The sequence below is a fragment of the Megascapheus bottae genome, unplaced genomic scaffold (assembly GCF_031878675.1).
Source record: "Megascapheus bottae isolate mThoBot1 unplaced genomic scaffold, mThoBot2.hap1 HAP1_SCAFFOLD_128, whole genome shotgun sequence".
In the NCBI taxonomy this organism is placed as follows: Eukaryota; Metazoa; Chordata; class Mammalia; order Rodentia; family Geomyidae; genus Megascapheus; species Megascapheus bottae.
The window spans coordinates 410,744-477,966 of NW_028327550.1; the positions used below are offsets into that span (position 1 = coordinate 410,744).

General features: G+C 39.0%; 1 long non-coding RNA gene across 1 annotated transcript; it reads left to right on the forward strand.

Moving 5' to 3' along the window:
* Positions 1-4,515: 4,515 nt before the first annotated feature.
* On the forward strand, positions 4,516-60,307 carry LOC150039692 (uncharacterized). The gene is made up of 6 exons (XR_016534265.1): positions 4,516-4,626; positions 7,347-7,449; positions 26,261-26,390; positions 56,473-56,544; positions 57,248-57,426; positions 59,967-60,307. It is a non-coding gene; the product is annotated as an uncharacterized LOC150039692 (long non-coding RNA).
* The last annotated feature ends 6,916 nt before the right edge of the window (positions 60,308-67,223 follow it).

The following is a 67,223-nucleotide window of genomic DNA, read 5'->3' on the forward strand; positions in this document are numbered from 1 at the left end:
TTACCGATTGAAGAAGCAAACTAGACTATATACAAACTAGTTTGATAGTTCTATGGGCAATCAATAACACTGCAACCAATGTGGCCTGAAGTCTTCAAAGACAGAGCCTATTCTCATGGTCCCTAAATAAACACAAAAGTCTGTTTTAGTAGATTAACTGCATTAAAGATTCTAAATTCCAAATAGCGGTTATATCACATCCATGGTGTTTCCCCAGAACTGTGTAGTCCTCTCCCATTCGGACTGTAGGCTTGACCATGTGACTTGCTCTAGCAAATAAGATACTAGTCTATGTATCCCAAGTACAGGTTTTTTAAAGTATGCATATTTTTGCTTTCTTTCTTTTGTTAATGAGCTGACTCATTCCTAGATCCTTACTATGACCAAAATAAAGTGAGCTAATCTTGTATGAGTGAGGGATATGAAAGAGATGGAGTGAAGCTGAGTTGTCCAAGCTAATATCATTCTAGTCTAGGCTCCTTTGTTAAACTGTCAACTGACAACAGATATGTAAGCTAGCCCAACTTGGATTACCTTCATCCTACACTGTTATATAACCACTGAGATAACACATAGACTCATGATAATAATGTGAATATTCTAAATCTCTTCATTTCATGATTATTTGTTACACAGTATTTTAACAGCAACAAGTAATAGGATTGCATTTGGTTACATTCTGAAAACTATGTTAGATTCTTACGAAAAACACTTTTTTTGACTGAATAGGCTGAGTAACTGAACACAGTAATCTTACCCGTTCTTTTCTCCCCTCAGTACTTGTAAAGGAAATGCTTTATAGCTTTGATAATTTCCCTATAATTATGACTGCTTGCATTTAGGTATGATATACATATTAATCAAACTTACTTACGGCCCTTATTCAACTTCCATGTCAACATTTTAAACTGTTACTTAAAAGTAGTCTTTAGACCAGAAAAGAAACAGCATCCTAAAAAATTAATGTTTCATTTGGAAAGTAAACTATCCTTAAGTGATGGGTAAACAATTTAAAAGGCAAATCCTACTCCAGCATATGAAACAGCTTACTCAGGCAGTCTTTGGCTACTAAATTTCTCTTTACATATTTTCAGTAATAGCTAGGTGGAAAATGAGAATCAGTCAATCTAATTATTTATTGTGTTAGAACTCAAAGATCATTCTATAGGTATCCTTCATTTCTTTTTTTTCATATATTTTTATTGTAATTAATAGAAGGGTTACATGATATTTGCCAGATAGATGGTGCATTAATTCCCATACATTGATACCCTTTCATATGTCTTGGTATCCATTACCCTCCCCCTCACCCCCACCTCTCATCTTGTTTTCCCCCGTTCCCTAATCAATTTCAAATAACCAAATACAAATATATCCGATATATCAGGTAACAAAGTGAGATACTGTAACAATATGAGATAACCAAGGGACAGCAAAGGAGATGAGAGATAACATAGTACCATAAGAACAGCAATCATTCATTATATGGCTTATGTTTCTATATCCTAGAGATCCTTTCATTTAGCGTCCTACTATATGGCCTTTTGTATCAAGGTTTTGCTCTATTCCAAATCTCTGCTAGTAGAGCCCAAGGTTTCTACTGCTTATGATAAATAAGGGAAACCATTGAGCCTAAGTTCCTTTGAGTCTGGCTTACTTCACTTAATATGATCTTTTCTAAGTCTTTCCATTTCCTAACAAATGGGGCAATGTCATTCTTTCTGACAGCAGCATAGAATTCCATTGTGTGCACCTGCTATCTGGCAAATATCATGTAATCCTTTTACTAATTACAATACAAAAAATTTTCAAAAAAGTTTAAAAAAATGGCCTATAGACACATGAAGAAAAGCTCAACATCTCTGGTCATAAAAGAAATGCAAATCAAAACAACTCTAAGATTCCACCTCACTCCAGTTAGAATGGCCAGGATCAGGAAAACGAATAACAACAGATGCTGGAGGGGATGTGGCCAGGAGGGATCACTACTACACTGTTGGTGGGAGTGCAAATTCGTTCAACCACTATGGAAAGCAGTGTGGCAGTGCCTCAAAAGGCTAAACATAGAACTCCCCTATGACCCAGCCATTCCACTACTTGGCATTTATCCAACCAACCAGAAACAAGGACATACTAAACCCACTAGCACAACAATGTTCATTGCAGAACTATTCACCATAGCATAGATATGGAACCAACCTAGATGTCCCTCAGTGGATGAGTGGATCAACAAGTTGTGGTATTTGTACACAATGGAATTCTATGCTGCTGTCAGAAAAACGACATCGCCCCATTTGTTAGGAAATGGAAAGACTTAGAAAACATCATAGTAAGTTAAGTAAGCCAGACTCAAAGGAACTTAGGCTCAATGGTTTCCCTCATTCGTCATAATCAGTGGAAACCTTGGGCTCTACCAGCAAAGACCTGCAATAGAGCAAAATCTTGATACATAAGGCCATATAGTATGAAGCTAAATGAAATGAACTCCAGGATATTGAAACAAAAGCCATGTAACGAATGATTGTTGTCCTTAATGTACTATGTTGTCTCTCATCTCCTTTGCTGTCCCTTGGTTATCTCATATTGTTATAGTATCTCACTTTGTTATCTGATATATTGAATTTATTTCTACTTGGTTATTTGAAATTTGATAGGGAAGGGGGGAAAACCAAGACGGGTGGGGGGACGGGGGGGAGGATAATGAGTACCAAGACATGTGAAAGGGTATCAATGTATGTGAATTAATGCACCTTCTATCTGGCAAATATCATGTAACCCTTTTACTAATTATAATAAAAAATTTAAAAAAATAAAGAATGAATTCTTGTTCTACCTACATCATGACTCTCTTGGCATCTTCAAAAGCAAATGCCCTAACAAACTGGTCAGAAGCACATGAGCCAAAGAGCAAGGAGGGAAAAAAATCACCTTTACAGCAGATCCAATGTTTTTAAGCAGCCTTTGTACCAAGTGTTGTTGTGAAGGAACCCTCGCTCTCTGAAACAGCTAATGAAAATTTAAAACGGTATAACCACGTCAGAAAACGTGTTTGCTGTTTCTCCAAACCTTAAACACCCACCTACTGTATGATTAAGGTATTCATGCCTCGCAATGCATTCCAGAAAGAAAGAAAAAAAACAGCATATACTGCTACAAAGACTTGTGCACACATGTTCACAGCAGCTTTATGTGTGGGGAAACATAAAAATAAAACAGTAATAGCCAACGGAAGCTCCACATTTGTGCACCAGTCTTGAGCACGGACATCAGGCTGCCGGCCCAAGTGCAAGGGCCAGGAAGGCACCGAGCGGCTGAGCTGTGGTTATAACTCTTCCTTATCTGACAGCTAATGAAATGTAAACAAAAGCCGTCTCACCGTGACTCCCGCAAGACACAGACTCAACAATCTTCACGGCAAAAACCAAAAAATGAAAAATCCCACTGGAAGGCTTCACGCATCGCACGCTTCAGGCCTGGGAAATGCGCCCAGGGGCAACTTCGCGCATGCGCAGATCCTCCCGCCTGAGAGACACGCGCAAGGCGCAACTTCGCGCGGGTGCAGATCCTCCAGCCTGAGCTGCACAAGGCACAACTTCGCGCATGCACAGATCCTCCCAAAACCTACCAGCCCAGTCAAGGCCCCTCGTTCCTCTCAGACCATGAGGCCCCAGCCCCATGCAGGCCCCGTGCAGCCCCCGTGTCGCCCCAACTGGGGTCTCTACTCCCTGGTTCATTCACCTGCAAGCCCCGGCACAGATACCTGAAAGACCTGGTCTCTTTCTTCCTCAGGGTCAGGGGTGTTAGGGGTGGGGAAGAGGACGCCCTTGTCCTTCCTGGGGTTCTTTCTACTTTGAGCGGCTAAACGCGGCCCCTGGTCACTTACCGGGCTCCTCAGCTCTGGGAGACACGTTTGAGGCAATGGCGGGTGTTGAGCTTCGCGTGTTTGTGGGGAGAACGGCATCAGGGCCACCTGCTCGCGGCTGCCATCGTGGGCCATGAGCTGGGGGCGTGGCCTTGGCAAACACGCATGCTCACTGAGCACCGAGGGCCGTGGCCCAGCGAAGAGCACACGCATGCTCAGTGAGCACGAGGGCCAAGGCCCAGTGAAGAGCACGCATGCGGAGAGGGAAGGAAGATGGCCCCGAGACAATAGGGATGCTGCGTAGCTCTCTCTCACAAAAAGAGAGAACTAAGGAGTCCCACGAGCCAATTATCTTAAGAAATCCACAACAACAAACTCAAAAGGCAACGGAGAAGGACTCAAAGTGGAAAAGAAATCCAGATAAAGCTCACATCCAACTTTCTCAAAGAATTCGGAACGCGAGGACCCCTCCCCCACCTCCATCCGCCAGTTCCAAGCCACAGAAAGCGCCGGCGGGCCGGGGGGGAAAAGCGGCAGCAGGCCGGGAAAAGCGGCTGCGGGCGGAGGGGGCCAGCCTGGGAGCCCGATTGCTGCAGAAACCAACATACAACCGGGCCAGCGAACGGAGGAAGCAGCAGAACCCAGACGCGGAACCAGAACAGCAAGCAGCGGAACCCAGACTCGGAACACAGGCGACAGCGGAGACCCGAGGGGAGTGAGAGACTCCCCACCACCGTGCAGCACCCGCAGAGGGATGCAGAGGCGTGAGTAATACAGCGCGTCCCCAAACACAAAGGGAAAGCAGAGCGGTGCCAAGCAATAGAACTTAACTCAGACCCCTCCACCCCGCCCACACAGGCCTAAAGGCAAAAAGAATACAAGGACGAATCCTAAAGTTGGCTGTGCCTCCACTACCAGATTTTTGTAGACTCCAACTTACAGGCCAGAAATTGAGAATTAATGGCCCAGTAGATCAAATTAGTCCCATTCCATGTTGTTTAAGCAGCATAGTATTTCTACACATTTGAGCCATCATTTAACAAAACAGAAGACCTATATCAGGCACCAGTATCTCACACTTACAATCCTAGCTACTCAGGAAGCTGAGATCTGAGGATCACGGTTTGAGGTCAACTTGAGCAGGAAAGTCTGTAAGATTCTTAAACCTAATTAACCAGTAGGAATTCAGAAGTACGGGTATGGCTTGAGTGGTACAGCACCAACCTTAACACCAACCCTTAAATTAATTAACATACATGTGGGTCTGTGTATATGTGCACACATATATATTATTGTATATATATATACATCTATTATGTATGCTGTATACATGCACATGTGTGTGTGTTTGTGTCAGAAGACTTAAGTTTAAAATTTAAATTTCCTTAAAACAATGAAACAACTGACCATTCTAGGCTTACAGTCCTGCCTCATGATGATAAGCTGTAGCAGAGTAGAGGCTTCCCCTCCAGATAAACTACTCAGCTGATCACAGCCCCTGTTACTCCCACTAGTCCCCACTCTAGCCTGTTTTCCTGCCTTAATCCTGTTGAAATCTTGGCTCTTCCTAAGGTGGTTCTTCAATTACTCTGTGTCTGTGTCTGCACAGTAATTAAAGACTAAACTCAAGTTGGGCATGGTAGCACTTGCCTATAATCCCATCCTTAGGAAATGGAAACTGAAAGATCTTAAGTTTGAGGCCAGCCTGGAGTACATATGTAGTTATTTCTAAGCCAGCCTAAGCTACATAGCCAGATCTTGTCTCAAAAAGGAAAAAGGAAAAAAAAGTCAAAAATCAGAACAGAAAAGAACAAAACCGATTCGGCTCATTTTGGTGCTCAGAATGAGATTTCTACGTTTGGAACTTTTTCATTTTCTTCTCATATTTTATTATAATATTCCAAAGAAATTCTCAGAAGGCAATGATTATATCATATATTTTGCATTTCCCACAGCTCTCCATATAAAACGAAGTACAAAGTAGATAATTAATGATTGTTAAAAGAATGCATGAGTAAAGAATACATATATATATATAAAAAATAAAACAGGAATTACTTGAAACATGAAAGCAAGATTATAACAACTGCTTGTTGCTCATGTTTTTAAAAACATGAAATGTCAGTAGTAAAACTATTTGCTTTTAGAGGGGTGGGGGCGGGGGAAGGGAAATGGGGACCAAGACATGTGAAAGGGTATTAATGAATGGGAATTAATGCACCATCTATCTGGAAAATATCATGTAACCCTTCTATTAATTACAATAAAATATATGAAAAAATATTCATTTTTGAGCCAGGTTTGAGAGCTCATCTTTATAATTTTAGCTTCTTGGAAAGTGGAGATCAGGGGGTTGAGCAATTCAAGGCCATTCCAGTCAGAAGTACTCCCAACTCCATATCAGCCAGGGGCCCTGATGGCAAGCACCCGTCATCTCTGGCTGGGCGCACATGGCTTTTGCCTTCATCCTCAGTGACACATGGGAGCACAGCTAACAGGAATGTAGCCCAAACCTGTCCACCCCAGGCTAGTCCCAGCCTCAAAAATAACCAACATTGAAAGGGCTTGGAATAATATCTCAGTGGTAAAGCACCAGCCACCAAGCATGTGGCCCAGAGGTGAATTCAACACCTCCAAAATGAATGCACACACACCTTACACAAAACAATACTAGTAGCCTGCTTTTCAGTGCATTAGCTTGGGGAACGATTGTGCCTGAGGTTATTTTCTAATTGATCAGTAAAGCTTATCCTTATCACAGTTCTATCTAGTTGATTCTTTTTGAGCTTTCTTTCAGAACTGCAAATCAGTCATTTCAGGACCAGACTAGAGGTACAGCAAAGATTATCCTGAGGCATGTAATTTGTTTTAATTTCAGTGAATCCTCAAGAAAAATTTCTGAGACACCTTCAGTACATTTTGACAACCCCTATTATTCTCAATGCCACAAATCATCAGGAAAATTCTAATATTAATATAGTGTGGAGTTATGAAATATTTGCCCAGAGAATAGTTCATATTAAAAATAATATTTAAAATGGCTTGTTTTCTACCAAATGGATTTCATTAATATCCTACTAACATACAAACATACAGGCCTTTTTCCTGTCTTAACTGTTTAGTAACTAGCATTTCTTCTAATCAAGTTAATCTTAATCCCTTTAAAGCACAACTTACAGTAATTCCACAACAAGGCAGCTAACTAGTAGGCGAGTTTTAGAAAAGATGGAAATAATGGCTCTGTGAGGGTTTTTTAAATCATTTTTCATGTATTTTAAAGCCTGCAGGATTCCAAAATTTTTATGACCTTAAAATTATCTCACTTTTTAAACATATAATATTAAACTTGAAATTGTCTATGAAAGAAGAAAAATATGTAGGAGGCTGCAAAACATAATAGTATCCCAGAATCAGAGAAAATGTGGACTGTCTGAGCTTAACAGAAAGGCCATCGCAGTGCTAAGTCTTTTCCTCTTACCTACAGAGACCATGCAGTGAATTTTAAGAGTGCAATCTGATGAAAGAGGAAAAGGAAAGATGCTTAGAGAATATAAACTACTCAGAGCATCAGAGTTTCATGGGAAAAGGTACTGTGTTTTAAAATCATATTAATAACACATATGTTCTCTCTAGGTAACACAACATGCATAAAGCTTACTGAGTGTTGTACATCTAATAATCCATATGCATAACAATTGGCATTGTTCTTTACATGCCTCTACAAAGTGCCGCTCGGGTTCATCTTTCTCTGTAAGCTTTTTACTACCCCACACCGAGGAAAGCTGCAGGAAAAAATAATAAAATAGCATATAGGATAGTTGTGATGGACAGCAGTACCTTCCCACAGAACTGGATGTCTGGTCGACCTCGGTGAAATAGATATTGTTACTTCAGGCCAAGGTGTTAAGTAATTTTGCTCTGTGTGTTCTGAGTACTGGGGAATCAAGTCTCAGTCCCTGATGGCATTGTAAGTTAAGGTGTAACTGATAAATCCAACAAAATCCAGCCGAAAGAATAGGCATTGTTGATCACACATTGCCTGCCAAACAGCCAACAGGCTTGATCCGTGTTCTGTTATTTAGTCTGTTGAGTTTTGTGGATGAGTGGTTCAAGTGAAGTTTCCAGTGTTGTTTCTCAGTCTTGAGAAACGTGGATGGTACCATCAGTCTCTTCCTCACTCAGTAGTCAAGGGCACATCTTAGAGACACCATTCTGGTTTCTTTGGCAACAGAACAGCATCAAAACAGGGAAGCAACCAGCAGGACAGGAAGAGCTCTTTCAAGTTCACATCTAAAAACACCACTCCCAGTCATACATCTGGAAAACAGGCCAAGGAAGACACATTTGAAAGATACTCTGCCTCAATGGGAATTTTGAAAATTATGTAAAGGAATAGGACATTTCCCTTTTGTGGGAGGACAAATTAATACATCATACAAAATCCACTAGCATAACAATGTTCATTAGAGCACTATTCACCATAGTAAAGATATGGAACCAACCTAGATGTCCCTCAGTCGATGAGTGGATCAACAAGTTGTGGTATTTGTACACAATGGAATTCTATGCTGCTGTCAGAAAGAATGACATCGCCTCATTTGTTAGGAAATGGAAAGACTTAGAAAAAATCCTATTAAGTGAAGTAAGCCAGACTCAAGGGAACTTAGGCTCAATGGTTTCCCTCATTCGTCATAATCAGTAGAAACCTTGGGCTCTACTAGCAGAGATCTGCAATAGAGCAAAATCTTGATACATAAGGCCATATAGTATGAAGCTAATTGAAAGGACCTCCAGGACATTGAAACAAAAGCCATATAACGAATGATTGTTGTCCTTAATGTACTATGTTGTCTCTCATCTCCTTTGCTGTCCCTTGGTTATCTCATATTGTTATAGTATCTCAATTTATTATCTGATATATTGAATTTCTTTGTATTTGGTTATTTGAAATTTGATAGGGAAGGGGGGAAAACCAAGACGGGTGGGGGGTGTGGGGGGGGGAGGGTAATGGGTACCAAGACATGTGAAAGGGTATCAATGTATGTGAATTAATGCACCTTCTATCTGGCAAATATCATGTAACCCTTTTACTAATTACAATAAAAAATAAATAAATAAATAAAAGAAAAAGCATGTGCACTGTTTTGCTTGCAGGCATAGAAATTACATTATTCACAAATATTTTCTACATAGTAGGTAGGGTAGCTACACTGGACATGAAAGGGCGGGGACAATTAATATGGATGAAACAGTCCTGTTTCATTAACTTTCTACCTTATTGTTCATTTATTTCTTCAAATTTTGGGTTTGTCTGAGAGATGAGAGATTCTCTTCTCTCTTTGATTATATCAGAATAAAAATAGATATTGGTCTGGAGGTTTGGCTCAAATACTAGAGCACCAGATGTGCAAGCAAGCTCAGCAAATATGAAGCCATAAGTTCAAACCAAGTATTTTCTAAAATCATCATCATCATCAATAAAAATAATAAATAGCATAAGCTGGGGACAAGGCAGAAAAGTTCATGAAATGTTAATTTCTAATTAATCAGCAAAAAGAAAAAATTCAGAAGTGGAGATGTGCCTCAAGTGGTAGAGCATGAAATAGTTGAAATAGCCAAGTGAGAGCTCAGGGTCCTGAGTTCATGTCCCAGTGGTGCTTCTCTTAATCAAATATGAATGCACACATACTGAAAATGTACATGGTATACACTGCCAAATACACAGCTCACTCCCTCCAGCAGCTCCTAAAACCTGTTATTAGGTTGCAGGTTTGAAGTTTAGCAACTCCACATCTCTTAGGCACCTTATTTCAACGAGGATTGAACAGAGGGACCAGGAAAAGACTTAATTAACTAGGGCAGTATTTCTCGAGATATTTGTTGTTGACATTGCAAAAGGGACAACATATTATATTTGATTTCCCATTTTCAAAGCAGAAGGAAAGGCAATCCACAACATAGGAAACATTTCACTTTCCTTCCTATTTTAATCAATCTTCAAAGAAAGACTGGGGTGGGAACACTTAAATCATAACTCTGCGGTTATTGAAAACCCCAAGAATGACGAACTTCATGCATATGATGTTGAAATAACACACAATGAATTGTAGGCACTCTGAATGGCAGTGAAATTTACAACTCCTTTCCTCTGTTCCAAAATAAAAAAAGAATTTCTGTCTTCCCAGCAAGTGGTCTCCAAAATAAATGCTGTTCTCACACCCATGAGCAAAGAAATAACTTGGGGCAAGAAAGCACAGTGTGTTTTCATTTACAAATTATATACATCACATCACTTTACTAACATGCTGCCAAATATAAAAATTGAAATATAAACTGTATGAGATATAAAATGCAGTATTTTTCCCCACATTGCCTGACATACTGTTCCACATAACTCAAATACTGACTATGATGATGTCTCGTGCATAACTATAAATATCTACCTCCCTAAATATCCCTTCCACACAGCTCAAAACAAAAAACTTGAAGACAACTCTTGTTGCTGGCATGCCTCTTTTAGAGAGCCTAAAAGGACAGAAATAAGTTGAGACCATAAATGATGCTCTCAATTTGGGTAGGTACGATACTAACTGAGTGCTTTCCAGGTGTGAGGCATTGTAATGTCTTGTGTTTAATTTTCCCCAAAACTCCATGTGGTAGATCATCTTCCCAGTTAACAGCTAAAGAAACTGAGGACTAATGTACCTTAGAATTGGCTAGTTAGAAAACAGTAGCAAACTGTGTAAGAATCCTTTCTTGACTGAATTTATTCTGGGTCCATGGCCCGCCAGAGAGAAGCTTTGGATTCCCAAGGGGATCCTTAGCAACATGGGAAGGAGGGGGAAATTTGGGTTGTCTGGAGGCACAGGGAGATGTCAGGGTTCCTCTCATCTTTTGGTAGAAGCGAGGGATGCTAATATTCTGACGTGGACAGGACAGTCCAAGAACATACCCACAGTGCTGTGGAGGGAGAATCAAGAGGTATCAGAGATGAATGACGAACCAGATATGTTCATCACAGTGCAATTTGTAATAGCTGAGTAGTCCAAGACTCAATAAATTACAGTGTATCTATTTATCAGAGCTCTGTGGCTACTAGCATGACGTTTTTTCAAAAGAATAACCATATGAAAAAAATTCACACTTCCTATTTACATGTGCAAAAGCAATATTCGCCAAAACATTCATATTCACAAGTCCTAAAAGTAATCTGGTTAGCAGGGTTGTTGTGTTAGAAAAGTATTTATATGTTTATGTATGCACATGGGAAATACTTTGAAAGACATCAGCCAAAGTATTAATTACTATTTGTTGCTGAAGTATAGTAGAGAGTCCATATAAAATATTTTATGACAGAATCATTATAAATAGCCACACATACCACTGTAAGAAGGAAACACTCATAAGTAATATAATCTATTATCTCAAAGTCCTTATGAATTCCGTAAGCCAAAGATTTGATACCCATCTTTTCAGAATGTGTCACTGGCAGCATTTTATTTCATTTTATTTTCTGACATCAAGTTCTTTAATAATAGAAAAGAAAAGCACCAGGTGTTTCTCACCAGGTGCCTTTGCAATGGCAGCAGAGTTCACTGGTATATTTTTTTCAGAGCCAAAATAGCACCTACTATTCACATGCCCTATCTTTAAAGCCTTCATTGTTTCACTATGATTCAAAAGTGAAGTTACTCACTCCCGCCCACACAGCAAGAACAATACAATCACGACACTGAACTGAATAAATGCTTGAAACTTCATAAATACTAAGTATCTCATCTCAGAATGTCTTATGAGTAGAAATCATTATGATGCTGTCTGCCATATAATTTATCTTTATCTTTATCATCATCATCATCATCATCATCATCATCATCATCATCATCGTTTGGGTTTTTGTTCTGGTACTGGTGATGGAACTCCATCACCTGAGCCACACCACCAGTCCAACATTTTGCTGGTTAATTGGAAATGAAGAATTTTCTGTTTGGACTCGCTTCAAACTGATCCTCCAGGTCTCAGCATAGTGAGCAGGTAGGATTTCATATGTCAGCCACTGGTGTCTTGCTCAGAAGTCTTACTTTATTAGAACACAGTCTAACAAATTACCCTTTATTTTACTGACCAGTACCTCATTGTGACCTGGAAAAAAAATACAACTAACATGGCAGCAAACCTTCAAAAATACCATGAGATTTATATCGGCCAAAAAAACTGCTAAGAAAAAGTTTATTCCCCAATACAGATGAAAAATTTGACCTACAGTAGCAAGAAAAACAACAAAAAAGAAAGAGCTGGACAAACACAAAATGGAGAAAGAAGATAAGAATTGTGATTTCTTTCAAAATTGTAATCATTAAATAAAATAAAATTTGCTTATTTTCATCTTCAAGGAACCCAAATGGTTTACATTATATCTAGCATACAGACTATTACTAAATAATAACAGTTAACAATATCACAAAGTATAAAGGTTTTCAGAAACATAAAAATGTTAGAAGGTATTTCAGATACTTCTTTGATTCGAATTAGAGAAGATATGTCTAATTATGACATGATTTCAAAAGGAATGCTGTATAAACTAAGTAAGCAAAGATATTTGCCAGTAATATTAAAAGTAATTCCTGAATGTTTCTCAAGTATGTGAAATACTGAGAAAATCAATGCCTAGCATGACAGTGCCACTTGTCAAAACAGTCTGTTAATTATCTTTATCATGCTCTTGGCAAAATAGGATACTGTTGGATAAATAACATCTTCACATAATTTAAATCCATGCTATGTTTTATTAATTTAGATCCTCCGTTTACCCCAAGAGGGGGTGGAGATGATTGGCTACATCTTCTGTTGCAAATATACACAAAGCCTTATTTGCAATGGAACAAAAACACAAATTTAGAATTGGATTGACGAATGTCCAAAACCCAACTCTACTACTTCAGTGCCTGTCTTTGCACAAATTATATCATACTACTGACCTACCGTGTCTCTATACATTAAAAATAAACAGTGCCAATAATCAGATCCCTCATAGGGTCCGGTAAGAAAAACAATGAGATGTTATTTGTGAAGTTCTGGCAACACAGTAGGGATTTGATTGCTGTGAATTTTTTTTATCTCCTTCCCATTTTTACCTTTCTGTCCTTGCTTTCATACCTATATCTTCACAAGGCAAGTTGATCTGGAGGGAAAACAGAAAGAAGGAAGAAATAAAGGGGGGGAGAAGGGAAGGAGGAATAGAGGGAAGGAATGGAGGGAGGGAGAGAAGAAGACAAAGAGGAATTCACCTTACCAGAGGCTTACACGTGTAATCCTAGCTACTCAGGAGATTGAGATCTGAAGATGGAGGTTGGAAGCTAGCATGGGACAGGAAAGTCTGTGAGACTCTTTAACCACCAAAATTCAGACGTGGAGCTGTGGCTCAAGGGGTAGAACTACAAGGAACAGAGCTAGGTCCCTAAGTTTAAATCCTAGTGCCAGCACCAAAACAAAGAAACTCACCTTAAATTCAAAGAATGTTCTAGGGAAAAGGAACTGTAAACAGCAACAGGCTCAAATCCCCTGATTATACAGATTGTGAAACAGACCACATCAGGATCATGCTATAGAAACATGCATGCGCAGGGACCATTTCCTCTTATCCTCCAGAAATGACTAAAACTAGAGGCCATTGGGGAAAAAAAAAACCTTCAACTTCCAGGGCTCAAAGGGCTGATTGTTCCATGGCCACAAAGTTCCCTTTTACCCAGTTTATACAAGATGTGGTAGGTGGTAAACTAGAAGTTAAAAAATATAAGCAACATTTCTTTTCTGGACTGTCCTATGTCCTTGTGAGAATTGCTTGCTCATGCAATTCTCAGAGAACACCCTTGGACACAGCACAAGGGCTCCACCTTCAACCTCAGAATGAAGAGGAACTTTTCAAAAATGCTATCTGAATCTTTAAAAAGCAGATCAGAAATGCAGTCTCTTCTTACAAAACGTGAACCATATAACATTTCACTTTGCAAGCTTTCATCCCAAGAATTTTATTCTCCACTGGTGAAATCACACAGGTAAAATTTTAAAATAGGGTTTTAAAAAAACTATTGCATTTCCTTTTAAGTTCTTCATCATTCATGCTGCTGTGTCATTTTCTTTATAGTTGCAACAGAAGCTGATGAGCTCTTCCATTCTAATTCTCCTAGAGCTTCACTCCAGTGGACTTAGGGTTTTGCAACAAAGAAAAAGGTTAATCTTTGCTCAGTAGATCTATTCATAAATTATTCTTTATATTCCAATAAATACTTGGCAGTTTGGGGAAGAGAAACTTCAATCATGACAAAAGAAAATAAAATTCAGTGCTATTCAGAGCCATTACTTAGACTTTGAAGATTAGTTTTTACCAATCACATTGGTGAATGATATAGTTTATATTAAAAACCACATAAAATATTCTCTTAATTCACAGAGTAAAACTCCCAAATATAGGTTAACTCCTAAAGAAGGTGATATCGTGACATCACAGAATGGAAGGCCATCTTTCTTCTATCATCTACTTATAGATGTTGGTATGTGCACCCTGTTTTTTCTTTCTGGCTCTACCACATTCTCAGATGTCTAAGTCTTGATAAAAAGTAGTCACAGATACTCAAAGGAAAGGGACTATCTAGCTAAGGAAAGCTAGAAAAAATTATATCCAGAGCTCTTACCTTTCCTTTATTCTGATTACAAACCTGAACTCAGAAATGTAAGTTTGGTGAGTCCCAAAAATGTTGGAAAGGGTTGATTACCCCCATCGGAGCAAGGATTAAAAGCAAGTCCTATTTTCGTTGTATTTTTTTATTCAGCACCCAAACTTTTCAATGTGTCTTGCTCATTTATAATCTCCTATATTTGAAATTTAAAGAGCAGTTGTTAAAAGCTTAGTTCCATGGTAGGTGTTCTTAAAATGTATTCTATCCTCTATAATGATGTGGTGGCTTAGTTATTCTATTATGGCGTGTTTATCATTGAGAAAACAGAGTGTAAAGAAATTAAATAAGCCCAGAGTTGAGTCAGTGGACCAGAAAACCTGAACTCTCAATCCCTCTGCTGTATACCACAACCCTCCCTATAATCCATATGCAAATGAGTACCCAATTCAATTCAACAAATGTTTCAGAGCAATTTATATTTAGCAAGACATTGTACTTTATGAGAATGAAGCATAGAAATATTAGAGGACTTGCCTGAAATCTCAGAACACTTTCGCAAATGTCCATACTAGAACTCAAGTACTAAACATTGGGCCTGAAGAGCAAGCAACAAGACAAGTTGAAAGAGAACAAGCTCTGGAAATGAGACACATTGGTCCTCAGAATCCAGGCCCATCACATCCAATGTATGACATAGGTCTAAAGTGAACCTTACTTATTTTACATCCCCACCAATTAACTAAATTAAATATTAGGTACTGCTCTGCAATTTTATAGAACTTTTTACTTTGTTTAACACATTCTAGTCTTCTTCGCTGCAAATGAAGTAGATACTCCTCTTAAAAACAATGTGAACACAGTAGTGGTTCTTGCCTGTAAAACAAGGTTTTGAAAGGTGAGACGGGAGGATCATGAATTCAAGGGTCACCCTGGAATACATTTTGAAATCCTCTCTAAAAACCACAAAGGAAAGAAAAAGAAAATATGGTTTCAGAAATATAAAAGCCACATATAGTTTTTCAACTAAATTGGAATTTCAGAACCAAATTTTCAGTTCAAGGATGTCTTGAATATTGCATGTTTATCTAAAATTAAAATTTTACTGGGCAGTTCATATATGTTTGCTAAATATGGCAACCTAAAAATGGCTGTGCTTGAAATAACTAAGAATTTCTTGGAATATCATTCAAAACAGAACAAAAATTTCTTCCTCCTAGAAATTAAAATATCTTAAGATGTCAATAACAAAAAAAACCCATAAGGAAAAGAAAGGAAGGACTTTGAAACTAATTTCCCTTGGGATACATAGCCACTGTAATTATCAGAAGCATTTGGAAATGACCCATATATTGCTTAGAAATTTTGATCAATAATACTTCTAATCTTTTGCCCATTCTCCTCAAGATTTAATTTTTGGAATCCTATTTATTCAAAAGATGTTAGACATTGTCATTTTATTGGTTTATTTTCACCTGTGAACTTTGACCCATAATGGAGACTTTTGTTTTGTATGGTCTGCTCTCCTCCCTTGGCCTACAAAGGAGACCCTTTGGACTGGACATGGAGATCAGAACAGATGCTCCAGTGCACAATATCCAGACTCGGAGCACAGATTTATTTCCTCCAAGTCAGTTTTGCTCAGTGAAGTTTCCCCAGACTCTCAACCACTGCCAAGGTTAATGTAGGCCCTGACTCTGCCTGCTGATTCATATTAATTAAGACAATCAATGATCTTGTTTCATACAGTGTCTGTTTTTAATATAACCTATTTGATGAGGCTGTATTAATTTAGGAGAAATATGCACTGGCATTCTGGCATGCACTTTTCCTAATTATCTCACAGCTCTCATTCCGCAGTGAAATTAGACTGTGGTTATCACGGTTAATGGAAGCCCATAGCTCTTAGCTAAGTGATCTCCTCCAGTGGAAAGTCATCGTTTCTTGCTCCTGGCTACATAAACATGATTGTGCTATCTAAGCAATCCCCTGTGGCTGTGGATGTGAATGTTTTAACAAAATATTCTGCTTTAGAGCTACAGGGTGGCACCTCATTTCTATAAGTAGGAGGATAACAAGATTGGAATGGGAGGACTGTGAAAGGAAAAGTTACCCAATAACAGAAGTGAGACAAGGAGAAGCAGTTTTCAAGGGTGTGCAGGAAATAGGAAGCCTGACCTGGTAGTTATGTGTTCAGGTTCAAAAGAAATCCTTTATATGTTCCCTTATGCTTCTCTTGAGTTCTACATCACCTATCTCGCACTGCCCATTTTTCTTTTAAGAACTCAGTAGAATCTTGGTCCAAATGAGGACTTACTCTTCTGTGTGCCTGTCCACTCTTTTCAATCATTCACTTACTAAGTGCCTACATCCCTCACTAGAAAGAAACCAGTCACTTCCTGCATGAAACATGAATCCATGAGGCAGGCAGCTCCACAAGTTAATTTAAGTCAATCATTACAAATTGTAAATACACTAAGAATTTTTAATGGATTGATTTGATACAAAATGATCTGGCAAAACAATTTTTGAAAGAGGGACAACATCTGGGCTGAAACTGTTGTGATTACAAACATTCAGTTATCGGAAGAACCAAGAAAAGAAAATGAGCCCGTGAAGGAATAGTACTCATGAAATCCTGAAGCAGGACCCTTTCTTATTCTAGAAACCAAGCCAAGGCTAGAGTATGAGGAGTCATGCAGAGAATACAAGAGAGACTGATTATAAGCTTCCACCAAAGGGGCCTTTTGCCTTCCCATGTTCCTTCTACCAGTGGACCCTGAAAAGGGGTTGACAGCACATCATTCCCCTGGCCTACTGGGCAAATATGTAACTTAAAAGGAAGTAATGACACAGTGCTCATCTTGTATTACTGACTATGCCAGTGAGGATGCCTGGATCAAATAGAAATATTAGAAAGTTGAGCCAACTGTAGTTGCATTTATTTAAATGGACTATGAATTCCAGTTTTATCTGTGAAAACAGGAAGCCAATCCATTTCTGAAAGACTTGTTATTTACAGTAGGCAGTGTTTGGTAAGCTATTTTCACCAACAAGACACTGCTTATATATTTCCACTTCTTTAAGGCTTACATTCAGAGTAGATTTATTTGTTTTCATTCTAAAGATAAAAGACTCAGGAACAGATATAGCAATGAACTAAAATTGGGAGTATTAGTGTTTGAACCCAAGGCAATCAAGTCCAGAATACATATCCTTAATCATGATTACTAGCAGCCAAAATTCATCTTGGGAAGCTAATCAAACCATTAAGGTGCATCAGTATTTAATGCACTGAGATGGCAGCAAGATATTTGACATGTCAAAGAGTATACTTGCCCTGAATGTGCATTAGGTAGAAGATATGAAATATATCTTTAATGAATTTCCATATCTCTGCTTTCTTAGTTATAAGAAAAGATTATCTAGTCACACTTCAAATGGTTCCACTGTTGCTATAGAAACTGCTTTCCTTTAAGTTTTTGAGGTGACTGTCAGCTTGTAAAACACTCAGTGCTAGCAGCAACACAGCACTAATGGATGCCTTTAGGAAATTCTAATTTCCCCCAATGTTCTCCATCCTCTAACTTTTTTTCCCCAAATCAACTTACATACGGAACCTAATGAGAATCAGTGTACTTGCTAGGCAAACATAGTTGTAAATCAAACTGTGGGTCTCAGGCCAGGGCATAACCCTGGGAAGACCTCCCAAGATCCTTCTGTAAATGACCTATTTCCCCTGAAGTTTCTGGATCTCTGACAAAGGCAATGAAGGAGAAAGAAATAGGAGAAAGAAGAGGAGAAGGAGGAAGGGAGGGAGGAAGAAGAAAAGGAAAAGGAGAGGCTTCAGCGTGGAGGAGAAGGAGGAGGAGGAGGAAGAGGAAATGAAGAAAAAGAAGAAGAAGAAATTTACCCACCTTTATTCAGCAGTGTTAAGAGCCTATTCGCTACCTTCTCTTTCTTCTGTCTTCAATCCTCCACTTCCAGCACACAGGGGGACTTTACCTCTCTCCTCACATTTCTATTCCAGATCCAGAACACTATTTCTTCCGCCCCTTTTTGCTTTTCCTGCCACCTCATTTTTAATATAAGCATTGATGATTTTAATTCCTAGTGTATCCTACACATGCCCAATCTCTTACTTTTCTATTCTTATTATTGTTTCTGATTTTTATTTACCATACTTAAATGTATAGTTTGTCTTTGAAGTATGGTTATTGTAACCATGGTCTTCTCTCTTCTGAGTGGTAGTGAGGAAATGGAGATTTGTGTGTGGCATATAAACAACGGGCTTGATTTTGTAAGGGTAGTATTTTGTGTTCTCATATAAGATCTGAGATTAGAGAAGACATAGAAAGGGAAAGGGGAGTTAAGAAAGAGGTTGATACATAAAGTGGCAACTCCTTTTTTGTACACCTACTTAAAGATAGCTTTTAAAAAAACACAAAAATTAACTAGATCTAAAATACTTGGGCATAAGAAATTATACAGGTCTCTAGGCATTCACATATAGTGAAACCAAAGGAGGAGACAGGAGAAGAACAGAAAGGCACACTTCCTATGTGCATCTGATCATCCAAAATACTATATATCCACATGAACTCCAGGAAATGAAAGTGAGGGTTTTTTTTTCTTTTTAGTTTCTCTTGTCTTTCCATTTTGTTCTGTCTGTTTATCTGTCTGTGGGAGTTTAAAGGGAGGCACAGAAATGGAGAGACAAAGGATAAACAAATGCAGCAGTGGGGCTCACTGGACACTATGCTGAAAATTGTTGAATACAAGTTGTGTACAACTTGTGAGTGGGGGAATGGGAGGGAAAGCCTGAGAGAGAGCAAGGGAAGAGGTGACATTACCCAAAAAAGAAGTGTACTTTTTACCGAACTGTAGCCCATCTGTACATCCCCTTCACTATAATTGTTAAAATTACAATTACTTTTAAAAGGGAGTTGACATGATATGAACATTCAGAATGTCACAGCAGAACCCATTGCTTTGTACATTAATGTGTATCAATAAGAAAATGCCAAAAGGGTAAGCTCATGATAACTAAATGAAACTATTCTTTCTGGAGAAAGAAGCTAATAGGAGAAAAGTGAACTTAAACATTATATGCAGGAGGAAATAAAAAGGTATTTTCAAACTTATGGTAAGAAATAATACTTTGAAACTTTTTTTCACTGCTAACAGAATTCTGAAAGGCCATGGGGAAATTAAAACATCATCCACATTTTGCTGGGGGGGGATCTTTTATCCAGACAGAATACTGCAAATGCAAAAATTTTAATTGCATTGTCATCATATCTAACCGAGGAAGGTGTTCCTTTCTAATTTTTTTTGTCTAAAGCATCCTCTCAGAACATTTTTGAGGAGAAAAAACTGCATATTTGTTTATTTGAAATTGGATAGGAAAGGGGGGAAAACAAGATGAGAGTGGGGGTGGAGGAGGGAAATGGGGACCAAGACATGAGAAAGGGTATCAATGAATGTGAAGTAATGCACCTCCCATCTAGCAAATGTAATGTAACCCTTCTATTAATTACATTAAAAATTATATGCAAAAAAAAGATGTCTAGGAGAAATCCTTTGACAACCTGAGTTAATATAATGGAATGCTATTGGAAAGTGAATATATAGATGTAGTTATACATATATATATATATATATACACACACACAGCTGTGACATTGCCATTCATAAGCAAATGATAATTTAGCTTTGTCTTCAAGTGAGATTGAATATAAACTTTCAAGTTCAAAAAGCCATCGTTAATCTTCATACATAAGGACATATAATGTGAAGCCAATTGAAAGGACCTCCAGGATAGTGAAACAAAAGCCATATAATGAATGATTGTTGTCCTTAATGTACTATGTTGTCTCTCATCTCCTTTGCTGTCCCTTGGTTATCTCACATTGGTATAGTATCTCACTTTGTTATCTGATATATTGAATTTATTTGTATTTGGATATTTGAAATTTAATAGGGAAGGGGGGAAAACCAAGACGGGTGGGGGGTGTGGGGGGGAGGGAAATGGGTACCAAGACATGTGAAAGGGTATCAATGTATGTGAATTAATGCAACTTCTATCTGGCAAATATCATGTAACCCTTTTACCAATTACAATAAAAAATAAAATAAAAAAAACAAGGTGGTAAGTTTGCAGTAAGGAGGGAAAGAAGGAAGTTGAAGTGTACAGTAGAGACAAGAAAGGCTACCACAACCACTTAGGTAAGAGTTCTGACCAGCCATTTCAACTGTCTCCAACTTACTACTCTAGAAGGATCTTCTTCTCGCTAGGGTACGGTGATCAGCGTTTGGAGTTCTTTACTTTCCCCTTCTCTGACCTGTGGCCTTAGGAATTGAATCCATTTCAATGGGGACAAAGGCATGTGGAAGGGTATCAATGTATGGGAATTAATGCACCATCTATCTGGCAAATATCATGTAACCCTTCTATTAATTACAATAAAAAATATATGAAAAAATAAGAATCCCATCTTGTGCCACTAGTTGTTACACAAACAAATACCAGTTCTGCTATACTCAGCTGGTATTTGTCTGGTATACTCAGCTTTTGCACAGCTCATTTTCCAACCTGAAAAGAGCTTCTCTTGCAAGCAATCTAAACACTGATAACAGATTGAAGCCTAATCTGTCTCATGCCTAACCTCTGCCTGCTTTCACTACCCTCCAAAAACACACTTTCATACGAGGAAAAAGTAACTTTAATTTTAGATGATTCCAACTGTCTTAAGGTTCCACCAGGTTACTGCTGGCTTGTTTTGAAGCTGATTGCTTCATTACTGCTTTCAGGGGAATTAATATCAACTGCCTGCTTGCTGTCCTTGTTAATATCTTTAAAACTTCTTGATTTGGGCCCCTGATAGAAAGACACCCAATGATGGGGCAGTGATTTCTCTATCTTCCCGTAAGTGTCTGATCTCATTAATTAATGAGGTGACCAGGGAGCTGGACTCATTTGTCACTATTAGACAGCTAATATAATAATCAAGACTCGTGCGGGCAAAGTATGAGAACAAAAACCTTTCTGCTCCCCTCCTTTGTCAAGCTGACAAATGACCTATCCTAATGTGGGCCTCTTTTAATAGTAAATATTTTATAAACACAAATGCTAAGGAAACAACAAGACAAGTTTATTCCACTCCAAACAATTTGGAATGACATATATACAAGGCCAGAAACCCAGCTCTAGGAGTTCCAACAAGTGGAGTCTTGCCACTTACCTCAATTTCCCAAATAAAGAGCAGAGTGGTGCTGAATGGCAAGAAGAGCAAACTTACTATGCAATGTGAGTACAGAGTAATGTAGGAAGAGACAAAGTAAACACTTCAGTTAACCTTTACAGAGATGAACTTTAGGTTTAAATATAGGAATAACTGAGGCAGAACACTAGGGTTATGTATAATTATTCAACTGTCTCAGATAAAGTTGGGGATAGTATTTCAGGAACTACCAGGGAGAACCTGGGCTCAATAAAAAGTAATTTATATATGAATGTATGCTTTATTTTCTCCAGGGGTTCACTCTCCTAGGAATTAATGTAAAAGAAATAGTAATAAATTCGTCATAATCAGTAGAAACCTTGGGCTCTACTAGCAGAGATCTGCAATAGAGCAAAATCTTGATACATAAGGACATATAATGTGAAGCTAATTGAAAGGACCTCCAGGATACTGAAAAAAAGCCATATAACGAATGATTGTTGTCCTTAATGTACTATGTTGTCTCTCATCTCCTTTGCTGTCCCTTGGTTATCTCACATTGGTATAGTATCTCACTTTGTTATCTGATATATTGAATTTATTTGTATTTGGATATTTGAAATTTAATAGGGAAGGGGGGAAAACCAAGACGGGTGGGGGGTGTGGGGGGGGAGGGAAACGGGTACCAAGACATGTGAAAGGGTATCAATGTATGTGAATTAATGCACCTTCTATCTGGCAAATATCGTGTAACCCTTTTACTAATTACAATAAAAAAAAAGGTAAAAAAAAAACACAGACCTAGCTCCCTTCGTTATCTGTCCCTTGGTTATCTCACATTGGTATAGTATCTCACTTTGTTAGCTGATATATTGAATTTATTTGTATTTGGATATTTGAAATTTGATAGGGAAGGGGGGAAAACCAAGACGGGTGGGGGGTGGGGGGGGGAGGGAAATGGGTACCAAGACATGTGAAAGGGTATCAATGTATGTGAATTAATGCAACTTCTATCTGGCAAATATCATGTAACCCTTTTACCAATTACAATAAAAAATAAAATAAAAAAAAACAAGGTGGTAAGTTTGCAGTAAGGAGGGAAAGAAGGAAGTTGAAGTGTACAGTAGAGACAAGAAAGGCTACCACAACCACTTAGGTAAGAGTTCTGACCAGCCATTTCAACTATCTCCAACTTACTACTCTAGAAGGATCTTCTTCTCGATAGGGTACGGTGATCAGCGTTTGGAGTTCTTTACTTTCCCCTTCTCTGACCTGTGGCCTTAGGAATTGAATCCATTTCAAGTAGTGCCTATGTACTGATGTGATCCCCAGTGTTCATCTTGAGTACTGCCTGTGCTCTTTTGATATGGACATGTGGGCCATCTAATGCACCACTGCTAATACAGGACCCTTGAACATGTGCCCCACGTCAGCCATCCCAGCCAGTCAGAATCAATGGCAGCACCACCTACTTACTTCTGTTTTCCCCAACAACATTCTAGTCAAAACAACTCTTCCCTGTCACTCCCAAAGGTCTTCCACAGGCACGTTTGTTCCCTAGCATTCATTCCCCACACTGCCAGACACAGGCATTTCCTTTTCTTTTGAAGAACAGCAACTTGCCACATCACAATTCTGAGGAAACATTTACTATGGTTTACCTCTGCTCCTAGAACCAACTCTTACTGTAGTCAAAAGTCCCTGCATCATCTGTTCCCTCCCAATGACCACTTTTCCTCCTCCTCCTCCTCTATTCAAAATATACCAGTGCCTTGAGCATGGGAAGTCCCATTGGAACGGAGCCCATGAAGTCATTCTCTTTTCACTCTTAGGGAAAGGATTTTAAATAAAATTCAAAGTTTCTCTTGGATGCTATATCATAATCTCTGGTTTGGTTCTTTGTACACTGTCCCTCTTTCTGTCCTTGGAGTCAGTCCTTCAAAAACCCTTGTCATTGCAAATTCCTCTCCTTATCTGGAAATTATGTTCCCATCTCCACACAGGATCCACTGCTTTTCCCTATACAGGACTGACAGTGATCCACAATTAAATATTCCAGGATGCGTTCTGATTTGATTACTCATTCTAGTAAAAGGCCACATGGGGCTTCAACAAAACACTGCACAGTGGGAGAAGGGTTTGGCAATTCAAATCAAGATGATCCTGAAGACTTTGCATATATTTGTTTCCTCCATTAGTCTGCTCTCTGAACATACAATATTTACTGCCTCCATTGGTCTGCTCTCTATACATATATTTACTGCCCCTGTAGTATATCAGGCATCATATACATTTTGAAGGGTGACTATCAGCAAATGTAGGTGAAAAGTACACCTTACTCCTGCAACCACTCATGATACTCATATGTCCAAATACACTTCAAATGAAAACCAGTATCTGCTCTAATGCAAATTGATCTGCAAACCTTCCTTGGTTCATAGTACACATAACATATTACATTTTAATGTAGATCTGTTTCATTATCTCTGTACATGCTCTTTTCCACATTAAATTAGGTCTTATCCTTCTGTATCACAAGAGTAGACTATAGCACAGTATCAGCAACACAAATATTTGCCTCACATTACCAACTCAAAAGACACAAAATGACTGGGAAAAAAAACCTTCAAAATATCTCTGTTTTTTCCATTTACCTTCATCCAAATTCCCCTCCATCCCCCCATTTCCTCATGACCGCTTTCAATTGTTAAAAGGAGCACATCATGGAGAGAGGAGGATGGATTTTTCTTCTACTCTATAAATACATACTTCGTAGACATATGTATACAAATATACATATTGCATAAGCAAATTTAATGTATCTTAAAATATAATTTATAAGAGGACAACACTTTTCCAAATGCAACTCAGCAATATGAATTTTTAAAGTAGGGTTGTTTCACAGTCATTGGGTGACTGAAAGGTGACTTTCACCCGCAACTACATTAGTTAGTCAGCAATTCAATTTTGTCAGATCTGTAAGAGGGGGTAATAGCTGCAAATTGTCCTGACAGATGCTACCAGCTGCTTCTGTAAAGCAACAGTTATACAACTTGCTCTCTCTCAGTTTGAAGCAGAAAGAAAAAAATTTTCTTTAACAGTTATTTTCCATTTTCAAGTTTGGAATTAAAAGTCTGAAACTGCCTCTGTGCACAGTACACAAAAGCCAGTTCACAAAAGCTACTCTGATACATAATTTTAACTGCTGACTCATTTTTTCACAATTTGACCACATTTTAATGTTTCCATGAAATTTTACACTACATCTGAAATAATACCGCATTTTTTTCAAGAACTGTTCAGATCCTTCACTTCATGAAGCCTAAAAACCATGGTGAGTGGTGTGTTCAGTGTATAATGCAGGGAGTACTTGCCACAGGTCCAAGCAGGAGAAACTGAAGTTCCAGGAAATCAGAATGTGACTACTACAAAATAAGTGTCTTGATTCCTGTTCCTTCATTCAACAACAGTAACATTCCACTCCACATGAGAAAACCATTCATATCAGGAAATCATTCTACCTTTAATTCATGCTATTTATTCAAACTCAACAACACCACCTGTGATTTTCATGGTCTCCAGAGTGTCATGCATATGCTCTGTTCTTATAACTCAGTCTTACTCCCAAGGCATGGCGCACTGACTATCTTCTCCTGGGAGGACTTCCTCGAAATTCTTCAGCAGCCCATTCTCCAGCTCAGAATCATTTTTAATATATTTTTATTGTACTTAATAGAAGGGTTACATTATATTCACCAGATAGAAGATGCTTTACTTCATAAACATTGATACCCTTTCTCATGTCTTGGTCCCCATTTCCCTCCCCCGACCCTCATCTTGTTTTCCCCCCTTCCCTATCCAATTTCAAATAACCAAATAAACATATATACAATATATCAGATAACAAGGTAAAATACTGTAACAATTCGAGGTAACCAAGGGACAGCAAAAGAGATGAGAGATAACATAGTACATTAAGGACAACAATCACTCATTATATGGCTGTTGTTTCTATATCCTGGAGGACCTTTCATTTAGCATCATACTATATGGCCTTATGTATCTAGGTTTTGTTCTATTGGAAATCTCTGCTAGGAGAGCCTAAGGTTTCTACTGATTATGACAAATGAGGGAAACCATTGAGCCTATGTTCCTTTGAGTCTGGCTTACTTCACTTAAAATGATTTTATTCTAAGTCTTTCCATCTCCTTACAAATGGAGCGATGTCGTTCTTTCTGACAGCAGCATAGAATTCCATTGTGTATAAATACCACATCTTGTTGATCCACTCATTAACTGCGGGGCATCTGGGTTGATTCCATATCTTTGCTATGGTAAATAGTGCTGCAATGAACGTCATTGTGATAGTGGATGTGGTATGTCCTTGTTTCTGGACAACAGGGTAAATGCCAACTAGTGGAATTGCTGGGTCATAGGGGAGCTCTAGGTTAAGTCTTTTGAGGAACCACCTGTCAGGAAGGCTCTTTTCCTTTGTTTTGCAGAAACTGTTCTGTATTCAAACAGAACCCTACCTGTATTAATCACTTCTGGAAAGGATTGTACTGCACCACCTAGCAAAAACCCTGAGAAACTTCAGCTTCCTGAACAACTAGCTGCAAAAAACTATGAAACGTAAGTAATACATTCCTTCAGCATTTGAAATGCTCATCAACTCCAGCCTTCACTCACTCTATTCATGAACAATATTCTTATGCCATCTGGTCCCTTACCTCTTGGAAAGTTAATAACCTTTGCTTCCTCTCTCACCACTTGGACACTTGGTGATTTCTTTCACATATCTTACATGCTAGCTTAAGCTCCCAGACTTAACAACAAAGAGGTTTTATTATAACAGTTCTAAACACGCATATATTTTGACCATATTTATTCTTTTTTTAATCTCTGCTCCTCTTGTTCATTTCTGGTTGCGTATCAAGCTCATGATTAAAAATGAAATTAATGTCCCCTAAGATATATTCCTCTTTGTTATGGCTGGTATCTAAAATGTTGCCCCAAAGCTATATGCTAAAGATTCGATTGCCTGCTGATATGCTTTTTACAAAGTGGTGGGATCATGAAAACTTTGTTCTCACCAAAGGATCAACCTACTCATGTGTCCATAATTTGATGAGCTATTGGGAAGGGATAAAAACTTTCCAATTTGAGCTGGGACTTAAGGTTGTTAAATGCATCCCTGAAATGTGTCCTTGTAAATGATGTTTGTTCTGCTCTCTTCTCTCTCCTATTTCTCTTCTATCTCTGCTCTCCAGTCTTCAATTCTCTTTCTCCTTCTTCCACTTCTCTCCTTTTTCTCTTCTCTCTCTCTCTCCTGCCTACTTAACGTGAATAAATGGCTTCCTCCTCCACATATTCCTGCTACCATGATGTTCTGCTTCTCCCCAAAGCAGACTGAAACTATATCCCAAAACAAATGTTGCCACCGTTAAGCTGATTTTCTTAGGTATTTTGCCATGGAGCTAGAAGGCTAGCACATTCTTTTACTAGCTATTTTTTCATATATTTTTATTGTGATTAATAGAAGGGTTACATTATATTCACCAGATAGAAGATGCAATACTTCACAAACATTGATACCCTTTCTCATGTCTTGGTCCCCATTTCCCTCTCCCCACTCCTGCCCCTCATCTTGTTTTCCCTGCTTCCTTATCTATCTGATTTCAAATAACTAAATAAGCATATATACACTATATCCGATAACAAGGTGAAATACTGTAACAATATAAGATAGCAGAGGGACAGCAAAAGAGATGAGAGATAACATAGTACATTAAAGACAACAATCACTCATTATATGGCTTGTGTTTCTATATCCTGGAGGTCCTTTCATGTAGTGTCATACTATGTGACCTTGTGTATCTAGGTTTTGCTCTATTGGAAATCTCTGCTAGGAGAGCCCAAGGTATCTACTGATTATGACAAATGAGGGAAACCATTGAGCCTATGTTCCTTTGAGTCTGGCTTACTTCACTTAATATGATTTTTGTAAGTCTTTCCATATCCTTACAGATGGGGCAATGTCAGTCTTTCTGACAGCAGCCTAGAATTCCATTGTGTATAAATTCCACATCTTGTGGATCCACTCATCAACTGAGGGGCATCTGGGTTGCTTCCATATCTTTGCTATAGTAAATAGTGCTATCTAGATATTTTCTTTACCACTGTTTGCAATACTTCATTGATATTATCTCAGAGGCACACTCTGACTCAACTTTCAGATCTTAATGATTCTTTTATTTCTTTACACAAATAAAATTTTCCATTGTCATTCAACTCTTCTACTCAGTAATCTTCAGTAGCTCTCTATTTCATCCAATAATAGGCCAAAATTTCTCCTGAACCAGAGAAACAGAAACAGAAACTTAAGTCTCTGAGCTAGCTAATTAAACTTCTAAATTTCAAAATCACCACCTATGCATATGTGTGGACATTTATATAGTAATATTCAAATGGTAAAAGTTTCTTTATAATCTTTTCTATTCACCTAATGAATTATTCCCATCATCATATACTCTTCTACTCCTTGGTTATGATTCCCACTGTGATATCATTAACAATTCGTTATGGATCCCATTTCTTCTAAGTTTCTCTTCTTTCTACTTAGGATGGTTTTCTCACACCATTAACCTTATGTTTGACCTAATTTTGATACGATTTTCTGACCCTGTTCGAGAGCTCAGACATCAAAAAGATATTCACCATCTTTCTAGAAACTGGCTTTGGTTTAACCCTAAAATGAGTAAATAGGTGTTCTTCATGAACTGCACTCAAAGCTTACTTGCTACTTAAAGCAAGACCTCAAAAAACATCACAACTCATAAAATCAATAATATCACAGAGTTCTTTTGTAAAGAACTTCAAGCATTTACATATATGCAATGAAACTGATGTGCAGTCAAAATGACAGAAACAGATGGTTCTGCCATCACTTTATATGACACTTGTTTCTCCAGGCAGGTGAACAGAAGGAACCAGTGGTAGAAGGTGAAAAGGGTCTTGCAATTTAGAACCCACTGAAGTATAAAATGCCACCAAACTTGTCTCAAATTAAAACACATTTTAGTTTCTTCATTTGAAATCCTATACTGGGTAAGATTAAAAATCTCATAACTACCCAGATTTAAACTCTGAGCTTCTGATCATCCGAGGCCTGAAAATACTGGTTTGTGATGAACAGGTCTTAGGGAAACAGAAGGGGCATTTCAAATTCAAGATAAAACTATATCCATTGAGAATCTATATAACTGTCCAAACAAGAGTTTTCAAGATAAAATATCCAATTTATTTTAAAGTAAGATGTTTTAAATGTTCATATTCACCAAGTTTCACCAACTTACATATTCCTTTATTTAACAGTGATTTATTGATAAGAAATAATACAGTATAATGAACAGAGCACAATATCTGGTATTGTATACCTTGGGTTTCCTTTCCTACCTCCCCTACTTGTTGATTCTGTAGAACTATAGTCCTGGAATAGAAGCCTGGCTTTATAAGATTCACTTTTCTCTACTGTCATGAAGCAGAATGTAGCATGTAAGTCCAGACAGTATTTGGCATTTTCTGAACAACTAAGTATAAACTCACCTCCTTCACTCACGTTCCTTCTCCTGCCATGCCCTATTATGCACATGTTGAGCACAGTTCAACTCCAAAGTTCAGAGTGTGAAAAAGTTCAAACTTTATACTTAATGCTATGAATATTATCTCTCAGCCCAGAAAGCAGAATCACAATTCTGCCATTCTTTGGTGTCACTACTTTTCATCATTCACACTGCAGCTTAAATTTTGCACCCAAGAAAAGTCAAAACTTCCTGCCTACTAGCACATGGTGAATATTCATCCTTAGCGTCCATTCTTTCTTTCACAGTGTGTATCAATACTCCACTACCTAAATATAAGTCTGTGTGTGTGTGTGTGTGTGTGTGTGTGTGTGTGTGTGTGTGTGTGTGTGTGTGTGTCTAAGAGGCCTGGAAACACATTTTTCTTGGTATATCTATCTGGCAATTCTCCTTGGAGCTTCCTCACTCATTTCTGTGTCCATCTTTATATGGTTCTCTTCCCTCAGGATTCCTATGTCCAACTGTCCTTCTCCCTTCTCTAAAAAGATATCCAGTCCTTAGATTGATGGCTCACAGTCATTGGTAATCATCTCATGCTAACTGCATCTGCTATGACTGTTTCCAATAAGGTTTCAGTCACAAGTACAGGATTAACACTGGAAAGCACCAAGGAAAGCTTAGCACCCTTTTGGAGTAACCAAGAAAAAATAAGCTAAAATGAATCTAACCATGATAGCTTTCTTTTGTCTTCTACTTTCAATATTACCCATGTGATTAGTAATAACATAACTCACTAATTTGTAATTTTCTTCTATCTATAGTTGGTTCCAGTTGGAAATGGAAGTGATGGGTTGCGCTCTGGCTTAGTGAATTAACCCTATTTTTGATCAACTTTCCATACAATCTAACTAAAAGTGCCTATATTATAGCAAATTTGATAATTAAATGATATTTTAAGAGCCTGGAGAAACTGGTAACAGTAAACAGTTATCTACTGGATGGGACCCAAAAAGTGATTAATGTTACCTACCCATCATGCCCAAGTCCTGGAGTGCTAAAGCACTCCAGTTCTTGTATCTGGGTCAGACTTGATCAACGTCCAAAATAAATTAAAAATATAGAAAACATTTTTAACAATATTGTCCATTCAGCCCTTAAGGACAATTGAAGTTTGCACTGCTAATTCTGATGAAATAACAAAAAGACCATAATGAAAATATACGCGCAGTCTAAAAGATTTGCAATAGAGCAAAATCTTGATACATAAGGACATATAATGTGAAGCTTATTGAAAGGACCTCCAGGATGGTGAAACAAAAGCCATATAATGAATGATTGTTGTCCTTAATGTACTATGTTGTCTCTCATCTCCTTTGCTGTCCCTTGGTTATCTCATATTGGTATAGTATCTCACTTTGTTATCTGATATAATGAATTTATTTGTATTTGGATATTTGAAATTTGATAGGGAAGGGGGGAAAACCAAGACGGGTGGGGGGTGTGGGGGGGGAGGGAAATGGGTACCAAGACATGTGAAAGACATTTGTTTCAGAGTTCATTTGTTGGACTTATGCTAGGAAAAATCAACTAATGGCGATGCAGACAATAAAATATGAGGATTTACCTATCAAACAGCTTGAAAAACATTAAGAAACATTTTAGTAAAGTGCTTATACTTATTTTTAATCAGTCAGAATTTCATTTCAATATCAAGGCACCCTTCACAAACTTATGAAATCCCTGATGACTAAAGTACAACAAGATTCTGCAGGAAAAGGTAACACACCTAAGAGACTGTGATGAAGGGGTGGATGAGCCATGGCGTAGAAATCTAAGAGCAGAACAGCATAGATAGTCTATCAACTCCAGCTGGAGAGTGTTGTTTGCTTCTGTTTTCAGGGACAGAGTTCATGAATCATCCCATCAGTTTTTAAAACTTCAATCAGAGAAGTCAACTATTTGATGTGCAATCTTTATTTTCTTCTTTTTTTCCCACCCAAACCATAATATAGTGCAGAAAGAATATGTGTGTGAGGAATGCAAATAATAATCGCTACACCAAGTCGTCTTGGTGTTGACAGAAAAAAAAAAGAAGAATTCCAGCAGCAATGTGTGAATCACGGGGAAACCATTACTGATGTGGCCAGTTCAGGTCACTGTGTTTTCAGATTGGCGGCCACACAGAGCCTCCACAGTTCAAGTCCCATCTGACACGCACACATGCACTCTGGATCACTCAAAATAAAAACTGCTCTCCCTACACTTGTCTGTCTCCATGAGGTCAGCATTAAATAACTATTATTTCTGGCATAAAGAGCAATGGCTGCTCTTTTTTTCAAATGCCACCAGTTCCCATTTTAAAGTAAATGCCATTTGGTCAAAAATATGTATTCGTCTTGAAATCTGATAAGACTGAGTTGCAAAGCACTTCTGATTTTGTGCTCAGAGTACTTTTGTGGGGAAATTGCCACTACCCACTCAGGCCTCTAGGGCCCCAGAGCTCAGGAATCGCTGAGCTCTGTCATTCTCGCCTACTTCTGCTGATTCCATGAGCCTTAGTGCCACCTCTGTCCATCATCATAGCATGTCCCTAATGTGTCTTAAATTTTTTCAAATGAAAATAGAATGACATACAATGATAATTTTCATAGTAACTGTAAATTTACATTATTTTATTAATAAAAATCAATTGTGCAAGCCTCATGTATTACTGTTATACTGGACCCCAGTAATTATGAATACTGTCAATCTACCTTCTATTAGTAACATTATTCTGGAATTTTAGGGTTATTTTTAACCATTTTAGAACATATTAGTTTTACAAGTTCTCATTTACATACACACATACATACATAAGACAAACCCAAGTAAACCTTGCTTCTGATGTCTCTCTCTGTCTCTCTCTCATCTCAACACAACCCCCTTTCTTAAAACATTTATCAGGAAAACACTGACTAACACACTGAATTCATAACCTAACTTTGGGGATTGAAACTTCTTCCTACAATTACTTAATAAAAACAAATATTGTTAAAACCATTATCAATGCTTTGTTTTCATGCTAGCATATAAGTACTCTATCAAATTCTGAAGTACTTGTTTTTTGAATACATACCAAGAATATGACTAGCATTTGGCAGAGGAAGTGGATGAATATCTTAGTTTCCAGAATGCCTCTCTCTATACCCCTATGAACATTTCTAATTAGGGTTATGGCAACACTTGATAAATGTTCCAGGTTTCATACCCTGTAATCATCAGATTCTCATATGATTGGATAAAAAGATATTTGCATGATACACATGAAGCTGCCAAAATCTCTGACTGCTTAGTGCAACATCAAAGTAGATGGATGTGGTCCTGGGAAGGTAAAAGACAGAAAATTCCAAAATACTATGTCCCTCATTATAGCATCAGGTTCCGAGATTTTCCCTCAGTTCCCTCAACTTGAGAAAGTTACCAAGGGAATTGCTGATAACAGTATGACTCTTCTTTATAACTGCAGGGAACCTCAGGAGAGCAGTCATTATGTTTTCCAACTGTTTAAAAATAATTTCCTTTCTATAGCTGAATTTTTAATGTTTACTATCTGTAAAAGATGGTTTTAATGTACACGAAAGATGGAAGGCAAATTATCAGGAACTGCCCCTTCCCCTGGGAATTTCTATTTATAATGCGAAAGACATGAACATGAATGTAACTTCAATAGGAGTACATGAAGACATTAAATTTTAGGTAACAGAAGATCAATAGAAAGGTTATGCCAGACCTGAGGGAGAAAGAATCAAACCTGCTTGTGAGAACCTCAGAAGAGAACAAAGTGTAGACTTTGAAAGAGTGAACCAGAACTCACTGGGAGGATTTCAAAATGGAGGAAATCACTGAGTAGAACTTAGGCCAAGTTCTCAGGAAAGGGGAGATCATAGGCAATGACTGGAGGCCAAAAAGACTGAAGAAAGGAGTGAAAATGAAAATCAAAAAATAGGCCAATTCTACATCTGAAAAAACACTCAACTCAAATACATTATCCTCTACAATGATGCAGTAAAGAAAAAGATCATGTTAGGAAAAGAACTGTAAAATCTTTTTTGTTACCTCCCAAACTGTAAGTGAAAAGTCCAGCCTTCTTCCATTCAAATTGTTTGTCTCAGGTACTTATCACAGCAGTGACCAACTGACTGACACCTTATCTCTTTTTGTTTCTTCTCTGAGTCACTGTACTCTAGCAGTATTGACAACTTCACTGTCTTGAAATAGACCTAAAGCATTTTGAGTCTACCATTTCCTCTGCTGGGAACATTCACACTCAAAGTATTTGATATCCTTGTAACAATTCCATTCCTGACAACAGCTTGGCCTTTCATCAAATGTGACATTGTTTGCTGAAACCTCCCCTGATTCATCCTTTTAAAAATTCCCTATGCTCTCTTTTTCACCTGTTGCTCTATAACCTAGGTAACTTATTTGATTATGAACATACCTATGTCTATCTATAAATATGTATACCACATTCATCTTTTAATTTTTGTTTTCATGAGGGCAGGAATCTCCTTTTATCTGTGTCTGTTCACTTCTGAATCTCTGAAATAGTTGTTTGGCACCTGGCAGACATTCAATTATTATTTTATAACTTAAGAAACAAATAAATGGGTCAACCTGAATGAGGTTAAAATACCTCATTAAGATCATTAAGATAAAATTAAAAGTGTCAGAATACTCTATGCACATGTATGTACATGAAAAATGTGGCTTTCTGTGATTGGTTTGGGATGGCAGGGAAGGGTTTGGGATGGCAAGGAGGGAGAATAACAAAAAGGACGAGTATGCTTATGTGGACATGTCAATGTTAATGATGTCTGCAAAAAGGGACACTTTCCAGAAGAAAGTGAAGAGTAGCTGATTTGATAATTTTTTTTTGCTAAAAAGTGTGAATAAGACAGAAAACTGGATTAACAGCGCAGGAATCCTCTACAGTTGTAATCCCCCCCTTACATGAAGGAGTCTTGTCTCCCCAGGGAGCCAGGTGGCAGGAAGCCCTTCCCACTGTGAAGACTAGTTTGCAGAATTCCATGATTTGGGGGCTTGGGAAAAAGTGAAAATATGCAGTGTTTATGCAAAAATAAAGTCTATTCAATGACTTCAAGCCAGTGTTTCCACATGAAAACACCAAGACTGAAAGAAAAATTATGAAATCCAAAGATTAAATATAAAAGTCACTTCGATAAGATTAATGCATACTATGTATAATAAGATTCTTAGCTTCCGTCCTTGCAAATTATCAGTTGCCAAAGTTAAGGTAAGTAAAGTTATTTTCTACAAGGACTGTTCCATTTTCCTTTGTTATATAGACATTCATTCTTCTCCAACTGAAAAGAATTGCACATTGTAAGTGTAGATTCATAGTTCTCTATCCCCAAAAGAGAATCAAAGTAGCTCAATGTTTCTCAGTTAGCTAAGAGACTACTATGACATGTTTCCAACAGAGTATCTCTCTGGAAAACAATACTTGTGAATTATAAATTACAGAAACAAGCAACCCCTGGTTAAGGAAAAATCAAATGGAATAATTCAGACTCTCCCAGAGTGACAAGTGAATAGCTTGCCTTGTTGTGTAAAAGAACAAGTTTCCTGTCTCCTGGCTGTCCTCTGTCCACTAAAGAGTCAACAACATTTTATTGTTTCTCAGTACTCCATTTGGTGCATCTCAACTTGCTTTTTATATTGCCTTAGTTTATGAAAATAAATGTTGTACTTTCCTGGTGGGACCAAAAATAAATGATGGCTCATACTGTACGTGGGTTCTTGCTCATGACAATCCAGACTGCTAACAGATTGTTAATATGTTAACAGTTCTATTATAAGATGCTCAAAAATGTAATTTTAAGGCCATTTGTGGAGCTGGATTCTGCATGCCAGGGGTCATCAGGACTGACATAGCTGAGAAGCTGTATGACCTCTCCACTCAGGTGTCTGCAAAGGTGTGAAGTGTGAGATAACCCAGCAGTTTAGGGTAGCAGTTTTCAAGCTGTTCTGTTTACCCAGGGGTAGCCATTTTGAGCAGAATATTAACTAAAATAATACAGTAAGTATGATCGAGTTCCTTTTGGTACAGAGCTACTTAAAATTAAACTAAGGGTATTTCACATCCAGAATTTTCTGGCAATGACAAGGGTGAAGAAAAATTACCAAAGGTTGAACTCAAAGAAATTAGTATGTATTTTGCAGTTCCTATTCTCAAAGATATTGGCAGAAACATTTAATCATATGTGATCCAAAATATTTAGCTTTGGTGTTATTCACATGTTTTATTTATTATTTATATATGTTACTTACAAATTACAAGGTGTTCCTACACAGATTCTTGATACTGATATTATAAAGGGGAAGTCTAGCATTAGGTAGGAACCTCTGTGATATCACAAAGAAGAATATACAGAAACATACTTAGTCAGATAAACAGATAGGAGTACACTCCACACATTCATCTCGGTAAATTTTCACTGAATGAGTGGCAACATTTTGAAAGAAAATATTTAGTAGAAGGTTGTTACCTACTGTCACAATTGCTACCCTCAAACACTAGATAGTAACAGCGAAGTCCAGCTACTGATTTAGACTGACTCAGACAAATTTCATACAAGTCAATTTTCCTCAACACTTCAGTGCCATACACCACAGCAAATGTTTATACTCACAAAATTTCCATAAGTCAATGTGTACTCTTACCTTACGCTGTGTCGTTCAGTATTTTTTTACAAACTAAAGTATTATAGAGAGTATTTTCGCATTGTTATTATGTGTTTTACTTTAGTATTTGTGTATATTTATCATTTATACAACTGAAATTGTAGGGGAGTGTTTTGGTTTTTCAGGTGTCCACACCCCACCTGCTCATTCTCTCCCTCATATTACTAGGCAGAGGTGATATTTCAAGTAAACATGCAGAGCTTCTGTTTGCCAAGGATATTTAAATATTTTCATGATGATAACTTTATTTGGAAGCCAATTCTTTAAAAAGCCTTTAACCAGTACTCCAGATTTCCCAGCCTAGTATGTTTTTCCAGTAATTGCATATAAACGCATAGAGACAATTGCATGCTGATGCACTCTGACTGTTACAAGGCCCTGAGCCCAACTCTGAATTCCAAAGGTAGGTTCAGCATCACCTAAAACATACATTGAGTTTAAGGGAAAAAAATTCCTGAAAGAAACTAAAGAAGGCTCACTACTCCCCTAACTTACAACTAAATATACACAAAAACAATGGTAATATGCCAACTGAGAAAACCCCAAATCAACTCAGACCCGGTGATCATAAGGCCAGTAGGATGTGTGCACTGCACTGCACTGCTGGCCACGGCCACTGGGCTACACCTCGTCCAGGTGAGGAAGAGGCTCCTTCTGATACGCTCTCCACAACTCACACGCAAGTCATTCCATACGTGAGAGCACGTCTGTTTTCTTCACAACTGTTATCTGGGAATAGAGCTATCTTCTTCCTAAAACTATTATAAAGGACTTCAAACTCCCAGAAAAAAAATAGAACTATTAGTGTTTTCTGGCATTTTTACATTTGTGTTATTTAAATGTAAGAAAGAAAATGTTATTTTCTATAAGAATGCCTCCTAAATATAACAAAGCAAAAGGGCTAAAGAGACCAGGCCGAGCAGGATTCACAATCTTCCCAGGGCTAGAAGTTCAGCAATAATGTTTGCCTAGCAAGCAAATCCTAGAGCTGCCAAATAGAAAACAAGCAAAACCTTTTCCAATTGTATTCCCTCTGAAACATTTAAAACTTCTGCCCAATGACAATCCTTCCTGAAAAGGCCTTCTGAGGTCAGAGATACTTAGAACTGTGCGGAAGTATCAAGTCACATGGGAACAATGCATCGATGCAGGTCTTATTACTTGTGATTAGAGTCAGATAACTAACCTCACACTATGACTTCTAATAAACATTTCTATACTATACTATAGTATTCTTGAAAGAACTCATACTGCTTTACACAAAACATCTGCAGCTGTGAGGAGGAAAATATCCACTGACTCACACTGGAGTTGGGGTATTTTGACATCATTTTCAAGGTAAGCAAACAGAGAGAGGTTAAATGACATTGGAAGGTCACATGTTTCCTCTTTCTGAAGGAAGATGATGGTTGCGTTGCAAATAAAGAGAACTTCAACCAGAGAGAATTAGTGGAGCAGTCACAATTTGACCTTTCACCCTCTGACTGTAGCAAGCTATTAGAATTGTGTATATATGTCATCGTTATACTATTGCATGAGAAATGAATTAACTAATTTCCATGCTGATACTCGTGCTGCTAGAAAATCATGCTTCCATTCAATTTTACATAAAAGTATACCAATGAATTTAGACTGTTCTACTAAATCTCATGTAATGTTAAGATTTTTATTATGTCAGGTAACTGAAACCATGTTCCCCATACTTCAGAATTTAACATATCAGAAAGCATGGAGAAGATACACAAATGTGTAGCTAAGTTGACAAAACTCGGGTTCCTTCTGAATTACTGTTATGTTTTTACTGCTGTCCCTGTAAGTCAGCAGTGTCAATGAGAAGCCTACTGTGTATGAATCAATAGATAATGAGATGAGTGAAGTTTTAGGATTGGAGGCCACTAACACTAGTTCTTTGCTATAGACTTTCAATCCCAGTTACAATATAATTATACTAACCTTAATTTTCCAATGACAAATTTGAACATTTATTTGAGAATCACAAAACAGACGTTCCTCTGCTTACATGTTTCAAAATAGTACTCTTGTTGAATTTTAATGCAACCAAGACATAATTCATATCATAAAAGAGATACAAACTTGTATGAGACTTTACTTACAAGTAGTTATTTTCAGATAAATTTGTATAAGAAAGACAAGGATGTTTGTATGGCACAGAAAACATGTAAAGGGGAATTTTTAGGGATAGTTACGATTTTAACGTAGCCGAGATTATGATGGAAATCAAGACAGTCTTTACGACCCATTTGATTGAATAGTATTGGTTAGCAAGGGTTAAGGGAGAATTTTTGGAACCAAATGTATTAAAAACTAGTTTGGAGAAAGAGAATACAATTAAATGAATATAGAAAAAAAGAGATGATATGAGTACAAAAGGTGAGAAAAATCAAAGGAAAAGCTGTCTTTTTCCTTGTTGGTATTGTTTATATCAGTTTCCCTTTGTCCTCCTCTATCAATCTTCCCTACCTGGGAGTAACAGAACCACAAAAGCAAAATGGAAAGTATCAGTGGTAAATTAGCTTTCTTAGCTAGTGATAGATGTCTCATAATCAGGAAAGAAATAGGATAGCAATACAAACAGAAACTCAAGTATTTTGTGGTATCCAAACTACTGCATATTCTAACAGGGTACTGGAACTAGAGTTAACAAGTTCTCATTTAACCTCCTCTTCATCTTTAAAAGCAGCACTCAAAAGTCTTCACAGCTTAACTTGACTTTCAAGATCATGCATTTGGGATGTATTTATCATTGTTCAGAATAGGGGAGGAAAGTGCCCAGGTAAAAGAAAGGCAATTTCGCAAAATGAATTAAAGATAATTCAAGAGAAAGGAGATTGACAAAGAAAGAAACACTTGCCACAACTGCATACATTTTACTTATTTAAGGTACAGATAATGAGATTTTATAATGATCCATACATAAGATTACCACATAAATAATTTTATTTTCTTAAAAAATGGGAAATGCTGACCGATTCTAATAGCTGAGAGATACCAGCCAGGTTTTTGAGGAAGTTATTTAGATGGGAGGAATGATGAGTACAATAAAAGGACTCTGGATACCCCAGAACAGAAGAGCATAATAGTAGGAAATGTTTAAATAAGGAACTGTTTTAAGCAAGAGGTCATGAAGGGAATTAGCTGTTCCCACGAGTCCAGATGCTCCAAATCCACAGGAGCAATGGTAAGAATTCTATGTTTCACTGATAAGGGAATGAGGGGGATAAAAGAATTAAGCTGAAATAGACATCCTAGGAGGAACTGGTACACATGCCATGGCCATACTCCAGTTATATTTGGAAAGAAACTAAATCAGAACAATGTAATTGGAGTTACATTTCTAAAGCAGAAAATAGATTAAAAAGTAACAAATGTATGGCTTCCTTCTGCCAAGTCCTGGGTAGAGAAGGAAAAAATCCACAACTTCTCAATACTTCGCAAAGATCCACTAGTCTTGAAAATAAGAACCAGCATCCTAGCAAAAGCAGAAAATACAGGAAACAACATCACGAGACCGAGACGTGTCACTTACTACTCAAAGTAGTGAAAGATGCAGCAAACCTGCAGATTTTAACCATAGGGTTTTGAAATAGAACAGAAAATAGGGTGCTTGAAAAAGAACAGAAGAGGTTTACTCATCCTTCTCCTTAGAGTTAAGACCAATCTCCTAGTTTGTTCCTTGGTTCTAAACAAAGTAGAAACAATCATAAGCATCTGGATAGAACATAAAATGATCCTTGTACACTCTTCATGCAAGATAGACACCAGGAAGAAATCTTTTATTCAAGGAAGTAGGGTTTGCCCTGTTGAAGAGATAGGAGAGTGAGTAGGTAGGTGCTGGAGAAGGATCTTCTGTAGAATTATGAGTCAACCCAAGAAAACTAAATTTCTGTATCATAAAATTAGCCAGCAAAACAGAAAGAACAGTTCAAAAACATGAAACTTGCTTAGCTTGATTTCTGTTTATATTGGTGAAGTACTTGCTCATTGAGGATCAATATTTCCACTGCAAACAACAAGCAAACTTGACTAAAATATAAAATGACTTACGTCTGGAAAGCACTGGGGAGATTCCAAGGTGTTAAGAATTTGAGAACCAAGATCAAGGAGAGAGAGAAAGGATAAAAGCAAGAGACCTAAATACCAAATCACCACATGGAATGTACAAGTTCTAACATCCGAGCTGAAAATAAAATCATGGGGTAGTTGCTAAGAGATGGAGTAGGTAGATCCACTTTTAAGCTTTGTCACCAAGTTTATAAAACAAACTTTGACAGTCATAAAAGAGGACACGGGTATTTTCTGCATGATTTTACTGATGTTAAGGCTCTACTTTGCATAAAAATGTTGAAAGAAAGCAACATTTGATCGTTGGCAAGTGGCATGCAGAGATGGAGAAACTTGAGAATACATATACCATACTAGCAACACTCTCCTTTTTGAGAAGTGAATTTTAGAAGTGCCCTTAAGATAACAGTCCAATAAGTCACATTTTTATTAGTATTTGATATGTATTTTTGTGTAAATACAACATATGTATGTAAATACATATGTATGTAAATACGATAAAAATTAGGCTGTATCTAGTATCGGTAACATTACTCCATTTATGAGGCAGCACTGTCATGATGTAATGACTTTCTAAAGGTCTCACCTCAACACAGCAATGAAATTCCAAAAGGGTGTAGAGGAGTCATTCCACCTGCGAACATCCTGCCCTGGATCCTCCACAGTTCATGTCTAATTCATGTCTTCTGCAAACACAATATACATCCATTCTATACTCCATAGCTCCCCACATCCTCACGTATTCCAACAGTAACTCAACAGCAACTCACAGGTCCAAACTCTCAGCTAAATCAGACATAACTAGACCTAAAACATGATTCATCCTGAGGCAAATTCTGTCTAGCTAGGATGTTTTAAATCAAAGTGTTAAGGTTAAGTGCTTCTCAAACACAGTGGAAGGACATACATCCAAAAAGAAATGGACAACAGGACCCACGTAAATTCACACAGGGAAAGCAACATTAGACCCCAAACTCTATACCAGTTCTCTGCATGTGTTCTCTATTGGACACACAGTGGTGGTTGACACCACAAAGCCTTTGGCAACCCTGCTTCTTTGGCTTTGTAAGTTCATCTATCATATATTTTTCTTCCACAAAGCTCTAAAGCAGAGAGAGACTGCAGAGAGGATGGGTTTTACTCCATCTTCCAGGAAATTGTTCTCCATTTCCACCATAGATTGGCTAACTATACTTCCATCAGCATTCTGTCAAATTACCTAAGCACTCTTCTTAGAGGATTCAGACTTTCTCTACAGCACCCTTCTTTCTCCCAATCCTCACCAGCACAAACCTCAATATGTTGCTAGTGACAATACCGGTTTTCTGGCCTGCTCTTCCAAATTCTTCTGGTTTTTATCCAGCTTCAAAGCTGCTTCCACATGTTTAACTATTTGCTATAGTGATAGTCTCACTTTTCAATATCAATTTTCTTTTTTAGTCTGTTTTGTGATGCAGTCGCTATACCACAGACTGGGTCAATCATAATCAGTAGAAGTTTTTTTTTGTCTCACAGTTCTGGAGACTGGGAAGTCTGAGATTGAGAGACTGCATCTGGGAGGTGCTTCGTGCTATGTCTAAAAAGACAGCAGGACAAACACAAAGTATGATAGAGAGAAGAAAAAAGCTCAAAGAAATTCACCTTTTTTTGAGAGACTTTTGAGAGTTAGAAAAGCCTACAAACCATAACAAATAATCTATTCTAAACATGGCAGTTGTAGCTGAACATCTTTGATATTTCCTCCAGTTTCTTACTAATTTAAAACACTTTGTAGTCTGTGAGCTGGGAGTAGTAAACCTTAAAAAGGTTGTATTATCAAACATATAAAACAAATGTAGAAAAATTCATATGTAAAATCTTAATAAAAAACACATAAGAGGTAGAATACTAATTTATAGGAGCTATTTCCAAAAAAGAAATAATCTATAACTAAGTTTCAAACATGATTATGAACATAGATCACCATTTTAAAATATCTATGGATTGAAAGAATGCCACGGTTTATAAAACTGTATTATTTCTGGTGAGATGATTTTTATGGCTAAGTAAAACAAAAGGTAAGATTTTAAGCAAAAATTTAATATCAATCAAACTGTTTTATATTATTTATTTTTTTCTTTTTTTATTGTAATTAATAAAAGGGTTACATGATATTTGCCAGATAGAAGGTGCATTCATTCACATACATTAATACCCTTTCACATGTCTTGGTACCCATTAACCTCTCCCCCACCCACCACCCACCCCCTGTCTTGGTTTTACCCCTTGCCTATCAAATTTCAAATAACCAAATACAAATAAATTCGATATATCAGATAACAAAGTGAGATACTGTAACAATATGAGTTACCCAAGGGACAGCAAAGGAGATGAAAGATAACATAGTAGATTAAGGACAACAATCATTCATTATATGGCTTTTGTTTAATTATTATAATATTTATCATCTAAGCAGAAGTGCATCTTGTGTATTGGAAACTGCAGCACCAAATTGTTGAATTATTTCTTAACGCTGCCTCTAACTTCCTTTACATAGCAGCAATAGATTTTGTTTTGATCTTGATTTTTTAGTGATTCAGTCCATATAGAGTATTAATAATTAATCTGGTCCTAATATCAATAGCCTGTGAAATACTAAATTAACTGACATTCCGGATTCTTAATTACTGTTTTCCAAGTTAGCATTGATCTTTTCATGGTTGGCTATGGTGCACATTAGATATCTATAAGCAGCTCCAACAGCAACTGGGACATTGTAGGGTGCTCAATAATGTTTTATTGTTTTTGGTCGTGGGACCTGAACTCTGGGTCTCGGCATTGGCCCTGAGCTCTTCAGCCCATAGCTACCACCCTACATCTTGAGCCACAGCACCACTTCCTGCTCAATGAATTTTTGTTATTATTTTAGGAACCAGAATTGGCCACCACACAATAGAAAAATTATTGCTCACAAACATCACATTAATATATAAAAGAGAATGGCTATTAATATCTTTGAAATACATTGTGAAAATATGGCAAGAAAATAAAAAGGTAGCTTGTTAATGATAATCACACTGATAAGACTTATTATTCCTTGTATATTCTACATATGTTCATTCAGCAGGTTTCTCATGTTGAGTACAACAGACTACATAAAGGTAAAGCAAAAAGTAATTCTTGTCCTATAGGATTTAGTCTAGAAAGAGAAATAGAAATCTTATTATACAGGTGAAATTTGTTTTTGTAGAGCTCACTGTGAAACCAACAGTAAAAATACCTACTTAGTATGAGGATAACTATGTACATGTTAAGACTTGAAGGAAGAGTATAAGGGTAGGGCAATAATCTCTACCATGAAAGAAGAACCCCATACTTGGAGTTTGCAGTACATACAGAAATCTACATAATAGTTCAAGGTAGCTCTCAGGAACGAGAAACTACCAGAATAAATGAAGCTCATACCACTGAGAAAATCTGAAAAAGTTCTCAGGAAATTTGTGAGACCTACATACATACACAGTTAATTATTTGAAATGTAAATATAATTGAGAATGCTATATTTATTTTTAAATCCGTATTCCCAGTGATCACATAAGTCCTGAGTAGAAAGTATATCAGAAGAAAAATCACAATTGCAAACATGAGAAAGGGTAGTAATGTTTGTGAAGTAATATATCTTCTATCTGGCAAATATAATATAACCCTTCTATTAATTACAATAAAAATACCTTAAAAAAGAAAATTTACATTTTCCAACAGTATTTGTGGAGCATTATATTTCTGCTTTTGTTAGCTCCAATTTCTACAGGCAGATCTACATATGAACATTCCTGGACAGTCTTCACTTTAAAATGTTGATTGAGTACCCAAGTAATTTTAACTCCCTTAGTCCATAGGCTATGGGAGTGAAATCACAATTTCAACAAGTGCTGGAGGCCTAGGATGTATAGGTATAGGTACCAGAATATACCTAGACAGCTTTATCATATCCATGTTCCTCCATAATGCCTAATATTCTCTATGTGATCCATTCTTGTACTAGAACTATTACTCTTCAAAAACCTCAAGGTGTTCAAGGAAGAACTGAGCTTCTTTCCCAAAAGAAATGCCAGTTCCTTAATAGCAGGGTATATACCTCAGATTATATCTTAACCTTTCACCATTACAATTGTAATTATAATTAACTTTTGTTGAGTTTTTGTTGCAGACCCTGTTAAAAAGAGACTTAAATAAATTAGAGATCTAATTAAACTCGACAGTTCAGTAACTATTTCTTAAATGCTTTCCTCTCCCACATTTTTTACATTTTAAATATATTTTTGTAATTAATAGAAGGGTTACATTATATTCACCAGATAGAAGGTGAATTACTTCACATATATTGATACCCTTTCTCATGTCTTGTTCCCCATTTCCCTCCCTCCATCCTCGCCACTCATCTTGTTTCCCCCCCTTCCCTATCCTATTTCAAATAACCAAATAAACATATACAATATATCAGATAAAAGGTAAAATACCGTTACAATATGAGGTAACCAACTCTCCCACAATTTTTTTGCCAGTCCTGGGCTTAAGCTCAGGGCCTGAGGACTGTCCCTGGACTTTCTCAAAGCTAGAACTCTACCACTTGAGCCTCAGCACCACTCCTGGCTTTTAAGTATATGGTACCAAGGAATCGAACCCAGGTCTTCATGTATGCTAGTCAAGCACTCTACCGCTACGCCAAACTCCCAGTCCACTCCCACAATTTTTATAGTTAATTTTCAACATAGCATCTAGTGAGTATTACCAATACATTTGTTCACCCTGTGTCCCACCATTTCAGTGCCCCTCTCCCTCCCCCAAATAGATAACATACATACCAGACAAAAGGTACAGAAATCACAAGTGGTGGCAAAGGAGAAAACAGACAAACATCAAAAAGACAAAAGGCAAAAATCAAAAGGCAAACAGCAAAAACCAAAGTCTTATCTCCATCTCTTGTAGTTCATTTCTATAAATCGTATTTCTGTATGATCATATGCACATAGCTATTGAGTTTTTTGATCTAGAATGTGCCTATAATTCTCCAAGTAAAAACATTGGAAAGTAAAAGACAAAAATTCACTAGGATATGATAAAGTATACAGGACTGTGAACACTCACACTGTAAGACCAGAGGAGGATATTATTATTCTTCTCTTCCAAAATCTCACTATATAATAAGCACTGGTATTTCTTGGCATGGTGGCTTTGAAGGCTCCTGGGCATCACCTCATTTCTATATACTTTAAAGCCAAATCAACTCTCATCTCACCTTACCCTCTCTCCTGTATTTCTAAAATAGCTGCACAAATGGGGGTTTAAAGTGTTAAAACTATGACTGGAATTAAGAAAAGGAAACTAATGTGTGTGTCCAGTCTTAGAGATCAAGAACATGCACAAGCATTGACTTGACTCATTTAAATCTTGATGTTTTCAAGCAGTTCCTATGTTGCTCTGAGTGTCTATTAATACCGAGTACCCGCTCTGCCTCACTCAGCCTTCACATTACTACACCATTTCTTTTCCAGTTAGTTTACCAGATCAATATAAAGTTAAAAATGCTGATGGAACTATTTGAAATGGAAGACTAGGAGACTTAAGGGGGATTATGTAGGCTCTCAGAAATGATTTGAAGAGTTAAATCTCTGTTGGCTTTAGAAAGATTTTTAAAATTGACATTCTGGCACATTGCTTCAAGGACATAACAACTTTGAAGTACAACAACCGAAATGATAATGCTAAAAAGAAAATATCTACTCTAGGACAGCAAAAGGCTTAAGGTAATTTGTCCCAGTAATAAGTTTTAAAAACTGTACTCTCCATGATTTGGAGATACAAATGAAACTTTATTACAGAATATGGAATTCATTCTTTGCTCTGATGGGAATACTGGCCCTAGAAAGAAAAAATACAATATTGTTATAAATTTTAAAAAGTTAAAAGTAATACAATGGCAAGCCCTCAAATCTGTCCACTAAGAATAAAACTATTGATTGTATACTTACTAAATTTAATCTGAAAAGCCTCAGAAATGTTGAATTTCTCTTTTTAGGCCCAGCCTAAAAACACTTTTTCCCTTATTTGGACATTATGTTATTTAAGATGCAGTAATTTAAACAAGAGAAACACAACCCAAATTTACTTTACATAAAGAAGAAAGTTTACAGCTCATGTCCTGGAACGACAGTAGGTTGGGATATGATTTCCCAAAAGGTCAATAATGTCTCACAGTTTTGACAGTTTTCTCATTATCTTGCATTTCTCCTCCTTGTTCTGTTTATTCTTTGGAACCCTCTACTACACCATCCTAACAAGCTTCTAACACCAATACCCTTTGAAATAAAGACAACTGCCTCCCAAAAGTTTGATGAGAGACTCTGGAAGTTAACTTGTTGCCCCCAATAAGGCAATAAGTCAAACTCAATCATTTTGATCAAATTTTTGGTTCATATTTCTGTACTATTACATCAATGTGTGGTACTAGTTTTAAGGCATGGACCATTAGGGATATTGTTTTTTTCTATCTAAACATTTACCCATATCTATAAATTCTAATCTGCTTTGGTTGTTTTTGACAGACACAAATAAAATGACTTTCAAAATTATATTACTACTTGATTTGTAAAATGTACTATATTATCCATCACAAAATAGTACTATATATAATCAACAGTTAACTAAAATATGGCCAGGCACATGCTCATTCCAATAATCCTAGCTACCCAAGACGCTCACATATGAGGACAGGAGCTCAAAGCTAGCACGGGCAGGAAAGCCCAGGAAATTCTTATCTCCAATTTGCCACCAAGAAATCAAAGGCAGAGCTGTTATACAAGTGGCTGAGTATTAACATCAAGTGAAAAATCTAGTGGATAGCAGCCTGACATCAGTTCAAGGCCCAGATACTGGCATACATACACAAAAAGTTAATTAAAATATAATGAATCAATATCAAACCATGTAATCATAATTCAAACTATATTTGCTTCCCTGACTTTTCCAGATATGATGAAGGTTGAATATTCTCCACATAGTCACACTGTTTGAGAGAGCTAATAGGCAAAGCAATATCACTGAAAACTTTTGTGCAAAAGTTTCAAGCCTAATATTAATTTATTTAAAATGTTTGAGAAAGTTTGCACAGAAAATCTAGACAAATTAAAAAAATATTATTTGGTTTTACCCCACTTTCTCAAAACTCCTTATATTCGATAGCAGAAGAAATGGAATGGTACAGCATTAACTTATGCACATATCAGCTGTTTCTATCTTAACTAGGAAGCACTGTTTCATCTCTTATCAGACACAAAATGGATTGAAAGTTAATTGGAAAAGTATTTCAGAAGAAAAGTGGTAGAGAAAGGTCGAATAGGTTTTTGAAGATGTAAAGATTCATATTTTTATGTTGGAAAGGATACCAAACCAGAGAAAAGTTTCTAGTTAAGAACACAGTGAATATTTTTAATGTATGAAAAACCTAGCTACAATACAGCAAAATAATAATAGTAATAATAATAATAATAATAAATTTACAGTTCCACTATACCTAGCAGGTCATGAAATATTTGTGATAAGCTTGAACAACCACTTTTTCATGAACTTAATAATTTTTTCTTTTCTTTTCTTTTTTGGTTAGTCTTGGGTCTTGAACTCTGGGCATGGGCGCTGTCCCTGAGCTCTTCACCAAATAAAGGTTATACCCTTTATTTTAAAAGCTATACCTTTTCAAATTAACATTAAAACTTATACCACTTCTGCTTTTCTGGTGGTTAATTGGAGATAAGAGTCTTACAGACTTTCATGCCCAGGCTGGCTTTGAACTACAATACTCAGACCTCAGTCTTCTGAGTGGCTAGGATTACAGGTGTGGGTCACTAGCTCCTAGCTTAATCTTTTTTGCTAAGTACTCACTTTGTTTTCAGATGAGGGACTGCTTTCCCAAGAGCCCTCTTTGTCTATTGATATCACCTCAAAAACCTTCTTCTTTTCAGTCACCATCTGTGGCTGCCTGCCTAGATATTATATATTCTTCCTGACCCCTGGAACTTGATCTGCATATATTATCATTGTGCATATAGTAGTTGTGTAGTTCTTTTTTTGCCAGTCATGGGCTTGACCTCAGGGCCTGGGCACTGTCCTTGGACTTTCTCAAGGCTCAGCACTCTACCACTTGAGCCTCAGCACCACTTCCAGCATTTTTCTATGTATGTGGTACCAAGGAATTGAACCCTGGTCTTCATGCATGCTAGGCAAGCACTCTGCCACTAGACTGTTGCCATTATTATTTGAATGGTGTTGGGTGTGTCTGGTGTTTACAGAGGAAATGGGTGTAGGAATCTGAGTGGATCAGGTCAAGAAATTTTCCTTTTGTGTGGTGAGTACTATGGAATTAGCGTCAAGCATTGACCAGCAACTGACCTTTCTCATGGGACCTGGAACAGAATTTCCTCTGCTGTGATGGACTCCATACTGACAGACATATCCACACCCTAGACTTCAAGAGTTTAGGTGACCTATCACCAGCTTTGATCAATTTTGTGAAAGACAGGCTGTTCACCCTGGCATTTGCAGACAATTACCAAATATAGTGATACTCATGGAGACATTTAGCTTGTCGACTGCTTCACAGATAGGTTTTTCTGCTCATAAGTATTTCACTGTACAGCTGTCATTAAGACCTAAATGCTCAGGCTTACAGAATACACATTATTCTCACTTATTTTATTGTGTCAAAGTGGTTATGTGGTGCTTCTGTATTTCCTGAATAAATATCAGTTTTAAAGTATAGCCGTCTTTCAAAAAATGTTTTTGTTTTTAAGCTCACACCTGTAATAGTAGCTACTCAGGAGGCTTAGGTCTTGAGGATCATGGTTCAAAGCCAGCCCAGGCAGAAAAGTCCGCATGAGACTCTTCTCTCCAATTACCCACTCAAAAACCAGTAGTGGAGCTGTACCTCAAAATGGTAGAAAAGAGAGCTCAGGGACACCCACCATCTAGGTTTTGAGTTCACACCCCATGACTGACTTAAAAAAAAAAGTTTAATTTTGCTGATATTCCCAGAATTAATTCTATTTTGACCTTTTGGGACAGTGGGCTGGTGGGCTGGAGGACTTTCAGTCTCTCTGGATCTCAACACTATGATTATGGATGCAGGAAGGCGTCTCTAGGGATTATGGGTAAAACCTATACTCAATAAACACCTAGGTCCTGTAATAACTCTGTAGGTTCCTATCCTTACTGTGCAAAGTCATCATAAACATGGCAACTTATGACAGTATACAAACAATAATAGAACTCAAGAAAACAGCACTGTTTTCTAGTACCTTTTCTCTAAAAAAAAAAAAAAAAAAAAAAAAAAAAAAAAAAAAAAAAGGAGGGGCAGTGGCAGTGGCTCAAGTCTATAATTCTAGCTACCTGGGAGCCAGAGATTGGAAGATCAAGATTCAAGGCTAGTCTAGTTCAAAAAATAAATAAATAAATTGTTTCTGAGATTCCATCTCAACAGTGGTACACCCTGGGGAAGCATAACGAAAAGGATTGCAGTCCAGGCTGGCCCAGGCATAAAGCAAAATCCTATCTGGAACATAATCAAACCAGCAAGTGGTCAGCAGCGTGATTCAAGAGATAGAGCACCTGTCTTTGCAAGCTCAGAATCCTGAGTTCAAATCCTAGCATTGCAAACTAAAAAGCAAAAACAAGAGCAAAAGCGTGTGTCCATGCCTGGCGTGCCATTCACTGGCAGCAGAAACTCAGAAGGAGGCGGGAGTTGTAAGACAGGATAGGAACATTTAGTTTAATTGCCTGGGGAGGGTCAGAAACAACTCTTTGTTCAGCCCCACCAAGCTAATTAGTTGAAAAAACAACATTCTCAGCCCATAAACAAGAGTCTTTTTTTTTCTATAAGCAATTAGGAATGACCCTAATCTTATTCACTTAAACATACATCCCACAGCAAAGCTGGAAAGACACCAAAGCATTGGAAAGACACCAAAGTTGAGGCTGCACAACTGCCTTTGTGAATCCTCAAAGCTTCCCAATGAAAGATCAACTGCCCTTCCTTCGAAAATTTTCTTCTTTGCTTTCTCCTGAGCATAAATTTCCAGATGTGCAGCAGGTGACAGCAGGAAGCCAGAGTTCTAACCCATCATACTAACCCAGCCCTTCCCCTGCCCAACCTCACACCTCACACATTGCTCCCTACTGGACAGTTTGCATTGTCTCTGCCTTCTGCCAGCCTGGAAATACTGTGAGGCCCAGTGAAGAGCCATCACCTGCCATCTGAGTGCTCTACTGCTTTACACAGGGAAAGGATGAAGCAAACTATTGTTGAATAAACCAATGGAGGATGGATGGATGGATGGATGGATGGATGGATGGATATGAAAGGAAGGAAGATGGATGATGGATAGAAGGATAGGGAATGGATAGGATAGATGATGGGTGGAAAGGTTAAAGAGAGGAAGAAAGGAAAAAGGAGGAAAGAGGAGGACGGGAGTTTCTTTAATAGGGAATAAAGAGATCATTTGTTAGTATAAAGATTTGCAAATGATCACAGCAAATAACACTTCAAATGGGAGAGAGGGGAGAAGAGGAAGAGGGGGGGGAGAGGGAGAGAGGAGGGGTGAGGCTGGTGCTCCAAGGTTGAGGGGTAACTTAAAAAAAATAATCCAACTAACTGAAAGAATGACTGGTGCAGCCAGGAGCAGAATTCAAATTTTGGAGCTCTATTCTCCCAGCTGGGCACTTAAGAGTTTGGCTCGTGTGGTGGTGGCAGTTCACGGAGAGTTCAAATCCCCTCACAGACACGTGTGGGTGAATAAGTGGCATAGTCTTTCTTTCTTCCAAGTGCTTGATAGAAGCTTCCAGATGTATGGGGGTGTGCATAAGAGAGCCTCGAGTGCTCCACTCTCGATGGAGTCTATAAATATGCATGTTGGGTATCATGAATCATTTAGAGCTGGCTTGGTTGCTTTTCTTTTCTTTCTTTCTTTCTTTCTTTCTTTCTTTCTTTCTTTCTTTCTTTCTTTTTTTCTTTCTTTTTTTCTTTCCCTTCCTTCCTTCCTTCCTTCCTTCCTTCCTTCCTTCCTTCCTTCCTTCCTTCCTTCCTTCCTGGCTATCTAACTTTATTCTTGAAACTTCTTGCTAAGTTTGAAAGGACACCAAGGCGGAGAGAAATGTAGTTACCAGCGAGCTTGAGGCTTAGGGGTGAACACTTGGGCTCTTTCACCACTTTCAGAATTTGTTATCTCCACTTATTTCGCTTTGGACTTTGAGTTTACTTCCCCTCGTGGGGGCTCTGTCTCCACGTCAGAACAAAGGGATACTAAGTCCACGCAGTGTGTGGATATAAAACACTAGTACAGCAGACAGAAGGAGCACGCAGAATGGCTGGCCTCCTTCCTTTCCTCGTATGACTCTAGTCCACAGCCAAATCTAACTACATCATACGACAGCCAGGCCTCAAAGGTTAGCAATTACCAGTCAATAAATGTTGCTCAAATAGAAAGTAATGGAGGAAGCTGCTTCTGACAGGGTCTCAGCCAAGCTATGCTACAGTAAGAAAACACTAAGTCTGTTGTTTTCATATCCTATGCTCTCCCTTCTTCCTCCCTTTTTCTCTCTCTCTCCTTCCCTCCTTTCTTCCCTCCCCCTCCCTCCCTCCTCCTCCTCTCCTTTTCCCTCTCCCTCTCTTCTGGTGTAAGACTTGAACCCAGAACTTCACATATGCTAGCCAAACATGGGACTACTTGTGTCACACCCCATCCCTAGATACTGATTGTTTTATTTTTGTGTTTTTGGAGACAGAGTCCCTCTACTACCTTTATCTGAGTTGGCCTTGGTCTTGTGATTCTCTCAAGTAGCTGGAATGACAGATTTGTGGTACTATACCTGGCTATCATAAATAACCTCTTCCACCCTCATACTTTGTGTTTGCCTGGATAGCTTTGTCACCCCCTTCCAGTCCACCCCCAGGGTGTTGTTCTAGAAACTGCCATCATAGAAAAAAAAAACATTAACCTACCATCGATGGTCCACAGGTAAACACCTGACCCAATCAGAGTCCTCCTCTGAGATCGGGATACTGGGAACTTGTATTGATTGTATTGGTTTGCCAGATCAGCTTGAGACCTGCTGATATCTGTGTCTACTTTCACATGGACACATAGATATCATATGATATTCTCCCACAGAGGAGTGGAGAATGCCAGTCTAAGTGAAGAGATTGGGTAGGAAAAGGCGATTCAAAGATAAGACGAATTGATAGAAGAGGTGGGCGTGGAAATGTGGAAAAGTCCCAGTTTCCACTCAGACACATGACCTGCTCACGTGCCTTCCACGAATCACCCCAGTATTCTGATTTCCTGAAACTCATCATGTTTCTGTCACAACCAAGAGTCAAGGTCTGCCAACTTTAACGTTTTGGTTGAGTTCAAAATAATTTCAAATTACTCTTTTATTTCAGATCATTTCCATGTGAATTCTTGCCCACTAAGAAAACAGGAAGAATGGTTTTCTAGAACCATCCACTCACCCCCACCCACCTACCTACAGAGTATACCTCACTCAGACCAGTGCCCCAGCTAAGGACTGGAAGCTACTCTGTCTACATTCTAACAGCTGGCTCCTAGTGCCTCTCCTGAAGGAATGGCTTCTACCTGTCACTGCATGTGGGCTGGTTCAGTTTGGAATTGGAGTGGGGGAGAGTGAGGGATAGTTTAGAACCAGAGCGGAAGATCTCCTTTCAAGCAACTGACCTCACTCAATGAGAACAAGGAGAGCCAGCAAGGTCAGTATGTGAACTTGGCCTATATCCAAGGAACATATACAGTCTCCACTCAAACCTTTCTGTCTGGAATATAATAGGCCCTGAGAGACAGCCTATGAGCCAGTGAACTTGACCCCAACAGCCATCCTTCACTTTTCTCACCTCCAACACCCTCCCCCGCAAACTTCTTCCCTCTCCATTAAGTGTCCCTGGCCCTAAAGCCGTCACACCTTCCCAGGAAAGGAATCATTTCTAGTTTCATGTTGCATAATATGAAGCAAGGATTTGAGGACAATGGTTTCAAATCTAATTATGGTACTACATGGACCTCCTGTCTGACCTCGGCTTTCAAGATCAATACAGATGTTTTGTCTGTTTCCATCATCTGGGTAGTTTTCAAACCAAAGTTAAGTTTACTCCCAGGTTCAGTGCTGAGTCTTTCTAGAAGAGAGCCCTTCCATATAGAAAGGGCACACTACCATCTAATGGGGCATCTTGGCCTTCAAAACTTTCTGGTAGGATCCATGTTCCCAGCCACCCCCTCTCCTCCCCCCCCACAGATGGGCACTAAAAATATTTGTAGGGTGAATTAAAGGGAACGAAGGTAGTTAGAAATTTTGTTAGTGTAAACTGGGTACCAGTGGCTCATGCCTGTAACACTGGCAACTCAGGAGGCTGAGATCTGAGGATCTGAGGTTCAAAGTCAGCCCAGGCAGGAAAATTTATGAAACTCTCATGTCTAATTAACACTGTGGCTTAACCAGAGAGTTCTAAGCATCAATCAACCAATCATTCAGTCAGTCAATCTAAGGGTCAGCACCCAGGTTCTGAGTTCAACACTCAGTTCTGGCATGTGTGTGAGCATACTTTTGTGTGTGTGCGCGTGTGTTTATGCATGTGTACACACACACGCACACACACATAATCTTAACAGAGCATACATTTTTTTTAAAACCAGGTTCAGAAAAGTTGGATGTCTTGCTCAACATCACACAGCTCATGTGGCAAGATTGGAACTCTAGGTAATCAGTGGTTGATCACCTATTACTGGTGTCCTGCTTGACATGGAGGCTAATAATGCTAACATTCATTAACTCTACCAAGAATCTCATAATTTAAAAGAAGACCAAGGGATGAGTACATTTGTATAATGGTTACTACTGATTGCCATTATTGACTGAGTTTCGTGCCTGTAACCCCATCCTCCCATGCATATACATTCTCATGTAATCCGTCTTAGAATGGTATGAGAGGACAGATGATACTTTACAAGTAGGGAAACTGAGGCACAGAAAGTTCAGTTGTTTCGCCTGGGTCACCACACAAGTCCACAGCCACTCAGTAGCTGGACCAAGGTAGACCCCAGAGACCTGTGCTCTTTGCCTTGAGCATTGACATCCCCAGGCATAAGATGGGAAGCACGATCTTCAAGAACCATTTTTTTGCCAGTCCTGGGCCTTGAACTCAGGGCCTGAGCACTGTCCTTGGGCTTTCTCAAGGCTAGAGCTCTACCACTTGAGCTACAGCACCATTTCTGGCTTTTTTCTATGTATGTGGTACAGAGGAATTGAACCCAGGTCCTTGTGCATGCTAGGCAAGCACTCTACCACTAGAGCACTCCTGGCCCAAGAACCATTTTTTTAAGGCAGGCTGTACATCCAGTGTCCTGCATGGACTGCCAGGAGATGCAGCAAACCCAATGGACTTGATGAGACTCAACCTCAAACCTACCAAGTGCCCATGCCATGTGGTGGACACACAGAGGGCAGGTCAAAGAGGGAAACAAAGAGACCTATGCCAGCGTGAACTGGGTGGAAGCCACAGGAAGACCACAACGGCACAATGCACAGAAGTAACTCCCATTACTCTGCTGAGACTCTGGGCATTCATCACAGCAGAGCAAGAAATGGGGTGCCCAGGACCTAGAAAAGATCCAGGACCCTAGCAGCAGACAGCGTTGGAGCCTTTCACCTGGAATGTCTTTGGAGCCATTTGGATTCCTTTTCCAATGATCTTCCTGGTGTGATAATACACATTCTCATTCACACATTGCCTTGTGGATCCTTCTTGATGTTCTTCCCTTACGTGGAATGCCAGAAAACATACTGACCACCACAGGACAGGGTGGCCCAATGGCATTGTCTAGCATACACAATGCCCTGGGTTCAATTCCTTAGTACACAGAAAAAGCCAGAAGTGGTGTTGTGGCTCAAGTGGTAGAGAGCTAGCTTTGAGAAAGCTCAAGGACAGTGCCCAGGCTCTGAGTTTAAGCGCCAGGACTGGCAAAAAAAAAGGAAAAAACAACTGACCACATAGAAGGTACTTAACAAGTGTCTACTGGTTGGCCAAAGGACTGCCCACCCAGGCCTACCTGGCACTGGTCATTTTAGAGCTGTCTAAGGAATCGATTTTATTTCAAACAGGTTGTAAGATACTATTTTCTTTTCTTTTCCTTTTTACTCTTCCTTGACAATGAAGTGCCTTTGAAAGTTCCTAAGTGATAGATATTATCCTACAATCAAATGTTACCCTGCTGTTTGATATCTATTCAAATCCAGTCTGGGCTAACTCTCATGTGCCAGATGCTTGGGTTGAACTAAGTTTGCTGAATCTTCAAAACAACCCTGAAAAGGGGGGGGGGAAGAGAAGTGGCAGGGGAGGGGGAGGAAGGGGGAAATTCTATCGTCTGTTTTCCTAGATAAGGGAACTGAGGCACGTGCGTGAGTTTATTTGTTCACAACATGGTGGACCTGAACTTGAGCACATAAGTGAGTTCACCAGCTCATAAATGGCTGGGTAAAGGTTTCACCTCTGTTCTCTTTGCCCCAGAGCCTTGGCTCTGTCACCTCCATAGAAGCTCCTGGAAATGTCTTGGTGATAAACATCCAGATGACCATGGCTGTGATAACTTTGTACTGGCCAACACCTATCACCTTGCTCTATCCTATGTAGGTGTCCACCTCATCACTTAAAAGAACAACTTCATTTGCTCAGCAGAGCCTCTGTGAAGCAAAGTTCTTTTTTTTTTATCCTGAGGAAGAAGCCGAGACTAACAAGGTGGAGACTTGATCTCCACAGGGATGGGAGTTCAAGTCACAACCAGTGGCCTCTAGATCAGATGCCATCTACCTGGTTCGGAGTGGAGGCTCCAATCTCAGCGCACCACTCTCAGCTCAACCCATCCCATCCCTCCTCCACCCAGAAAGAACAAAAGGAAACCTTCCCTGGAAGCACCAAGCAAAGATGTCAGCATCCTGTGTCACCATAGCAACCAGCCCTCCTCCATCTCCTCAGGAGGAGGGGGGGGGAAGCAAAAGTCAAACTGAGCCTCCTGTGGAACATTCTGTGGGTAAACACCAGGACCAGTGTGTTTGGGCCTCTGTTTTCTCACGTCAATAGGGTGAATCATTCTTGGAACAGGGGCTGGGAAGCTGACCAGGTTCCTAAGTAGATAAGGTTAATAGTGCTCTTCCAGAGATGGCGGGGTCACTTTGAAAATTAATCCTGTTTTATTTTACTTTCTTTCCTCTAGAATGTGGGCTTATACATGAGCAGATTCAAAATCAGAGAAGAGAAGCCAACAGCAGTTCCTGGCAAGGGATCTGTAAGCATTACCACATCCCCTTTTAGGCTGACATCATCTTATTGCCCATCTCTTGGCAAGGTCTTGTCAACTTGAAGATTGGCAGATAGGAGAAAGAACACAGCAAGAAACCAAGGGATGTGAAAGCTTGGTGCCACTGTGTTCACAATGTCTAACCTGAGTCCTGGTGGAGGCCTTGCTCATTCCTAGTCTAGTTACAGACTGCAGCTATGAGCAATGATTTGGTTTGGGGCTCAGGGGTTGTTGGGGGGAGTGCTTTTGTTGCCAATATTTGATCTTGGTAGGAGAGGACGTGGAAGCTGAGGTTAGAAAGACAAGAAGCAGTAAGCTATAGGACCATGTAGAAAGAACATCTCAGACCAAAGTCATAAGCAGGTTCCAGGGTAATAACTACTCTCTCTGGATGGAAGTGGGTAGTGGGCTCTATAAGAGAAGTGTGGGGGTGGGGGGTATGGATAGGACATGGAAACTGTGGTGGAGGGGGGAGTGAACTAGGAATGTGATGGAAGTTTTATGCTAAATATTGTGTGAAGTCATTGGCAAATTCTAAGGCAAAGCAAAGGGAAGGGGCTATGTTATTCTCAGAGCCTGGCCTATATAACCAGTACTCAAACATGGGATGAATGAGCTGAGATAATGCACAGAAGTGTTTTTCAAGCAGTGAAGTATTGCAGAAAATTTTGAGATCACAAAACTATTGCAGACTTCTAGGTAGCAAGGAGGGAAAGCGAGAAGCATCTGATTCGTAGAACACCCCATCCCTGTGAAAATCACTCCGAGCCACATCAAGATGCAAAGCTGGCAAGAGCCCCACCCACACAGACTTCTGAAGAAATCACCAGCAAGGAATTCTTTCTTGTCCACCAGAGACAGAACAGGAAGGTGAAGAAGGGCAGGGCAGGGGGGTGGAGAGGGAAAGCCCTGAGAGCTGAGATCTGTGTGGCTCTGGTGTGGAGGAAGTAGGTTCTAATGAAGTACTGACTTCCCCACTGACCTCTTCTCCACAATGCAGCTGCTTTATTAGAGCCACTTGGTGGCTGGGATAGCCAGAGTTGTGACTGAAGAAGGAATGAACAGTGGGACCTTGTTGCAAAGAAGATGTGAGCTGGAAAGTGGGGGGAAGGGTAGTTCAGGATACAGGGTGTGCCACACACACACACACGCACGCACACACACACACACAGAGCAGCAGTTTGGAGCAGTAGAAATTTTGTCCTTTGGCTCATGTTGAATGTGCTGTTTGGAAATGCCATGCTAAGGAATCCATGGTTGTAACAAATTCATGGATACATTTTCACTTTCATGTCAGGGAGACAAAGAGCTGGACTCTGCCCACGCTTAGCTATAGCCGGCAGGTTTCAGCACTCTGGACAGCAGCCAGGCGGGTTCATCAGCCCTCCCTTAGGTGGTGATGAAGATTCACCAAGACTCCCAGGCTCAATGGGGAAAGCCAGGAAAACCCACCCATAGTGTCAATTGGCAAACATCAAGCCTTGCCTGACCCTGTTTCCATTTCCAAGAGAATTAAAGAGGAATTAAAATCCAACAATCTGGGATATAGGAAAATAATTTCTTACCGTACTTGAAATGTGCCGTTGCACTAAAATTACATGGAAAGTGCACATATTTTCAAAAGATTTATGATGAGAAAGAGGAGGAAAAACTCTAAAAAGCAGTTGGTAGGCTGTCAATAAAACTCAAAGAAACATGAACTTGTTGAGAAGTGGTTAAATACATGGAACTACCTTCATATGGTAGAATACTATGCAGTCATTAAAACTGTTTCCAAAAACTCAACAATGACCTGGAGAAACACTTCAAGTACCAATTTTGAAAATGAGGGCTTTTAAAAAACAATATATAATGCAGAATCTCAATCTATGCATGAATGTTCACAATAGCTTAATTCCTTCCTTTCTTCTCTCTTTCCTTCCCTTTCCTCTTCTCCCCTTTCTCCACCATCCCTCTTCACCTCCCTTCTCCCCTCTCTCCTCCTCCCTTCAGCCCCTCCCATTTTCTCTAGGGTTTGAACTCAGGGCCTTTCAATATGCTATGCAAATGGCATACTACTTGAACCATGCCCTTTTTTTGTTGTTGTTTTTAAGATAAGGGCTCACTTTTTTTGCCATCTTTCTATCTATACTTCCCAGGTTGACAAATGTGTACCACCATTACTATCTTTGTCAAGACGATGTCTTAAACTTCCTGCAGGGCCAGCATTGAACTATATATAATCTTCCCAACCGATGCCTATTGAGTAGCTAGATAGTGGGCAGCAGACCCTACACTAGACTATCAGCTTTGTACATGCTGTATGATTCTGTTTATATACCTTTTTGAAAATTATAGTTACATATGCACTTATGGGGTACAAAATGGTATGAGCGTTGGATGACTAAGTCAAGCTAATTAATAGAGGAGTTGTCTCAAAAGTGTTCAGGGAGTTTTTGTGAGAGCATTTGCAAATGTACTCTCAGTGATCTGGAAATATACCTATGCTCAAGTATTAGCTATTTCACCAGGTTCTGTAACAGATCTCCAAAATGAATAATAAATAATTCATGCTTACTCCTTCTGTCTAACCAAGGCTTTATGCCTTATGATTGGCCAATGGCAAGACTAAAGAGAAGCAAATTGGAGTGTTCCAGAGCCTGCAGATGGAGTAGAGGTTGTGAGGACTGGGGCAACACCAGGGTGTTGATTTCTGTATTTGGGTTTTGTCTGGCCCATGCCTGTATGTGTCAGATAAAACTACAGATAATCTCTCTCTCTCTCTCTCTCTCTCTCTCTCTCTCTCTCTCTCTCTCTCTCTCTCTCTCTCTCTCTCTCTCTCTCTCTTCCTCTCTCCCTCTCTCTGTCTCTCTTTTTCTCCCACCCCCTGTTTCTTTCTCTCTCTCTCTCTCTCTCTCTCTCTCTCTCTCTCTCTCTCTCTCTCTCTCTCTCTCTCTTCTCTCTCACACACACACACACACACACACACACACACACACACACACACACACTTCCATGCACCAAGGAGCTCATGCTAAATGATGGTCAATGCTCAATCAATCAAATCTGTGACCAGGGAAACCTTATTTTACACAACCAATGTAAATTTCTTGGTGTTGAGGTTGTGTCAAGGTTATATTCAATGGCACAGTGAAAAAACTGAGCCAAGGGCACGAGAGAAGTCTTTTTTTTTCTTTTTTTCAAACTTCTTACAAGCCTATAATTGTTTCAAAGTTAAAAGTTAAGGGTAGCAGTACATGCTAAAGACACCTCAGTTTTGCTTTAAAAGATTAAAGAAAAAGAAATGCAAATTTTAGCTGAAAGGAAACATTTCATTATATTAACTGTGATGGGGATTTTTTTGAGAGTTAATGGAATAATGGTCATTTACATATTCTTTCTTACCCATATTTTCTTTTCTAATTTTCTAGGGTAAATATATATCACTGTGGGAATCCCAGAGGGATTGAGGAATATTTGATGGAGGAAAATAAATACATGCCAGGCAATAAAAACATATAACTATTATTTGTTTAAAAAGAGACTGACTAAAAATGTATAAAAGGCAGAGAAGAAAAAACACTGGAAATACAAAAATTTAAGAGCAAAATGGAATTATCCGTTAAACACAATGGGAAACCATGGGGTCTAAAACCAATGCTGTGCAGGACCAATGCAAAAACCTTGCTCAGAAGACAGTCAAAGAACAATGACACAAAATCATCATCAATAAAACAGAAGATGTGGGGAACCAAATTTAGAGATTCAGCATGCCGCCAACTGGTGTTTCTAAAAAGCAACCCTTTAAAAAAATAGGACAAAATCAGAGAGATAAAATGGAAAAATACCTTCCACATTTCTGGATGACCCAAATTCATCATTTGAATAGAGACCATGAATGCCACTCGTTAGAAATAATCCCATAACTGTTCTAGAATTTCAAGGGCAAATTCAAAAGTTTGTTCCACATAGCTGGGTGTAGCAAGCTACAACAAGACAGCACACAACAAGATGGCTTACCTAGAAAGACTAAAATGCCACACTGGGCTCACACTTTTCTCCTACAGCATTAAGTTTGAGGAGGGAGGGTTTATTTTTCTTCTCACCCACTGCATTTCTAAGTGGCTCATGACAACCACCTCGACCCAGCCACCTCGATAACCAGCAGTAAAATTTATTAAATAAAACCACTGCTCATTACTGATTAAATCAGCACAAAACCCACTTGCCTCAGTATAACTTTATAATATCTCCAAACAGTGGCTATCAGCATAGGAATAGATGGTCTTAGCCCCTGTTATCATGCACAGTATGGCTATTTTGCTCAACTTGAAGGGTTCTGCTAAATAAGGGACTAAGAAGAAAATGACCCTTGCTTCTCTGAGATGTAACTGCCTCCTTAGAGAGCAAAGGAAGATTGGAAATCCTAAGTATATTCCAAAAGTGAGAAGTTACAAAACCACGGGGGGACATGTGTCTATGCATTTGAAAGGGAACGATTAGGACACCTAAAAAAAAAATTCTTTCACGGGAGCAGTAACAACATTGAAACAAAAACATCCACAAGTGAATGGGCAACACACACACAGGGTTCACACTTGCTATGTGAACGCATTGCACTTGAGTCAGGCCACCAGCCCTTTTTGCATGGGTTATCTTTGAAGATAAAGGCCTGCTTTCTGCCTTGTAGCAGCCTGGACTGTGATCTTTCTATCTGTGCTTCCCCTGTGGCCAGGATAATTGGCATGTACCATTGAATTCAGCCACTTGAGATAAAGGCTCAGACTCTCCCCTCCTCCTCCCCAGGGCTGGCCTCAAACCACAATCCTCCTATTTCTCACTCCTAAGTAGCAAAGATCATACCCTGCCTGGCTGAAAAGGAGCATTATTTAGGATCAAATGGGAGATAATTTGTAACAAAAAGTGTATGAAAGTAACTCTACAAGCTGGGGTTATACACCATCCTTATTTTCTCCTTCTTGGCCTGCTCTTATTATATAACTTTTCCACAATTTATTTGTACTGCTTTTATAATCAAGCAGGGGGGAAAAAGCCATGTTATTTTTGAAGAAAGCAGGATCTCAGAGGTCACAGTGACTTTATGCTATTTGTCCTCTGTGCATCTGGAGAAATAACTCTTTGATTTTGGCCCTAGGCACTTTGAACATATGAGCACAAGACCTACGAAAGGTTTATTCTGGGACAAGTCAGCACAATTGCTCTCAGTCCTGAAGACGGACAATTCTCAAACCTTCTGTCCTTGCTCGGGGTCAGTGCGTCCATCCACCTACTCATCCATGCAAAGAGAAATGACTAGAGAAGGAGCCGGGTGCTCTGAGCACCCCCAAAGCAGATCACGCCACAGCAGCAAGACAAACATGCAAACAAACACAGCCCCGTGTGAATTAGAATACATAGGACAGTCAAGGCATGCAGCCATGTGGAAGAAAAAGAAGGGTGTCTGGAATATTCATACAGTATTATTAGCCCTGGGTCTTGAAGGATAGAGAACCAGGTGGGTGGGCGAGGTGGAGAAGATATTCACGGTGCAGCACACAGAGAAAGAGAGAGACAGAGAGACAGAGAAACAGAGAGAGAGAGAGAGACAGAGACAGACAGAGACAGGGAGAGAGGAAGGAAGGAGAGACAAATGAAGATGAGGTGGCAATGTTACTACTGGAACCCTAAAAATTGGAAAGTGAGTAGGAGGATGTGCAAGTTAGGATCCTTTGGTGATAAATCACAAAAATCGGGGAGCTCACTGGAAGAATGTAGGACAGCTCTTACAAGAACCAAAGAAGTGAAAGAATTAGGCTCAGGAAATGCAGCTTTAGGAAGCTTGTGGAAAGCTAGGTTGGTCTCATGGGAAACCTGCAACAGGGTGGAACTCCTGCAATCAGTCCAGTGTTCCTCGGAGGGGGAATTTTAATGGCAGCCAACCATTGGCTGGAGGAAGGGGTGAAGGTTGACTGACAGTGGAGGCTGTCTAAGTGGGGCAACTTCACCTTCCAATGACAAGTCAAGCCCCACCCCCTTCCTTCCAAGCTGTGGTTCTCAACCAAGCGCGCATTTTTCCCACCCAGGAAATATTCGGAAATTCTTTCAAATGACTTTTACTTTCTAAAAAGTAGCAGTGAAGAGAGGTGCTACTGTCATCTACTGGGCATAGGCCAGGACACTCCTCCATATCCTGCAATGCTCAGGCTAGCCCCAGAACCCGTGATTCAGCGCAGGAGGTGAGAAATCATTTTGGATTTGAAGGAGGAAAAACAACAACAACAACAAAACCCCCTGAGCTCGACAGAGAGACAGAAACAACAGAAGTCCATCAGGTAAAAAAAAAAATGGATGGAAGGACGGAACAATCCATGAGATGATAAGGAGGAGGGGAAATGAGATGGTGAGGGAGGTTCAGGTGTTTGAGGATGATGAAGGTCATGGAAGAGAACTGATGGGCGGGGCAAGTGTGAGTGTGTTCGTATCCATGGCACTGCCTTTGTAATTATATGGCTTTAGACTCCTTACCAATTCCTTGCCTGCTACTTATCAGCAGCTTCCTTAGGGATAGGACTCATCTGTTTACTTTATCATTGCATTCAAATACCTGGAAAGATGTCTGGCACATAATACAGGATCTTCAAAGTACTTGCTGACAGAATGGACAGATTAGATATAGTTAGAGTCCTGGATGTAGATTGATTGGTAAATGATAGGTTGATGTTGACAGAGAATGTAGAAAGATGGGAGAGGAATAAATGAACTAAGGGTACACTTAGCAATACTTCGTGCACAAGGGAAGAGTTGTAGGTTATATTCTTACAGGTGGTCTGTCAGATTCTTCTCTCCAAACCACTGCAAAGCAAGCTAGCATTTGAGCACACAGCAGAAGACTCCAGCTGACTAAGCCCCATAATTCTTGGACTTTCCAGGTCCTGGCTGAGCCACATGGTATGTGGCTGTCACATTCTGACCTGCACAGGGTGCTCAAATAGGCCTGTGCAGGAAGTGCTCTGTCCCAGGAAGGCAGAGACAAGCTACTAGAATGACTTCAAGGCAGTGTCTTGTCTGTGTAGCCTACTAGTTGTTTATTTATCAAATATATGTATGGTGTCAGCCTACCATGTGCCTGGCACAGTGGCAGATACAAAAGATCCATTGGTTAAAAAGATGCAGCAAAGGTAGTCTTTACTGCTATGGTCTTTAAAATCAATGGGAAGAGGCAGAGAATAAATGGGTCAACAGAGACATATGCAATGATAAATGGTGACAAGCAATATAATTACATAATCAGAATATAGATAAATAACGAAGAAGGAAACTGGCTAGAACCCTATCATACAAGCACACAAGGTCAGGTCAAGGACAGTCTGTGAGAATCTGGTAGTTTCATACCAGAACAGGAATGGAGTCGATGTGTAGGAAATTAAAAAGTAGCCATTTAAACAATATCCACTACAGACATCATGGTGCAAAGCTTGCTCCATGTATATGCCATGGCCAACATGATCACAAACCAAATGACCCTCTTCCCTGAGATTTTTCCAGAGACTGGAGGGACTCTGAACAGAAAGTGGTCCCTGAGGAAAAGTGCAGGCCAAGGTTGCTCTTCAAACTCCTGGAAACCCTGCTCCAAGCCAATGCCAAAAATAATCCTATTAGTCACATTCGAAGTGCTAAGCAGAAACAAAAAGAAATCAAAATTAATTTCAATTCTTTACAGTGACAGCAGCAATTAAGGTGACAAGATTATGGAAATTATCGCCACCGAGGGAGATCTTTGCCCATGAGGGGGAAAAATAACCAGTAAAACAGGAGAAGTAAGAAACAGGGATTTGAACTGGGTTATGAAAAAAAAAACCTATGGGCCACCAATTCTCTGGGAACTAGAAATGGCCATTTCGCCATGCAATGATAGTTTACTCTGCCGTGACTGTAACTCTGCCTTGGTGGTGGAAAGCGACTGAGGTTTGTAAAGTTTGCACATTCATATAGTAAGATTTTTGCTTTTCATAAGGTGATACTCAAGCAGGTTGTCTCCACTTCTTTGTCTGCTGCCTGGTCCTCTCTCTTTTGAGAACCATACCTTTCTCTGTGCTTTCTCCTTTCTTACTGACCCCATCCACAGCAACCTGGGGTTATAGAGGAGTGTTACAAAGCACTCAACACCATACTTCCTAACCAGTACTGCTGTTTCCTGAGGAACACTAGGAAACCTAGAAAAGACAGAGAGGCAAGCCTGTGGCTTTACTTCTTCAGGAACTTTACTAGACCAGGAGATGAAGGGGCACTTCTGGTGAAAGTAGTAAATACCGTCTGTTCAGTCTGTTGTTACCCATCTACCACCCTCTAGTCTCTGTACTGTCCAGAGAGCCTCGACCCATGTGTCTTAGGAAAAGGCATTTAACTCATGCTCTGTAGAACCACTCATCCATGCACTCACGCATCCATTGATGTATCCATCATTCATTTAGCCATTCAACCATCCATCCATGTATCATCAATACATGCATGCATGGATCCATCCATGCAGCAACCCATCTATCCACACACGCATCTGTCCATCATCCACCCACCCATCTATCTATGCACTTACCCAACAGTTGTTTATTAACCAGTGTGATGAGAAGGGAGGAATGGTAGAAATTTTCAATTGGATGCTCTCATAGGAAAGGACATGACAGAAATAGACGTATGAATAACCAGGTCTAGAGAGGGACCAATTCAAGGCCCTTGTGCTACCTGTATTGGAAAAAGCGAAGAGGAGGGTGGCCAGGTAAGAAGAGAGGAGGGCCTATAAACTAAGGCCAGGGAGCTGCTGGGGATAGAATAGATTATGTAGGACCTATAGCCATTTCAAACATGAAGCTTGAGCAATCATTTCATATTCACATTTCAGCCAAGCTCTCCCCCCCCACACACACACTGTTGGTCTATCAAGTAGATTCAACCATAATAACAGTATTTATCATCGAAACCACTGTTATTGTTGTTCCATTGGAGACTCGAGAACAATGAAGCAAGCAGAGAAAGTAATTTCCCCAAGGTCAAGGTCACCAAAATGGGAAGGAACACAGTCAGGATCCCATTAGAAGGTTGTCGACCTGAGATGATTAGAGAGATTTTTCTGTCTCCAGATATCTGTGCTGTATAACCTCTTGCTGGGTTAAGCATTGTTCTGCTTGTTTTCTTTCTTGTAGTTGAAGTTGCAGGTACAGAGTCCCCAGTCTCATCCTGATTCAGGGTCTGGGAGCTGTCCCTAAGCCTCTTTGTGCTCAAAACTAGCATTCTACCCCTCCAGCCACAGCACCACTTCTAGTTTTTGAGTGGTTAGTTGGAGATATGAGTCTCATAGGGGCTTTTCTACCTGGGCTGCCTTTGAACCACGATCCACAGATCTCTGCCTCCTGAGTAGCTAGGATCACAGGTGTGAGCCACCAGTGCCCGGTAGGTGTGGCTGTCTTCCAGGTGATTCCTTGTGCGACAAGGAGTCATAGTGGGAAGAGACAGTTGGAGGGAGTTTGGGCCCCAGTTCAGGGCAGGTCTGAGACCGTGCCCAAATCAGCCCTGAACAGAAGCAGGAGTAACCAAGCAGGTTGTGTTCAAGACAGGATATCATTAGGCTAGGACTGAAGGGATTTATCTCATTTCATATAGGAAAGATTCTGTTGCAGTATTTCTTTTAATGATATTTATTCTTTTTTAATAATTGCAAATATAATGCATACTGATGGTGGAAATTACCATTACAAATAAATAGAAAAATAGTCTTTTCTGTTTGTTTGTACGTGTTCTATATCCCTGGCTGTCCTTGAAATTGTGATCCTCTTGTTCTAGCTTCTCTAGTGCTGGGATTACAGGTATGCCCCATCATACTCAGTATTACATTCATGCTTAGTAATTCTGTGCTTTTCAATCCAATATAAATCTGCCCCTTCCATGTATGTACACACACACACACGTTCACGTACACGTACATAAACACACACACACTCACCTAGACTCTCTGAGCCTCTGTTTTCTTTTCTATAATATGGAGATAAAAATATTCACCTTTCAGGGTTACATAATGGATGCTTAATTACTTACTCTGTTTGTTTTTCATCCACTTGACATTCTATAATGAACATTTTTCATGTGTCATTAACTACTCTTCAAAAACATGACTTTTAATGGCTGCATAATATGCCATCATTTAATGAGCCATAATTTATTTAACTATTCTGCTCTTATTGAACTTTGAAGTGTTTTCTAATATTTTGCTATGCGAGATAACACTGCATACTCAAATCTTTCTTGACATCTTTTTTATTCCCCCTTAGGATAAACTTCCAAAACAGAAATGACACAGAAAAACAGTACATGAATCTTCAATGTTTTTATGCATCTGGTGTCAAATTATTTTCTTGGGGGTGGGGAAATATATATATTTCTAATGCCATCTTATGAATAGTTATTTCAAATTCAACACACCAGTCAGAGAAGTGCATGTGTCAGTATGTTTGTGGATGGGAAGAAGAAAGATTGAACCCATAGGATGTTTCAGAGCCATCCAACCTTTTCTATGTATAGAATACATTCAATTCCTTATATGAGAGACTCAGAAATGGATGCACTTTCTAATCACTCCCCCGATGCTAAGAAATCTTCATCTTGGGAAAGCCGTAATTTCTCATTGGCCAAGTTTTTAA